We start from the raw sequence: 69,753 nt of genomic DNA, 5'->3' as shown, positions 1-69,753 counted from the left end.
CCCCGGGCCTGCTCCCCTCCATGCCAAACCCAGTCCCACCAGGTTCCTCAGCCCTGCCCCTCTTCGTCCAGTCTTTAAAGCCTCAAACTCCAGCACCTCCTTCTCCCTCCCCCAAGTGCATCCCAACCTCACCTCTGTATCCCAAGACCCCCAGCCCTGCTGCACTCAGGCCACCAACTTCTGTCACCTAGAGCACGGTAGAGCCCCCTAGTTGGTCTCCCCACCTGAATCCCAAAAGGAGGAAGAACACGGAGATCAGGTACATAGCTCCAATGGGGTCCATTCCCAGCTCCTTCACTCACAGATAGGCCCACGGGCTTGGATTAGGTCACTAACATCTCTGTACTTCATTTTCTTAATACTAATGCCTATCTCCTGTGAGCAGTATGGTTACCAAGGAATTCAAATGGCTGATAGGTGCTGGGGGTAAGGGGGATACAATGAGGCAGAAAGGGGCACAGGGCCCAGAGTCCCTGAGACCTTCAGTGTTTAAGGCCCATGAACTTGCTCTGATCAATTTTGTATCTTAGATGATATCCAGGAAATGCCCTGCCTTCTCTCCTGCAGAAGCTGAGAGCCTAGCCTGCCCCCGGGGTCCTGGGGGTGGGTCTGGCCTCAGCCTCCATCAGCCCCCACATCTCCTCCAGTACCAGTAGATAATGGAGCTGTTCTCTCCTCTCACCAGACTACGGGCCTCTCACCACAGGGGACCAGGACCGAACAACCAAATTTCCAACCTGAATTCCAACCCAAGGAGGGTGGGCTGTAGCCATTGAGTGTCACTTGTGCTGGCATGGCCCAGCAGCCAGTGGTCTGGGGAAGTGTGGCCTCAGGGACCAGCCATGGCAGCCTGCCAGATTACCACCCCTCCCTCTGACACAGACCCACCACCTACAAAACTCTTTAGCAAATTTATTACCTTATTTAATCCTTATAACAGCTCTGGGAGTTAGGCATCATTATCCATTTTACCATGGGCAAACTGAATGCTTTGGTCCCATTATGTACCCATTAGGAGCCTGCTCGTAATGGTTAGAGCCTGGGTAGGAGAAAGGATGAGAGCTGTTCCTTAAGCAAGCTGGGCCAGCCAAGTCCAGAGCAGAAAGGGAGCCAATTATGGAGAGTTTGCAGGCAGGAGAGGGGTCACAGAGAGGAGGAGGTGGTGTGGTCATGCCTCTAGTAAGGGCTCCCAGAGGTGGGGCCTGTGGACATCAAGGGGAGAGAGGTTGGGAGGGACCAGGAGAACAGAGGTAAGATGAGAGGCGAGAGGCCCGCTGAGAGAGGGCTGTAAAGCTGAGGTTGAGGGAAGTCTCCCTGAGTCACCCTGATCACTGTACGGTTGGGGAAACTGAGACTCAGGCAGAAACGGAAACTTCCCTAACTTTACTCATCCTTCCAGAGGCCAAACTGGGACATGTTCCTAGGCTGGGGCTCAACCTCTACTCTCAGTATGTCCTGAATCAGACAGGGCCTGATGGGGAGGGAGGCTAGGCTGAGGCTGGGTCCCAAGGTGCACCCACCCTGCCCTTGGGGAGAAGCAAGGGTACAGCCCCTCTAGGGCCCCAGCAGCTCACATTGGCCTGACTAGCAATGACCAGATAAAACTTCTAGCCCTCTGGCCTCTCTGAGTGACTAGCAGGGTGTGTAGCTGCCCCAGGAGTGAAAGTTCCCAACCTTAAACTTCCTGAGGGTAAGTCCCAAGGTCCTAGGGCAAGTTGGGGGACACGGGGCGGTGGCGGTGGGGCAGGGAGGGAGAAGGGTGGAATAAGATTTCCAGGGGTAATCTGTGACCCCTCTCCTGACTGAACATCAGGATTCCTGGGCCCCCGTTCTGATGCCAGTCCCCTCTCCCCTCAGGGTCTAGTTTTCCCACCTGAGCACAGGAGGAAATAGGCCCTTTTACCCTCCTACGTGCTCACCAGCTTAGAGGACATTTTGGAAATGCACCCGTCTCCATCCAACAAACTCTGCTGGCTGGGAAAGGGGCTGCATCCTAGGCCACAGCCCTGCACTAGTGGATTGTGGGATTGTCCTTTTACTGCAGTCCTACCCTAGCGGGTGAGGAGAATGGTCAGTCTGCCATAGGAGAGAAGTGCTAGATGTCTCTGCTGTTGTCTCAGGCCTCCCTTAGGTAAGAGGGGAGAGAATTTTCCCCAAGACAGCCAAGGAAGGGGAGTGGGAGGACGAGCTGCTCCAGGCCCCAGGGTGACTAGTACAGGGTGACTGGCCTCCCCACGTGATGGGCTCCATGTCACCCCCAGCAGCCCTAAGACCCTTCCCACTGGTAAAGTTTCCCATAACCAGTTTTCTAGAATCAGCTTGAAGCAGGAATCTTTGCTCTGACTGGGAGCTCACTATCTCTCAAAGCCTTCCTTCAAAGTCTCAGAGGTCCAATTCCTAGGGACAGAAGACCCAGAGCAAGAGGCAATGCAAGATCCAGGGCACTGAGGATATTGAGGGACCCCAGGCCAGAAGGACCCCCACAGCCCTGCCTCTCCCAAGTTTTAAAGTGCTCAGAAGCTCTGTGTTCTCATGCAGGTATGCTATGTTCTGCTGTGGTCACTCATACTCTTTCTGGTCCTCATGGGAGCCAAACCAGTGTTCCAGGGGTCCCTTTCATCACCCGCCTCAGATTCCTATCGATGTCAGCATATACCAAAGTCCAAGCACTGCCTGCTGAACAGTACCCTGTAAGGGGCAGTTGTCCCAGTTAACCCTTCAGTTCTCCCAAGCTGCCTGGCTTCCCCCAGAGAGCACGTAGGGGGAGACAAGGGGCTGGGGAGTCATAGCAGGCACCCTGGCGACAGAGGGGCAAGGAAAACGGAGAGGGAGATACACGGGTTGAGGGGTAGGCAGTGTCCTGGTGGGTCCTAGGCTTCGACTGCCTTGTGGGGGCTGGTGGTGATTCAGGGAACAACAAACAGACGGGCATTTCCTCCATGGGTGAAACCAGACAGGGAAGTATGAGAAGGAGGAACACCCCACCTGCAGCCTTTGTCCTACCAGGTGCACTTCCGAGTCAACACGTGAGTCATGGTAACCCCGCCTGCTGCCTCACACTGATGTCTGAGTATGACCATGTCCTCATGCTTTCGATCTATTCACACTTGAATACCCACCCTGTTCTATCACCACCACCTCTGGCCTGGACCACAGTAAGGCTTCTTCAAATTGCAGATCTCCCCCTTCTGGGGCTTTCATCTCATCAAAGGTAAAGGCAGACCTCCTGGGGCCCCCATCTCTACTCCAGCCACCCCAGCTCTTCCTCAGCCTCTCTACTCACCTGCTCACCACCGTTTTTGCTCCTCTGTTCCCTCTGCCTGGAATTCCCTTCCCAAGCCCTGCTTTGCCTAGGCAGTGCCTACTCATTCTTCACAGTTCAACCCCTGTCACCTCCTTCAGGAAGCCTTCCCTGACCTCTCGACTAAATCAAATATATGCGCCCCTGGCACCATGCATGCCTTTGTCAAAGCTGCATTATTTTATGAAGGTTAATTGTGTGCTTGGTAATGAGGGCCTGCCTCCCCCAATAGATTGGAAGTGAATCTAATTTGCCCTCCATCGTCTCTGAAGCACGTGGCACAGTGCCTGGCACATTGTAAGTGTTCATTAAACATACATCGAGTGAATGGATTCCCCAGCCAGCTGGAAGTTCCACTGCGAATCTGCACCCTCTCTTGCCCAGCCTGCAACCGCGCCCCACCAGGCTCCACTCTTCTGTGAGCCTTCTTACCTGCATTACCGGAGCCTGCTGATGATTGGGCTCTGTGGTAGGGAATAGGCAGCCTGCCCCCCAGACTTTAAGATCAAGGCTAGACTCAAGACCACTGTAAATTCCCTAACAGATGCCAAGGATATTCTCAGTGACACCAACTGCTCTGACCTAGTAACTCAGAGGAAGCCAGTCCTCCAGAACCCAGCCCCAGACCAAAGGAGCCCTCCCTCAGTTTGCATCAGGATATTGTTTCAGACTCAGGTCCTGTGGCCCTTAGAGGCTGCCCAGCCTCTATCTGCAACCAGATGCCCAGAGACCGTCAGGGCCCAGCCCAAGTTCACATCACAAGACTGCCACATTGCTGTACCAAGAATCCAAGACGCTGGCTCCAGTTTAGGGTTCTCCCTGCGCTATAATAAATGTGGATATTTTTAGGAAGCTCATTAGCAAGTCAAATACAACTCCTGCTAATAATATACTTTTATGCTTTTTAGTCTCTTCATCACCTTATTTGATCCTGCGACAGCCAGGTGGTCTAGCAGTGAATCTGGAAGTGATCTCATTTGAAAGGTGTGGTCCAGAAAGAGGAAGTGACTAGTCTTCCAACCTATCCCACAAGCCCGGGGCGCAGTGTTCCCAGGCTTCCCTCCCCAGGGCCTGGCTCCCACTCAGGTGATCTGCTCCCCTCAGAAAGCAAAGCCCCTCTACCTCATCAAGCTGAAGTCGACCTCTGGCCCCTCCCTGTTCCTGGCAGCTCCAGACCTGCCTTCTTGAAGCTCCTGAGCCTCAGGTGGCCTTGAAGCCTAGTATCTGCTGGTGTTTTTTCTCCTGCAAGTCTCTGGCATGTGCCAGGCTCGTTCTGGGCAAGGAGGCATGGCAGCCTAGCTCTGTAGCCTGGGCAGCCCCTTGTCTTGGGACCCCAGTTAGAGTGGAGGACAGCTTCATCCCAGGAGGGAATTGAGTAAGGTCCAGCCCCTCATCCTGCTGCCCTGTCTCCTGCCCCTTCCCACTCCCCTAAAGAAGCTCCTGGGATGTATGGTGGCTCCGACAGGGCTAGGTAGACACAAACATGAGGTCAGATCCTCTATTGCTTCCTGAGCCTTTCCCAGAGGAGGGAGGTGCTTCCCATCAGGAAGCAGCTGGGCTGTTTTGTCAGGGAAATGGGGTGGGGCAGGGTGTGACAGAGACCCCCGTTTCTCGGATGGGCGCTGAAGCATAGGTTTGAGTGCTTGAGCATCATGAGCCACTCACCTCCCATAAGACATAAGAGCCTGTGCTGAGCCCCATAGGAGGGGGCTGTTAAGGAGGATGGTAGACTAAGACCAGGAGGGTTCTTGGGCCAGTTCCCAGGAGTCTCAACTCAAAACACAAAGACCTGTGCTGGCTGGGTCCTTTACCCAGACCCCAGCTGGGGAGCTCTGTAGTTGGGAAGGCTTCTCAGAAAGACGGCTGGGAGGGCTCAAGCGCAGTGAGGGGGGAGGACAGCACTGAGACGGGCACAGCACATGCAAAGCTGTGGAGGAGAGGAGGGGTTCAGTGATTTCCCTCTCAAATTAATGCCCTGGCCAGTGTCCTACCTCAGCCGGGTAGACTGGCTCCCAGGGGAAGAATCTGGGCTCATGGTCTTCCACAGATTTGGCCTGAATGGGGAACTGTCCTCCATCCCACAGTCTCTTCGTTGACTGACAGGTCAGGTTACTGGCCCCCGTTGGGCCAGCTTTGGAGGACAGTTTGCCAGGAAGGATGGGGGGTGGCCATCTGATAAGGAAGGAGTAGGAGAGGCCACTCAGGGTGGCTCACAGCTTTCCAGAGGGCAATAGGTGATCTCCCTCCCTCTTTTACCTGGCAGGATGAGGTGGGCAGCCACTCACTGGATCCCAGACCTGGTCTCCACCAACAGAGAGCCGCCACCCCAGGGGAACTGTGCTGGCTGCAGGGCAGCAGCCATGCCTGGCAGGGGACTGCAATATTGCTGACACAGCAAGAATGAGGGCATCAGTGAACAAAGAGAGATGGAAGGGGCTGTATCTGCAGGAGTCGGTCCTCTATGTGACTGAGGGAGGAGGCATGACATCATCTCTCCCCAGGTGTTCAGTCCAGCGTATTCCCGATCACATAGTGGTACAGGCCCCTTGTAGCTAAAGCTTGACGGATGCTTCCTGGGAAGCCCCTGCGACCCTCACCCCAGGACCCAGAGTGCAGGGCCCTCCTCTCCCAATGGAAAAGGTCTGAGCTTCCTCTCAGGGTCTGCTTACCACTGCTATTTTCCCCTGTCCTCCCTTACCCACTCTAAAGCAGCAGTCCCCAACCTTTTTGGCACCAGGGACCAGTGCTCCAGTGAGAATCTAATGCCCGATGACCTGAGGTGGAGCTGAGATGGTGATGCTAGTGCTGGGGGTGTGGCTGCAAATACAGATGAGGCTTCACTCACTTGCCCACTGCTTACCTCCTGCTGTGAGATACAGTTCCTAACAGGCCATGGATCAGTACTGGTACCCACGGCCCGGGGGTTGTGGACCCCTGCTCTAAAGTGGTAACAAGGGAGCCCAGAAAGGGTCATGCTGAGGCAGGCAGCACCGATGTGGGGAGGGCTCGTAGACGAGGATAGCCTTGTGGCAGACGCTGTGCCCCCATAAGGGAGGCACACAATAGCAGGGCAGGTGCAGAAATCCTGTCACTGGCCTGTCACACAGCATCAAGGAAGGAGCTGCCAGTACCCAGTGAAGGTTGAAAGCCTGGGGGTTAGGAAGCGCTAGCTTTTCAGCTGAGTGAGCGAGAAACATTGGCTAAAGTAGAGTTGGTGCCCCACTTTCCCTGCACAAGCTAGGGAGGGCTGGCCACTGCCCGTAGGGCTTGGCACTGAGTGGTCCACAGGATCAAACTAGGCAGGGTAATATCGGGATCCCAGAGAGGTGGGGGCAGGTGGCGGCAGACACCCCTCTCCTCTCTGGTGTGAGGAAAATTAGGGTGCTGGATAGGAGCCCTGGTGTCCAGGGGGAAGGGAGGGTTAGCTCATGAGATTGTGGATTCAGCAAGGTATGCAGCCCTGGGCGCCCTGGTCCAGTGGGGCTCAAGTGCCCAGATGCAAGCAGGGTGGGGATATTCACTCTGGAACTAGGTCCTGGCAGTACCTCAAGGACAGCATGAAACTTAGACCCAGGCAAGAAGGGCCCCTGTCCTGGACCCCTCACCCTAGAGGAGCTGTCCTCACCCTCTCCCACAGAAGAGCAAAAAGTTCATGAGCCAAGGGGACATGCCTTACCCAAGGTCCATGCTCCTCCCCCAAATGCAGGACCCCAGAATTCCCTGCCCACAAGACCAAGAGCCCATTCCTCTGTCTGCCAAGGCCTTTCCCCTGGGCCTGCAGCTGATGTGTACACCCCAGATTAAGGTGTGGCCAAGGGCAGATTTTGCCTGCTTTGCGGATGAACCATGGACAAATGGCCTGGGTCAGTCACATGCACTTCCCACAGTTAGGGCTGGGGGAGGGGCTGGGGATCCCTCTCCTCACACTGCCACATTCTAGTATGAGACTCCAGGAGGCCAAGAGTTCTAAATGCAACCTGGCCTTCCAGGCTGTTAGGAAAGTATATTTGTTAATATAGGAAGCTAGAACATGTTCTATTTAGAAGTTTACTAGCTCGATTTATAACTTTAATATCTAGACATGTATTATGTGGGGCCTCCATCTATACTTTTGTCTTGGGCCCCACAAATGTTAGGGGTGAGCCTATCAGAAGCACTTGATGCAGGGCCCCACAACATCACAAGTGCTTCTTCGTTCTTGCTCTGAAGCTCATAGCCTCCTCCCCCTGTGAGGTCCTGGAAGGGACATGAACCGCAAAACTCCCAGGCTGGACCATCAGGTCTCTGAAGCAGAAGCCAAATCCTAAAGCCTCAGTCGGTCCTCAGGTCCTTTCAGAGCTGGCTGTCCTGGCACCAGGCAGCTGACTGTGGTAGTGGTCCCAGGAGGCTGGGGGCCTAAGAGAAAGGGAGCAGCACTTACTGAATCCCTCCCGTGAGCCGGGCTCTAACAGTCTCCCCTGATCCTCAGGAATCCCCTGGGAATGGTGCTCCTGTTAGCACCCCTGATTTGCAGGTGAGTTTATAGGACTTGCCCAAGGTCACACAAGTGGCTTTGAAGCCTCATCTCTGAGCCCAGAGCCTGTGCTCTTTACACTTGAGCGGTAAGAGAGAAATGCGGGGCATTTGCGGCGGGCTAGGGACAAGCAGAGAGCAGGACTCTGTTGGTCACAACTATGGAGCCAGGTCCAGCCACCATGCACGGACTCCATGCTCTGGCTGCCAGCCCTCCCAGTAGGGTGACTAGGGAGGGACTGAGGGGCATCTTTGTAGCAGGCCATGTACCAAGTGCCCCTTGGAGCCTCTTTTAGGCTCTGAGTGCCTGTCACCAGAGATGGAAGAACTCTCTCAGTTCATGAGAGCCAAAGGAGTCTAAGGCAGCCAGGAAATGAGCACCTGAAACAGGAGAGCGGATTAGGAATTTACCCAGCCACATGGGCAATGTGCGGGGTTATGTCCAGCAACGTGCAGGAGTCAGGTAACGTAATTGCCTGGTCTCTCCACACTCTACTTAACGTCAGGAATCTCACCAGACTCACCACAGTGTAGCCTTGGGTGAGTCACTGTACCTCACATGGCCTTGGCTTCTGCAACAATGTCTTCTCCATGAGGCTTTATGAGGGTCACACCAGCTGGTGAACAGCCAGCTCTGGGCCTGGCACCTGCTCACACTGTGGGGGTGGGGCGGGGAGAGGGAGGAGAAGGGGGAGATCTATTAATAAAGGTTACTCTGCCCTGACGTTAACAAAGGTAGTTCCGATTTTCAGAAAAGAAGAAGTAGGTGGATTCCTGAGAAATCGTAGACCAGAAGGGAAAATTCAGCCCCAGCCATTGTCTAGTTTCCACGATTCAAGTGTGGTTCAGGTAAGCCCAGAAAGGGAAGGGGCGACCAGAAACAAGTTATCAAAGCCAGCACCTGTCCCCTGAATTATCCTCCCCAGCCCCACCTCCACCTCTGCCTCCACCCCAGACATCCATTCCCTCCTGGGACCTTTGTCTTGGGCCCTGGAGAAGGCATCAAGCACCTGGAGGCCCTCCTAGGTAGGGGAGCGCTGGGGTCAGGTCACACTCAGCAAAGACTCCTCAGCATCCGAGGCCTGCTGAGCAGCATCCAGAAGCCCCTGAATTGCTGTCTGGGCTCCACCTTAAGGCCTCAGCCTCTCTTCCAGGTACCATGAGTCTTCCCTGCCTCTGTGTCTTTGCCCAGGCCACCCCTCTGTCCTGCCCACCCTGCTAATCCACCTCTGTGTCTACAGGGTTGACCCACGTAAAAGCCTTTCTATTTGGGGGCCTTCCCAGAGAAGCCAGGTTTAGACCTAAAGTCAAGGCCAGGCTGAGAGAAGGGCCTATACCCTCACGCTCAGGAAATTTTTTTTAAAAAATGCCCCTGCTTTCACATGTTTTCTTAATGGTCTTTTTACCACAGTATAAATAACCATCACGTTATCTATAAAAGATAACTTCCCTCCACTTCTGCTTTTGTCCCTCCTTTCACTCTGTCTATGTCCCCTCCCCTCCCCACCCCCCAGTCCTCTCTCCTCCCTCTTCAGAATTCAAGAGCCAGAGGGGAGCAAAGGTTCACCTCAGCCTTGTCCCAAAGACGCTCCAGGGAACTTGTGACATTTACCCTTGCCTCTCCTGAGTTCCAACCTTCTCCTACCTGCTGCTGCCCACATCCTTCCCATCCTACAGAAACCCTCTCAGTAGCCCCTTAGCCCCACCTCCAGCCTCTACTCAGCAGCTACGGATCACCACCCACTGGCCCTTAACCTCTGAGATCTGATGCTGCCCCAACACTCCACCAGGCTCACTGGCAGCCTCTTCACTGCTCCCCACATCACTTCTCTGTCCACATCTGACCTGACTCCTCAAGATTGCTCCATACTGCTTGACCACTCACTTTCTCTTCCTGTAACGTACTCCCTCTCTGCTGCTGAGACATGCACCAAGATGTCCACCTTGAGCAATCCTCCAACTGGCCTGTTTTTGGTTCTCCCTCCTCCTCCAGACGCCATCTTTAAATGAGTCCCTACCCAGAGCTCTGTCTCCCCGCCTCCCAAGAAGACAGACCTCTCCTGCCACCAGCTTTCCCTCCTCCTGCATCATCAAGGCTCCAGACCGGATAGTCCTCATGCCTACTGGACGCTACCTCCAGGATGACTATTGGATACTCACACCTCATGATCTCCCCAAAGCGTGCGCTCCCATTTCTCTCCCTCATTGTTTGGCTCAGATGCTGAAACCAAGCACCACTCTTTCCTCCCTCCCTCCTGATCTCACCCAGTCTTAAGGCATTAAATGCCTTTTATGCTGTTGACACCCAAATGTGCACTCCACCATCCCCAGTCCAGACATCTCCCCAGTTGCCTACTCTTCACTTGAGATCTAACAAACATCTCAGGTGTTCCAGCTCCTGCTCCTTGGCCTAATGCCCTTCCCCAAGCATCTGCGAGGCTCACCCCTCACCTTCTTATTTTCATTCAAAGTCACCTTCTTGGTGAGGCTTACCCTAACCACCCCATTTAAAACTTTAGAAGCTCCTTAACCAGAACCACCAATCACCCTTACCTTTATTTTATTTTTTCACGGTTCTAACAGACTATGTAATTAAAATGCTTATTGCGTTTATTATTTATTGTTCATCTCCACCAGCTAGAATAACACCTCCTGAAGGTCACAGATTTGTCTGTCTTGGTGATAGAGTCAAGCCCATTTCTGGAACAGGGTCTGACACCCAGAAAGTACTTGGTGATTTTGCTATGTGAGTGAATGAACGAATCTTGGGCTCCTCTCCTTTCATGGCAGCCACACCTTACTCACCGTCAGGCCTTGTTTCCACCTCCTGAGTTCTGAGTCCTCATCCCAAAAGCCACTGCTTTCCCTCCATGCCCTCGTTACTTCTCACCTGGGTTGTACAACAGTCTCCTGATGTTCCCTCGCCTCCAATCAGCCCCTCCAGGATAACCCACTCCAGCCACCACTCTGAGAGGCAGAATAACAAAATGATTGAGTTGTGGGCTCAGAAGCCAGGCTGGTTGTGTTCTTTCTCTGGCTGTGTGACTTTGTGCTGGTTCCCTAACCTGTCTGTGCTCCATTCCCTCATCTGTAAACTCAGAATGATGAAAGTATCTCCCTCATGGGGTTTGAAGTTCTTCAGTTCAGAGGTTTAATGAGACAATGAACATAAAGCACAGTGTGTATGTGGTTATTGCTTTACAGTTGTCAGATTTTGTGACCAGACAAAGCAAATCGGCCCCTGCTGAACACTATCGCTTGGCTCCCAGTAGTTTTCAGTTTCTTCTCTGATCTCAGGAGCCCTCCCAAGCTGGTCTCCACCTCACTAACCTGGCACCATCCCTTCACTCTGGTCACTGAACTCCTTAATCTCCTGAGCACGTCACACTGCTTCGGACCCGGCCTGGACATGAGCCACTCTCTGCTCTTCATAGACTTGCACTTGCTTTTTGACTTGACAAAATTCCCCAGAGCTTTTTTGCACATTCATACATATAAAGCTTCCATATTCTTTTTTACTACTGTGTCATATTCCATCATGGGGACATACCAGACTAAGCCAGTCCCGTGCGAATGGGTGTAGAAGGTGTTTCCAATCTTTTGCTGTCACAACAGTGCTGCGATGAAAGCTCTTGTACGTATGTCACATGCATGCAGATGTTGCTGTAGGACAGACTCCCAGAAATGGGATTGCTGGGTCAAAGGTAACTAACAAGGTTTAATGTAGTGCTTTCCCATAGTTTTGCCAATCCGGTGTGCATTCCAGCAGAGTCGGGTTCTGGACCCAGGGCTGAATGACTCCTTCCCAGTGTACCACCCTACCCTCCTCAGAAATAAGGCCCGAGCCCATGGAGGGACCAAGGGAAGCTGTGAGGAGCTAGCCCAGGCTGTACCACCGCTCGGATGGCTCCCGCGGGCCCTTATAGAGGCAGAGCTGAGTCAGCTGCCATCAGCCACAGGGCGAGGCTGCCCATGCCAGCCTCATGCAGGAGGCCTCCCTGCACAGATGGTTGGGGCTCAGGAAGATCCCAGCTATCCACCCCAGTGCTGGCTGCGAGGAAAGTTCCTACTCCTTGCTTGAGCGCTCCGGGTCCTTCGTGAGCCGCCCTGCCTAACCCTCTGCCCACCTGTCCCCACTCATCCACTCCTTTTCAGTCAGTCATATGGAAACACTTTCTGTCCCCCTTTTGGTCATTTTTCTCTCTACCTCTGTGCCTCTGACTGTGCAGTTTCCCTCTTTACCCAGCTAACTCCTATTTGCCCACAAAAATGGAATGCAAGAATCGCTTTGGCCAGCTAAGGTAGTGCCTACTGTACTAATAGTACCTCATTGGTTTTAAAGTCTCTCTCTAGGTTCATCCCAAACGTCTGGACAATGTTCTGATGTCTGTCCTCACAGAGGCTTAGGCTTGGGCAGCTAAGTTGTCCCAGGGAGTTTCCAAAATCCACCACCCCACAGTGCCACAATACTAGGGCAGCCCCAAGGAAAAGCCAGTCTCTCAGAGGCCCTTTGCTAAAGATTTAAAAATTGCCCCTGAAGCCCCATGGGAGCTCTATGGTGGGGAAGTGAGGTCTTTGGGTGGCCAGAGTGGCGAGAAGCACTGCGAGGATATCATCTTTTGGACATCCCCCATGTCTCTAGTTTTACTCACATTTCTTCACAGCAGCTGTTGGGACAGGCCTGGGGCTGCCTGTGAACAAGGTCAAAAGCTACTATCAGCTTGAGTGAGCTGAGCCATGAGATGAGGAAATAAGAAGGTGTGGGGGAGGTGTGCGACAAGAGGGCAGGTGGTGAGCTTGAGAGGTAGTGTGGCTCCCAGAGCCAGCTGCCTGCTTGGGCCCCCAGAAGGAGCCTCCTGGGCAAGGGTGGTGCAGGGGAGAGTCAAGGAAGGCCTGAGGCCACCCTGTCTGTGCCCAGAGCCCCTGAAGGATGCACCCCAGTCTTGGAGAGACCCAAGTGAACCAAAAACATGAAAGCAGCCCCAGAAACTTCCCCCACAGGGCCACAGAGTCCTCTGACACGCCCAGCAGTGGTCCAGGCCTCAAAGTGGGACCGTCTTTGGTAAATCTGGGGCCTGATCTCTGAGCTCACAACCCATGGTGGAATAGAAAGTGTTCCTCCAGGCTCGAGCAGGGTTTGGGGCTGCCAGCCCACCCACCTGAGAACCCAAGTCAAACTGGTCCCTCTTCTCAGCACCCTCATTGGTGTCACTGCCACTACATATTCCAGGGCCCTGAGCACGCTGGTCACAGGAAGACCAAGGACTCTCCTGCTGTCCAGGAGGTCAGGGAGCTGGATCTCACCCTGTTCCTACACACCCAGGGACTTCCCTGAGGCCCTGTGAGTCACTGAGAATATGTGAGTAAAGGGTGAGTATATTTCACTTTAGTCCTAGAAAGTATGAGTTCATTGAACGAACATTCCGCAAGCCTACTTTCGGGGTCAATCACTACCCACTGGAAGCTCCAAGCTCCAAGATATGAAAGCAGGAGAGCCATCGACGTTGTCAGGCAGCCAGGCCCGGCTCTAGCTCACCCCTATCCAGCCAAGTTTTAGCCTCTTCCCTTGGACTGTGGGACCTGGCGGGAACAGGAAGGCAGGCCGAGAGAGGTGGCTCACCAGCTGACATTGGGCTCATTCCCCCACCCTCACCCCCTAGGGATTAAGATGGCTTTGACTAAGAGTCACCCCACCCCCAACCAAATTCACTCGCAACCCCAGGGTCTCAGGGGGCAAGTAAGGTAGAACTGAAACTGGGCAGAAGAGAAATCAGTCGGAGCAAGCCCCATGGGCCTCTACCGCTTACCCCTCCCCACCATACACCCTGCCCAGGGCCCCCTCCCCCAAGCCTGGGAAAATCTTTGATGCTTGGCATTCTCCTACCTAGGCCCCCCAGCCCTTTCAGCCTTCTGCTACCTCCTCTTCCTTACCCCCAGCCTCATGCTACCCCAGGCCTCACACCATCAGAGCTAAAAGCACTCCAGGCTGGGGTCTGGAGATCGGGGCTCTGGCTTCTAGAGTGACCTTGGCCAAATTGTTCTCCCTCTGAGCCTCAGTTTCCTCATCTGGCTTAGGCTGCTGGAATGTGATCTGGAGAGGAGGACTCAACACAAAAGAACAGGCTCTAACAGGTGAATTTCAGGCAAGAATGGCACTTTTCAGATGGCAACGCTTAGGTACCTTGACCACCACCCCTCCCGGGGACCTGGGTGTTAGGAAGAGGGCAAGGGCAGGAACCAAGGGCCACAGCATGAATGTTGCCTCCTCTGAAGCCTGCCCTACATCCTTCTCAGGTAAGGCTTCCATTACTCATCCTTCTCTCAGCTGGTGATGACCAGCTGCCACTGTTTTCTGTCTATGTCTCCAGAGGAGCCTGAGTCTCATTTTCTCTTCTTCCCCTACCCCAAGCGCAATCCTCACATCAAGTAAGTATACAACAAAACGTGTGTTGAAAGAATAAAAGCACAGAAAATATCAAGTATTGGTGAGGAGGTGGAGAAATTGCAAACACATGCTGGTGGGAATATAAAATTGTACGAGCACTGTCGAAAGCAGTGTGGTAGTTCCCCAAGAGTTAAACATAAAATTACCATATGATTTCACAATTCCATTCCGGGTAGATAGATACCCAAAATAATTGAAAACATTTGTCCACACAAAAACATGTACACCAATGTTCATACGGCATTATTCACAATAGCCAAAAAGCAAACACTGAATGGATAAACAAAACATGGCATATCCACACAATGGAATATTATTTGGCAATAAAAAGACAGGAAGCACTGATACACGCTATGACACAAATAAACCTTGAAAACATAATTGTCAGTAAAAGAAAACTAAACACAAAGGCCACATATTGTATAATTTTGCTCATATTAAATGTCCAGAATGGACGAATCCATAGAGATAGAAAGCGAGGCAAGGGAAGGATGAGGGACCCCTAACAGGTATGCAGTTTCTTTTGGAGTGAAGGAATGTTCTGTAATTAGGTAGTGGTAAATGTACATATACTGAAAACCACTGGACTGTACATTTTTGAATGGTGATTTTTATCTCAATAAAAAAATAAAGCAAACCGCCTCCCTCTAGGGAAGAGCTCAAAGGCCAAGCCTGTCTGGCTGGCTGGTTTGCTTGTTTTTTTTTGTTCCTCTGAAAATACCAACCCACAGAACCCATTCTTTGTCTTGGGGAGGCACACCCCCACCCCACCCCTGACTTCAGAGTTGACCTGTAAGGAGTAAGTGGGAGGGGAGACTCCCCGAGGAAACTCAGTGGGCGCTGTAGAGAATGAAGCCCCCTCGTTATAGCCCTACATCACAGAAGGTGCCCCCATGACAAGGAAACTTGAGGTCTGGCTGTGGTCTCGGTTCTGGCACAGGTTCTATCCCCTCCTTCAGTTTCTCCATCAGAAGTGTGTCTCACAGGGCAGGATGATGTCACAGAGCCTGGAGATTGGGGTGCCCTCCAGCAGTCGAGAAGTTCTTCCTTCAGTCTGACTGTGGTATCTGCCTTGGAGACAACAGTGGGCAGAGGTTTCCACTGAGTTAACTAAGTCAACATTACTCAGCTTCAGGCTCCCGTTGGGTCCTCACCCCTGGATGCTTGCTTCATGATGATAGCAGGATGTGGGCTCCCTCCAGCCACCAGAACAGCTTCTCCCTGAGATAGTTCTATTAGGAATCAGTGAAGGGAGAAGGTTGTCCCATCCCCAGTCTCTGGTGGTAATTTCTCTGCCAGAGCAGAGGTGCTGGGCCACCACCCAGCCTGCCTCTGGTCACTAAAAGGATAGATTGGCAGATGGCCCTCCCCTGTCGAGCCTCTTGGAACAAGTGGTCCCATCATTTCCCTCTGAGTTCTGAGTATCAGATCCACGTAGATGGCGTGTGAGGAGCCCTGGGCCATTGGGCTGCCTCTGTCCCAGGTCCAATTGTTTTCATTTTGCCAGAGTGACCCTGCTGTCTGCTCACCTCTGCTATGTATATCCCTTGTGGCAACCACAAGCCCAGAAAAGAAGAGGAGCTTAATAAATAACTGCAGAATGAGTGAGAGTGATCAGATAAAACGGTCCCATACCCCAGTGTCTTGAGAACAAAGATTAGATCCTTTTGCTGCAAAATTTTGGCAAATCGATTACGCTTTCTGTGCCTCAGTTCTTTTAACTATAAAATGGAAATGATAATAGTATCAACCTCATAGAGATGATGAGAAAACTAACTAAAACAATTCATGTAAAACTCCTAAAACAGCCCCAGTACACATGTGATATATACTGTATGGTCACCACTATCACTATTTGTGGGATTGTCCTCATGGTCTTGTCTCTTGAATCCAAGCCAGGCTGATCAACACACCTCTCTGGCAAAGCGGGTAAAGACAAGTGACACCTTTCAGAAGGATCTCTGGGCTGTTAGCCCCAGCCCCAGCAGTGAGAAGTACCCCCTTTCCAGGCGCCAAGCCCTGGTTCCTCCTGCTGGTCACAAGCCTCCCCTACACAGAACCTGCATTTGACAGGTGCTCAGTAAGTGGGCTTATCTGGACAGAGAGCAGGCAGGCCCACGTGCTGAGGCTGGTGGGATGGAGGCAGGCTCTGCAGACTGCCCAAGTCCAGATGCCAGGGCAGGGCAGGTCCTTGGTGACTTGACTCCAGGGGCTTCCTGCCTGCACAATGCCCTTCCCCTGTGGAATCACATTGACCCTGAGAGATCAGAAAAGTTGGACATTTTGGGAAAGCCCTGACCCGCCCAGGAAATTCAAGTACCTGGTGGGGCCTCATCCGGCCTATTGTCCTGAAAGGACATGAGCAGAGGCCTCTGTCCTCATGATCTCCCCCACAGACGTCTAGCCCTCAGCTCTCTGTGGGCGGGGAACACGTTTACTCAGCTTTCCTCCCTGCAGCCACCTTGCCCTGGGCTTTCTGTGATCTAGCCGTCCTCTGCCCCAGCTCCCATCTCAGCAGGACCAGAGGGAAGAGGCATCAAATGGGGCAGGGGCTAGAGACCCTCTGTACCAGTGCATCACTAATTCCACATCGCATCTTCATGTTCAACTCTCTCTGCTCACCTCCAAGGCATTCCCTCTCTCTCTCTGTCTCTGTCTCTCTCTGTCTCTGTCTCTCTCTGTCTCTCTCTGTCTCTCTCTCTCTCTCTCTCTCTGCAGGTCGTGTTAGCCCAGTGACCCCACTAGATTCTCCAGATATCAGTGAGAGCCCCAGCCTAGGTCTTCAAGTTCCCAATTGCCAGTGCCAGGGAGGCAGGGACAGCCTAGACATCAGCTATGGGTTTGCCCTGAGCCAGTGGACACAGGAAAGGAGAGCTTCATGGTCCCCCTCCTCTGAGTGTGTGGACAGGACCCAGTGAGGAAGGGCTCTGTGGGGAGCGCACATGTGCACAGATATATATTCCTGCCTATGTGTATGTGTGAGCAAGTCATGTGTGTGATCCCATGTGACTATATGTTATATGTATACATGCTTGTTCCATATGAGTGAATACAAGAGAACAAGTCACAGAAAGAATCAGGAGGGGTATGGAGAGACAGAGAGACCAACAGAAAAGGAATGAGACTGAGACACAGAGAGAACAACAGAAAGGCATGAAAATAGAGAACCCCACAATCCCAATTTCCTTGGCATGAGCTGCCAGGCAGAGGGCTCTCCACTCATTACACCTGTGTTTCTACCCGTGCTTGAGGTGGGTCTTCAGAGGAGGTGAGTAAGCAGCAGGTAGAGTTCAGGAAGGGATGTATCAGGACTAGAATGTCAACAGTTCCACACCTCCTCACTCACTGCAGGGCCATTCTGGGCTTTCTTCAAGGTCTGCAGTTTCCTCAAGCTGAGAAAGGGGCCTAGGGTCCCAAGATACCATCTAGAGTACAGAAGAGCACCAGGTGTCTCTGAGCTTTTGAAGTGGCTGGGGGAGGGGAGCACCTATGACGAGCACCAGAGCCGGAAACAAATATCCCTAGACTGATACACCTCACAGTGTCCGATGTGCACATTGAGGAGGGCTTCTGGGAAATGAGGGGTGCGGTGGTGTGAGAAAGCCTCAGGGTCTAAAAACCTCCCCCAGTACCTTCGCCTTGGCCAAGAGGCATCTAGTTCACGCCCACCTCTGCTTCCTGTGGGGAGGGTGCTATGTGGGGATGGGAAGAGGCAAGAGTCCCGGATGGTAGGCTAGGTTCTAATGGGCCAGGTAGCTCTGGGCAAGAAGCTCCCTCGCCTAGCCTAATCCCCCTCCCCTGACTCCCCATCTGTCTACTGGAGGACAGTAATGCCCACATTGGCACTCTGCCCCCAAGAACTATAGCCAGGCTGCTGGGAGTTGTTGGGGCAAGAAGGGGCTTTGGTAATAAGATTCAGTGCACCAGCTGTGAAAAGAACCACCACAATGAACTCAGCATTTCCTCCAAAGTCGCCCACCAGAAGAGGAAAGTGTAACTTCCGCTGCCCTCACTTTCTGCAGCTGAGACCCTGCTCAGCTCAGAGTGGGGAAACCGTCATGGACCAACGGTGTCACCTGCACACTCACGCTTGCCAGGAAGGAAGGCCCTCCACAGAAATGAGCCTTCATTCAAACCAGAATGTGCCCCCAACAGTGATCACCCGACCTCAAGGTGACAGAGCGTGTTCCAGCTCGGAAACTCTGTGTTGCCTCGAGGACCTATTCTCTCCACCCCTCAGAAGGAGCCCTGCCTGCTCACCCAAACAGGAAGTCTTGAGGCTCAGAGCTGGAAGGCACCAGGGCTTCCCACAAATCAGAGATGTAGAAGGCCCAAACTGGGGAGCCCTGGCACTGAGAGCTCCGCACATGGTATGGGCAAAATAGTCCTGGCCCAGCCATTGGGGGTAGGGGCAACTTGAGACTCCTGGAGGACCCACCTCTGGGGATGGGAACCAGCAGATCTGCCCTGCTGCCTTCCAGCCTGTACCTGGCCCTACCACTCCATTTTGTTCAACCAGCCTTTCCAAACGGCTCTCTCTCTTCCACATGCTGTGGTCCCTCACACTACTTGGATTTGCACGTGCTGGTTCCGCTGCCTGGAATTCCCTCACCCCGCCTCTGTGTCTGGGTAACATCTCCTCAGGAATGGGAGAGCAGACAGAGAATGGGGTTTGAAGGTCCAGAGGGCCAAGGCCGGGTCTGCTTGGGAGGGCACGGCAATAAGCAGTCCCTAAGCAGGCCTGACAGCAGGAGCGCTGAGCTCCGGGTCTTCGGGGGCCAGGGTGAGACAAAGTGTGAGGAGTCGGGGGTTGGTGGCTGGGACAGACCATGCAGACAGTCTGGGCTGCGGAGGAGCTGGCAGGCACAGGGCCCAGCTTGCTGAGGGCGGCTGTGGGGGAGGCTGTAACTGCAGACTATTTTTAGGCTCCTGCTGGATGGGAGAGACAAGGATGCTCCAGGCTACAGCCCTTGCTCACTGGGGAAAGACTAAGGTGGCCTTGGTTCCCCCTGGAGCTCAGGGTCTCCAGAGATTCCTCTTTTGTCCCTAGGGACCAGGGCCTGGTATCAAGACGTTAACAGGAAGCATCCCCAATAGCCACAGACATGCAAACGTCAATGAGAAGTCATTTCCATATCATTTGCACATTGCCCTTCTTCCTCATCAGAAGGAACAGAAAGTTTACTTTCAGAGGATCCTTAGGGGAGCAGGGCATTCACCCGAGTCCACCTCCAGCTGCCCCTCCTGAGTATCAGGAGAGTCTCAAGAGGGTGATATTGGCTCTAAAATCAGAAAGCACATATGGGGGGATCGTAGCCGAGCTGGAGCTACTGCACAGTACACCTGACCAATTGGTGGCGGCTCCCTGAAGAGTGGTGTTGATGAGGATTCATCCATTCACTCCACAAATAATTACTGAGCACTTACTATGTGCCAGGCACTATTTAGGTGCTGGAGATTTAGCTGTGAACAACAAAAAAAAAAGACTAAATTCTCTGCCCTTGTGGAATGGATTTCTACAGCAGTGCTGGCCAATCAAAATATAAGTGAGCTACACAGATAATTTTAAATTTTCCAGGAGTCGCATTAAGTAGAAGTAAAAGAAAAAAACAAGTGAGATTAACTTTTTCAACATAGGTTATTTAATCTGATATATCCAAAGCATTCTCATTTCCATCTGTAATCAATATAGCAATTTATTAATAAGATAAATTCTTTTTCTTATATTACATTTTCAAAATCCAGTATTATAGCACATATCACTTCAGATGAGCCACATTTCAAGTGCTCTGTAGCCCTTGGAGAATGCAGTTCTAGAGGAAATCACTCACCTGAGCTCAGGAGAAAGAATGCACAATAGATTAGTGATGTCTGCTATCCTCATAGGCAGGTCTGGGAGCTGGATAGAGTCATAGGTGGTGTGTTTGCCCACATGTTATAGGCCCAACTCCAACCTTGTGTTCACTTCTACCTAAGCCCTTCATGAAAAACTGCCGGTATGACTTCAGGTGTGGGTCCGGCAGTTCTCGTATGGGCACCATTCTCCAGAAAGTCACCAGCATGCTAACAAAGCAAGTGCCTACTTGGTGTGGTCCTGTGTTTTTCCCTTCACCCTGGGACTGTGGTTGTTTGTTTTTTTTCTCAAAGCCTCTTTCTCCCAAAGTTAACTCATACCAACATAAAAGTGTTTCCTGAGCCTAAATTAGCCATTCCAGCTCCATTCCACCAACCCACATCCTCAGGCCTCCTGGCCAGAATCCTTGCTGGGATGGCCCAGCCCAGACAATAAGGCTAAAATTGGGTTGTGGAGACAACAGGAAATGCTTATAGATGGGGGAAGGGGTGAACTTGGAGTGAGGCAAACAGGGATGAGGTGTGAGAAAAACTAGATCTCGGATCTCATTATCCTTATTATCCTTATCATCACCATCCACCCACCCCTGCTCAGAACTCTTCAATGGCTTTGTATAATCTTCAGGATGAAGATCTAGGGCCTCAGCTCCCAGGAGCTGGCACAGACAGACTCATTCAATGTCACTTCCAGATACTCTCCCCTCTTTCATCTTATTCCTTCAACGAGAATGTATTGCAGGCACTGTTCTCGGTGCTAGAGATCCAGCTGTGACCAAAATTGACAAGAGTCTCTCTGCCTTCCTGGAGCTGACATTACTCCAGTCAAGCCCATAACATCCCAGGCCCTTGCATAACCCAGGCCCTGGCAAATGCTGTTTCCTCTTCTATTTTTCAGTGACCTGGGGGATTTTCACTCATCTTCTAAGGCCCACCAAAGCATTCTCTGCCTCCCACAATAGGTCAGGTACCCTCCCACCTAGGATAATCATACAGATAGTCACCACCCAGCCCCACATCTACCTTCCCTAGAAAGCCGTGAGAGTCTTGATGGCAGGGGCTGTGCCTTCCCTTGCTGAGACCCAAGAACCTGATTCCAGGTGCACCAGCCCTAAAGCTCCATCCATTCCCAGCCCCGTGCCTCCCCCATGCCCACCACTCCCCAGCTCAGGACTGAGCAGGAGAGACATGGTGGGTGGGCAGAAGTATCAGGACTCCTCTGAAGAACTCAGGGGTATTCTGGAACCTCCTACTCCTGGCATTCCAGTGGAAAGACTGACAGAAGCAACAGCACAGAGTATCTCCAGCGAAGGTAGACAGAGAGAGGACTGAGGGAGACAGGATAGAGAGGACTGGGATGTGCAGGGCTGTCCATACTGGGTCAGGACATCAGGTCTGCAAGTGGAGGGAGCTATTCACAGTTTTCACACAGAGGAGAGAGAGAGAAGGCAGTGGCTTTCCCCCAAGGGAGATAGGATGGTAGAATGTGGACCTACGGGGGTAAACTTTACTGGCCCTTTAGGTTTATGAAGGGGAAGGAGACATAAAGGATTTCCCATTCCCTGCTGGCTTCCCCAGGAATTCCAAGCTTTGGTTTTTCACAGTCTTGCTCCCTCTTTTACAGCCTTACTCCTCCCTTGGGTGAGTGTGTGTGGGATTGGGGGTGAGATGCACAAGACAGAGGGCAGAAGGCTGGGCCTGCCCCGGCCCAGCCTGGCTCCCTAGAAGCCGATGTTGGTGTCATATTGTGTGGATCTCCATGCCCCCGGGGTTTAGCCTTATGGGCCTATATCCTCTGCTGCTCAGAGTCTGTTGTGCTGCTTGTCCATCAGAGAAAAGTCGGAGAAGGCTTGTGCCCCGCCCGCCCCTCCCCGCAGGCTCATTTGCATGGATTTACATGGCTCATTTTAGGCCTCCATGGACATGGCTTCCTATCTGCCCACCTGCCCTCCTGCCTGCCTGGCTTCTCCTGGTGCCTACATTGACACAAAGGAGTGTGTTCCGTCCCTCAAGTCCCCTACTAGAGGCCCATAGGACACCAAGAGGAGCCCCACAGGAAAGAGGCCTGCTGAAGCCCAGAGAAGGCAGGGACCTCACAGGAGGTTACCCAGCGATTCAGACGGGCCAGGGCTTGAGCCCACATTTTCTCCACTAGCCATTCCTAGATCCCACTTCTTCTGCCTTTTCCCTTTCAATGGGCTCACTGGGGTGGGGGAAGCCTGGAAAGCCCCTGTGCTGCTGCTGCCGCTGCCACTGCTGCTGCTTGGCTATAAACTGGGAAAACAGACAGATGTGGCCAAGACAGCGACTCTGAGCGCCTTCGAAGACAAGGTAAATTGGTCTTAGAACCCAGAAAAATGTGCCACAAGGGGTCCCCCAGAAGCCCTGGTCCAGCCCCTTCTTCCTACACATGAGAATGAGGTTCAGAAGAGAAGAGATCTGCCCAGGATCATAAAAGGTAATGGTAGCCCAGAGTCTCTGCCCCCAGCCCAGAGCTTGTCCAGGTCCCCCAAACTCCAAGACTCCTGGCCCGAGCACCTGCTGCCAAGTTGGTCATCTTAGGAAAGCTGGGTGTGAGAGAGGAAAGAACCAGGCAGAATCTTTGGCATAGGGCTGGCCCAGGAGAGCACAGGGCAAACTAAAGGAGAGTGTGGTGGGCGGGGCCTATTCCAGCTCTGTGGCGTCTGCCAGAGCTGCCCAGAAGCTAAGCTTAGACTCAGAGAGGGTGCTGTCCCAAATTCCACTGCCACATTCCCCTCTCCAGAAGTCCCTGCTGCAAGGGGCGGGCTAGATGGGAAGAAAGAGGAGGGGAGAAGATGGGGGGAGGCATCTGGGAGACATCTGGCCCCACCTTTAACCCTAGTCCTGCCCACCCATCCTCCTGAACAGTCTCTAACTCCCCTCCCCACATCCCGTCCCAGCCTCAGAAGCTCCTTTTCACATATCCTTCTGGGCTCTAAAATCTATTTGCTTTATATTTGAGGGAATTCAAGAGTTTCTAAGGCACGAATCCCACCCCAGCCCTGTCACTGCCCTGGGGTTGAAAGGCCAAACTCCAGACTAGCACAAAACCCTGCCCCATTGTGCCCACTGCATGCAGACTGACCCCTTGCCCTGCCTGGAATAAGTACCTCGCCCCCACTCAGGCACCCCCTCTTGCAGTCCTCTAGCCTCTCACACACGTACTTCTATCACCACAGGTTTATCCCATGAGGTCGTATTTGATTAGCTCTCCCCTCAGAGGCCTGAAACTGTGTCTAGCATGGCCAGGCCAGACCTCTCACAAAGTATGGGAGGTGGAGGCTGGGAACGGGGAAAGGCCAGGTCCTGAGATGAGGAGAGGATGTGGGGTGCAAGAGCTGTCTGGGCACAAGGTTAACGGCTTGGTAGGCAGTGCACTGCTTAGGAGCTGTGGGTTCAGATCCCGTTCCTGCCTCTCACTAGCTGGAACCCCTGCTGAGCAAGTCCACCCCTCAAAGGCCCTAATGAAAGGACCATAGGGTATGTGATGTTCAGAGGCAGGAAGTACAGTCATAAACAGGAGCCCTCACCCTCAGCCCCTGACGAGAATGGCTTTGAAGGGAAGGAGGAAGCACAGGTAAATAAATAGCTTGTTTATTAGTAATATGTTACATCATTAAAGTGCATTGAGAAGAGATGCAGGGGCCAAAGCTGGAAGGCCACCGGCCCTAGGCCCTGCCCTGGGCTGGCCAAACATGGCAGAGAAGGCCCAGCTCTCTGCTGAAATCCATGGACAGGGTTGGGACAGAGACACCCACCTGGAGAGCTTGGCCCAGGATGTCCCCACCAGAATTCACAGTTTAGCCTAAGTTATAGCATGTCCTGAGCTGAAGGTGGGAGGCTAGGAGCATGGAAGCACAGCCCCTGGGGAAGAGGGCTGAGGGGAGGGGAGCGCCCCCCCACCCCCCGACCCCCAATACCAAGGGCAGAGTCCTGGAACCTCCCCCTGAGGACCTGACTCCTTCTAAATGTACGTGTGAACCTAGGGCTCAGTTTTATCCTTCATTCTCCCCTGTCTCCCTCACCCACCCCCTCCCATTACCACCCCCGAACCAGGGGATTGGACAACATCCCCCTCAGCCTGGGCTCCCGGGGCAGAGCCAGCTCATGCCATCTCCTCAAACCCATGCCACCACATCCCTGGACTCTTATCTCATTCCAGGAGCCTCACACTGGGACCCCCTATGACCCATTCCTTCCCAGCCCCTCCCTCTCCCAACCCCACCCCCAGCATGTAGTTTTGGTATTTTCATACAGATGCAATCGGAAGTAGCTATACATGAAATAAGCCTAACATAAAAATAGAGCTTTTTCCGTCCTTCCGTCCGGAAAGCAAACATCCTTCAATAAACATGCAAGGAGGCTGTCTTAGTGGGCCCCAGGGCTGCCAAGGGGCCAATAGAGGGCAGCCCTGGGCCTGCAGGAACACCAGCCGCCCCTGGCCATGGCAGGAGGGAAGATGAGGGGGCGATTTGGGTATAGAGAATTCGAAAGGACTCAGGCCTCAGCTCAAAGGTCCAGAGATGAGGTCCCAGCTCACTTTCCCAACCCCTCTCTGGTACACAAGCTCTTAGGCCGAGAACATCATTACATTTGGTCCAGTTTGAGTTCTTGAAAAATAGTCTCCAGAAGATAAAGTCTTGCATCATCGACGTCCCAGCTTCACAGTCGGCAACTTCATTCTCCGGCCCCCACCACCCTAGCCCCACCTGGGCCCAGCAGCTGCCCGCTGCTGGCAATCTCCAGGCCTGGTGTCCCCCGTCGGGCTACACAGTCCCCTTGGAAGCAGTGGCAGGCAAGGAGCTTCTGGGCGGGGCAGCTCTGGGTGTGACTTTTCTAGTGCTCTGGGGCTGTGGAAGCCTGCAGCATGCCCGGCCCCAGGAGGCCCTAATGGACCAGCAGGCCAAGAGCGAGTGTGGGCAGGACCCCCAGCCAGAGGGAGGCCACAAGGGCCTGGGCTTGGCCCAGCAGATGCTCAGCCTTGGCTTCATCTTCAGACAGCAGCTGCCAGTGCTGAGCCTTGTGGAGGTAGGACCCCTCCTGTCCCTCGCAGTAGTAGTGGCCATAGTGGCCGTCCGTGAGGTTCTCGATGAACAGGATGCAGTTGGGACTCTGGTGGCCTGGCTCACAGCTCTGCTCCACCTTCTCCCCATGGCGCCACCTATAGGTGGCGTGGCGGGACTCCATGGGGCAACTCAGGTAGTAGCGCGAGTTCTTGGCCAGGGAGACTTTCTGCAGTGGGGCCTCCTCTGGAGGGGATGGGAAGGCAGCTATGAGGAGGGGCTTAGGGCTCCCAGGGTAGGCTGTGTCCTCCCCTACTGACCAAGCCTCCAAGGCCAAGGCTTCTAAATGAACACAGGGAAACAAGGGCCCAGTCTCCTTTCTCTCCCCTGCCTCCATCGCCCACTGCTCTCACAACCACCCCTACAGCAAGAGGGCTCCCTCCACAGGACTGTCCTGCCCCATCTGACTGGAGCGCCCAGGACCAGACCACGTTTCCCTCAGACAGGGCAATCAGAGCATGGCTGTACCACCCTCACTGGACTAGGCCCCAGGTAGGGCCAGATCAGGTACCTGGCTTTGGGTTGGGGCACTCTTTGTGTGGCTCTTCTGGATTAATGGACTGCAGCACTGACCTGAAGTTGAAAGGAGAGAGGCTAAGTAGACAGCGGGCCACACACCTGGCCCTTCCCTGTCCTTATCCCCACCCCAGTATCTGCCAAGGTGTTCACCTAGAGGAAGGTCTGGCCAGAATGGCCCAACACCCAGCACCAACACCTCCTGCAGTCTGTCCACACCCCCCATGTCTCCTTACTCCTGTGTCCACCCTCTCCCAGGAGTAGGGATCATGGCCAACATACCTATGGGGGCTGTAGATGGAAACACAGTGGCCTTGGTCCCAGCCACAGTAAGGGTCTCGGGCCATGAGGCAGCCGTGGCAGCCCCCACCATAGACATCACACAGGTCCAAGGGTACCTGGCTCACCTCCCACTGGGAGCTCACATACAGTTTCCGCTTGAAGGAGAAAAGAACTAGGTCAGGCCAGGGCCCCACTGTCAACACTGAGTCCTAAACCCCCAGGCCAAGGCCGTCTGCCTGACAGGCCTGGGGCCCAGAGGCTCTGAAAATGACATGCAAATCACATGCAGTGAAGCTCTGTCCTCAGCTGGCCATCACTGGGTAGCCCCACAGGGCAGAGGTGGGGGTGGGGAGGCTCACCCGGTCAGCGTCCAGTGACATGGCCTGGATGGTGGTCGCATGGCGGAAGGGTTGGATCTCTATGATGTTGATGACGTTGTGTTCCCGCTGCCCCGACTCCACCACCTTGTGGATGGTGCCCCTGTCTGTGGGGGGTGAGCAGAGGGTCAGAGAGCAAGTGTCCCACCACCTCCAGGCCAGGCAGCTTCCCTCTGGGTTGGACTGCCCAGGAAAGGCATGGGTGGGGGATGGTGGGAAGTCATGGCCAGGCGAGGGTCACAGGACGAGGTGAGGTGTGACAAGGAAAGCATGACTGGGAGGAACATGGGAGCCCGGGGGCAGCCCAGGAAGTTTCCAAGGCTAGCCCAGGGCTCCATAAGGCCCAGGGGAAGCTCGATCGTGAAGAACGGAAGCAGCAGTCCTGCATGCCCAAGTACTGTGCCAAACCCACTACACATATTAGCATTACCTCATTCAATCCTCCACACTCCTGGTCGTGGGTATTATCTTCCCCACTTCACAGATAAGGAAATGAGGCTCAGAAAGACTAAGCAATTGTTCAAGGTCACAGAGATGGTGACTGCAACCCAGAGGAGTCAGACCCCATCCCTCCCTCAGCTTCTTCCATAACTTCCCTGCCTCCTGGGCAATTTGGGGACATGTTTTCTTCAAATAAACTTTTTATTTTGGAATAATTTCAGATTTACACACACACACACAAAAGCAAAGATAGCAAAGAGTTCCCGTATACCCTTCACCCAGCTTTCTCTACTGTTACCGCTTATGTAACTGGCATATTTTTCACAACTGAGCAGTACAGTACTATTAACTCAACTACAGACTTTACTGGAGTTTCATGGGTTTTTCCACTAGTGTTCTTTGTCTGTTCCAGAATCCAATTCAAGACTCCGCATTGTATTTAGTCTTAGGGGATTTTTAAATTTTTATAACATCTTCAATCTGAAAAAGACCTTAGATTCCACATAGGGATTCCCAAAGTCACATACGGGGCTGCCTGATTTCAAGGTCAGTGCTCTCTCCATCAACACCTGTTGGGAACTAATGGGTATCCTGACCCCTGGGTCCTCTCAATCCCGCCTAACCTGCTGTCCCAGTTTCCAGAATAGCTTACCTCCTTCTCCTTCCTTCCCAATTCCTCAGGGCATCACTTGCCCCAAAATAGCAGTCAGATAATGGGATGGTTGCCTTCCTACCACATTTCCTTTGGTTCTGTGACTGCCCTCGCAGGCACTGGAATGTGGTCCAATGCTTCTTTGGCCTGACAAGCTCCCAGCCCAGTCACATTCCTCTCACCTCCTTCCTTAGCCTCCCATTGCTTCTCGCAGTTGTGAGAGCCTCCCGTTCTCTGCAGATGGCTCAGAAAGCTCTATTTCTTATCTGGCCCCAATTCTTCTTGCTTCAGGCTCCCACATAGGGTCTCTCTAATGGCCCTCATGGAGAAAAAGACAGCTGCCCTCATCATTCAAGTGTTCTTGCCTCCCACTTCTGCAGGAAGGGAGCCCACAGCTCACCCAGCCTTCCTATCCTGACTACTGCTTCCAGTACCCCCATCGTATGACCTCTCCTCTCCCGCACCCCAGTGCCCTGCTGTCCTGTGGCTGACTGCAACAGCTAGTCCAGCCACTGCTGGAGCAGAGTGAGGACAGGGGCCCATGGGTACAGCCAGGATTAATGGAGGAATAAGGAGGTGTGGTCTCAGGACCCAGAAATCAGGCCCTGCTCCAGGGAAACTGGCCAGGCCACCGTGGCCCTGAGACAACCCCAAAATGAAGCAACAGCAGGAAGTCACATGGGGGAGGAATGGGTACCTGAGGCCTGGACTATGTGGCCCCAGAGGTGCTAGGCACCTGGGGGAGACATTGTCCTTCCTGATGGCACTACTACCTGGTCTCAAGGAAAACCTGCAACTACAGTGACCACCACGTTTGCTCCTAGGAGCCCCCTTTGTCCATAGCTGGGGCCAGGAAGCTGCCATAAACCCAGCTCAGGGCTGGCACGTCCATACAGTGGCTTCCTGGAATGCAGGGGCATCCCCCAGGGTTCTACCCAGCTTCTGGGGTCAGCAAGACCCTGCTTCCCCAGAGAAGCCTCCTGCAGAGGAGGTGTCCCTGCAGTCTTCCGCTAGACTCTGCAAAAGCTTTGCCCTCTGTAAGTCCTTCCTCGTACCTCACTAAATTCTTTGCATACCGCATGGAAAGTTTCCTCTCGCCTGCATAACCCCAAAGACAAGGAGAGGATCCAATTTCCTCATTCTGCCTGGCAGAGGTCCACAGGACATCCCGTAACCAGATCCTTCCTCTTGACCTTCCTCATCTCTTCCTGCCATCCTCATGAGTCCAACATCTGGACCAAAACTGCACCGAGCTTTGTTCAGGCTCATCACATTTCTGCCTCTGAATCCTGGCACCTGTTCTTCTCCCATCCTAGGATGCCTTCCTCTCTTCCCTCTGATCCCCACCTCTTCCAGGAAGCCCTCTCTGCCTGACTCTTTCACAGCCAAACTAACCCCTGACAGCTCTTAGTCACTCAATTCTTCCTTCCAGGTATAAAGATCCAACCAGATGTTAATTACGTTATTCTTTATACCTTTCATATCCATTTTTACAAAGCAGACTTGGGGGGTGGGGGGAGGTCACAGGGTAGTCCCTCACCTGTGGTTAGGTAAAGCACATGGAAGGTCTCCCCGTGACTGGACTTCATGCGGTGGACAACTATTTTCTGGTAGTGGTACTTAGAGTGAAACAGTGGTGTCTTCAGAGGCCCCATGGGCTCCACCCTCTGTGCCACCTCAGGGTGACTGTCGGCCACCTGGAAGGTCTCCGTGGGTATCGGCTGCCGGTCTGGGAGGCACTGAACAAGGAGAGCAGCCTCAGGTCAGTGGGTGGCTGGGAAGTGAGGTCGGGGGAGGGCAGGGCCTGGGTCATGGCACGTGTCACTGCTTACCTTGCCAGGACGAGGGTTAGGAAGGCCTGTGTGGTAGCCCTTGAGCGAGGAAGTGCGGAAGACCTTGTCAATGTCACCAAGGGAATATACACAGACAGCTGAGTAGTTCCTGGGGGATCACAGAAGCCATTTCAGTGGGAGGCCCAGGAGTTACCCACCTCTACTCACCCAGGCCAGCCCAGCACCATACAGAGCACTACTAGAGCCTTCTAACCAAGCTCCCCAGCCTGTGAGATCCATGAAGGCAGGGACTATCCTGGGGCCAAGTCCAGTGTCTAAAATAAGAGTCACCAAACACCATTGCAGGCAAGAGGGAAGAAAGGAAATTCAACCTAATTTCTTTCTGTTGCAGTCTAAAATCACAACCTGTGTTCTGGGATAAGATCGCTGATTTCAGAGGCCAGCCCCAGGACCAGAGGGTCCCCTGTGTGCAATTCTACTACCTCTCTGGGCACAGTTGCAGGATGCTGACACCCAAGGAGGCCAGACCCTGGTCCCTTTCCAACCCAGTTGGGTCCATCCACACAGGAGCCACAGAGCAGGGTCCTGGGTTCCCTACCCTGCCCCCCTCCACTCCCCGAAAACACACCCAACACTTTTGTCTGCCGTGTTTTCAATCAATGAGAGTGATTAAGAGGTGTGAATTATCAGGCGCAGGCAGTGCCTGAGCAGGTGTGATAGCACCCAGCAGCACCCTGAGAGGCCTCAGCAGCTTTATTCCCAAGGCCCAGAACCCACTCTGAGCACAAAGCTGGTGGGCATGCAAGCACAGGCACTGCCATGAGTGTGCACACAGTACATGTATGCACGCCTGTTCTCCCATCCTAGGATGCCTTCCTCTCTTCCCTCTGTCCCCGCCACCTCCAGGAAGCCCAAACTCACAAACACACCAGCACACACATCTCCCTGAGCACTGACTGTCCCCCTATCCCACTCCCAGAAACACTCCTGTCCCTTGAGCCTGCAGTCCCTGTTCATGCCACATCAGCCAGCCCCACGACAGGGCCCAAGTCCCCCAATCCCTGCTGGACATGTAACCAACGCCAGCCCCCAGCCCCAGGACGAGGGTCACTCACCAGGGGTTGGAGAAAATGCCATAGACCCTAGTGTCCTTCCACTGGCCATTAGGGTCAGGGAGTAGGAAGACATCCTGCAGCCTGTTAAAGTTCTTGTTGGTAGTGGGGTCGCTGCACACCAGCATGGCTTTCAGGAAGGTGTTCCACTTGGAGACCGACAGCGAACTCTCACCACCCTGGTCCCCCTGGAAGGGTGGCAGGGAAAGGAGGCCCCTCAGCACTCGCTACACACCTGCTGCCAGGAATGCCAGGGAAGGAAGGGAGGCTCTGAAACGGGCTTCAGGGAAGGAAGGGAGGCTCTGAAACGGGCGGTTCCTGCCAGGGGACCAGGCAAAGATGCCCCATGACTCAGGCCGGTTCCTGGGCCAGGCTCCAGCCATAAGGCCTGGCCGACCCAGGGCATAGGGCGAGCAGTGGACATCTGCAGGGTGAGGGCTCTGGGCCCATCCCCACAGAGCAGATGGGCTCAGACACACATTGACCCACTCTCACACATGCACGCACACACAGGTGACATATTCGCACACCCCGGCACCTTCACACTGATAACACACACGTAAACACTTTCATACTTGCACACATACTCATACGCATTCTCACATGACTACACATACTTACACACTATCACACATGCACATAAGTTTAACCATCTTTACCTGTTCACAGATGCATGGACACTCTTGCGCACATACATTTACTCCTACGATCCCACATACGGACTCACTCACGCATTTCACATACTTCACACAAACATACATGCACATTTACACACAGGCACTCACATGCTCACTTAATCCTACCCAGCCATCCACTCACCCTGCACAGCTGGGCCACGCGGGACACGTTGAGAGGAGCCTCTGGATTCTTGTCAGGGTTGTCCTCCCGGAAGAAGTAGTAGATCTTGTCATTGTAGGCCTGATCTTGGTGCACAATAGTGGCCTTAATGAACTGTGGGTCTGCCAGGGACACATTTGAATTACTGTGAGGCCAGGAAGCCTGCTCGGGGTGCGGGGCCCTCTCCAACCCTGCACACCTTCGGAGTCTACAAAAACAAACCTGGGGCAAGTCAGACCTGGAATAAAACTTAGAACATCAGGCCTAATACGTCAAGGGGCTGCGACTCTTTACCTCTACCCCTTACCTGTTTTGCTCTCCCTCTACAAAGATGTCATTGACCTAGGAGCAATGACTTCATGCTTGGGGACTGGGGGAAGGTCCCTGGGGACCTTTACGTGGGAAGGTCCCTGGGGGCTTTTATGTCACTTCTGCCTAATTGGCAGAGCCATAATGAGAAGGGAGGGGGTTGTACCCCCACATGAGCTCAGCAGGGATACATTATGACTCCAGGGGACCTCACACTGGGTCTGGGGCTTCCTCTGTTTGTTCCCAGAGTATGTCAGTCCCATCTTGCCTCCGTATCTTTCCCTCTGCAGTTCCCCTGCTCCCTGCCAGGCCAACTTTCTCAGTCACTTTCCTGACTGGCCTGTGGCCCCAGCAGCCCTTGAGGGGCCCTCCCAGGGAATATAAGGCTCCCATCTGCTGCCTGGGCATTCACACCCCCGGGTTCACCTCAGTCCAGCGGGAGCCTACTCACTCTGCATGACGGTATCACTGGTGTACAGCTCGATCTCGCCCTGGATGCGGCGGAACCGCGGGATCTTTCCATTATACTCTTGTTTCCGGATTGTGGAGTATACCTCGTCCCCTGGGAGTGGTGAAAGGGGCATGGGTAAGGGCAGACAACTCCTGAAGTCCCTTCCCCAGGCCTGGGCCACCAGACACGGAGCTGACCACCCGCCCGCAGCCCAGGGCAGCCACAGCCCTACCATCAAACAGAACAAGGGAGTTCTCATCCGGGCTGAAGGGAGCATAGCCTCTCCTCTCACCAAGCGACTCCACAGTGCCATTTACCTGGGGGAGGTCAAGGGGGTCAGACAGCCATGTAATCTTATCATCGCTGCCTGCCGTAGGGGCAAGCTTCCCGGCCAGGGTCCCCATCCTCCCGGGTGTTCAATACCAGGTGAGGCCAGTCTACCCCACCTCCTTCTTTGGGGAGCAGAAGCCCAGACAAGAGTGAGCTGACCAAGCATATGGGGAGGGGCCTTCTCACCAGGCTCCAGCAGCTGGGGCGCCGGGCGTTGGTGCCACACACGAGCAGCCCCTCGCCTTGTCTCTCCAGGAGCGTGATGTAGTTCTCGCAGTCCTGCCCAGGAGAAGGGGAAGAACGGAGGTTGGGTGGAGGCCCTGGCAGGCCTAGCACTAGAACTGTCAGTCTTGGGGAAGGATTCAGAAGGCTAAACAGAAGAGGCAGCCTCCAAGGAAGGCCCAGAATAACCCCCAAGGAACAGAGGAAGGACACAGGGGCCTCAGAGAGACTGTATCTCCCTTCGAACTGGGTACCCTAAGGCGGGGCCATGCCTCCTTCCTCGGACTCTCAGACTCCCATCCCTTTTCCACGGAGCCCAACCTCCCCTCTCTACTCCCTCTTCCCACTCACCCGCTTGTCTGTACAGGACCCCTTTGTGGAACCAATGTTCACCTATGGAGGAAGGTGGGACGGGAAAGTATTAGTTCACTCTGCCAGGAGCCAGATGTCCCCTAATTGCTTTCCATGTACCCTCAGGACAAGCTCATTTTATTTTATAGGTAAGTGACTAGGGCTCTGAGGTGGTGAGAGATTCACCTGAGATCATACAGACTGCTCGGCCTGATAACAGGAGCCAAGCCCAGAGCTCAGGGGCCAGCCCAGAGATCTCAGAAGACCTGGGCCACAGGGTTCTGGAGCTCAGCTTCCTGCACAGACCTCCCCCATCAGCACTACCCACCTGGCCAGGCAGGTAAGTTCCAGGCTTTGCTCCACACTGCCCAACACCCATGTCTATCTGGACTACCATTAGGGAGCCTCCCCCAGGGACCATTTATAAGATATAATGGGGGATGGACCAATTTAGGAAGAAATGCCAGCTCCCTCCCCTGGATTCCCTGAGGTTCTCTCACCAAGGCCAGAGGGGAGATAAGGAGAGAAATGGGGGCAAGCGGGAGGGGGGGGCCCAGGCTCACCGTGTGCACAGAGGCGTTCTTGCCCTCGGGGAAGTTGAAGAGATAGACCTTGCCGCGTCCACCCACCCACACAGAATCGCTGCCTGGCTCGTGAAAAAGCACTGTGTGCGGCTCTGCTGAGCCAAATTCCACCTGGTCCTTCCCTGTGCGGCCTAAGGAGGAGGCAATTGGCAGAAACTTGAGGCTGGGCCCTGGGCAGGAAGACCACATCCCCCGCCTCAGGCACACGTGCACCCGCCTGGTAACTAGAGCTTGGGTCTGGGCTAGGGCAGTGCCAGGACTCAGAGTTACAGGTGGGAGAAGAAAGGGGTCCCCTGGCGGGGTCTAGCAAACAGCTGTCCTCACCCGAAAGCCATGGCGCCTACCCTACAATATGCGTGAACTCAGGGAGGGAGCAGGATTTAGGGACCTCTGGGGAGAAGAGCTCCCCTCAACACACACACACTTGTCTGTTCCTAAGGGGCTGGGTGGGACCAGGGCCTTTGGGCTTTGCTCTGTGAGGCTCTTTGTTGCCCAGGACAGAGCAAGCAGCTACCTCTACCCCCTGCAGGTAGCAGGGCCTCGAAGCACCCCACTTAGCGTCCAGGTTCCCAGGAGTCGCTTTGCTCAGAACACTATTCCCTCCTTCAGGAAGCCCTCTCCACCCCCTCCTGTGGACGCCACCCGAGCCCCTCAGAAGGTCAACTTAGATCAGAGCTGAAAAGGAATCTAAATGTCCATTCCCTCTGATTTCACAGATGGGAAAGCAAAGGTACAGAGAGGGGGCAGCACGAGGCCAAATGGTCAGGAGTAAACCCTGAACCTGAGCCTAAGCTCCTGCCTGCAGCTGGGCTGTGGCCTGGACCACTGTGGCCTGGTTTCATGGAGGAGCCAGCTTGCCCCAGGTGTAAAGTTCTACCCTCCCTCCGCAGCAACTCTGGGACAGAGGGCCCTTCACAGAGCACATGCTGGTCCTTACCAGAAGGGCTGACCAGCACAATTTTGCCCAAAAAGGAAACTGTCCGCAGCTACCGCCTCCAGGGAGAAGATGTCTCATCTCTGGTGACACTGCTGAGGTTGTCCTGGCTGCAGTACTAAATTATAGGGACGGGACAGCCTGTGGCTTTGCCCCCAGCAATCACCCACAGCTCGTATCTTCCCACACTTCTGACCATCCTGGAGCCTCACCCAGGAACTCGGCCTGACCACTATTTACTCAGCTGTAGCAAACCCAGGGGCAGATAGCTTAGCAGTGACACCCAAGCAGGACACACTGAAGCCCAGACAGAAAAGAACTGCCATTTCCTGAGTCTGCTCCACAGCCCTCTTGCTGCCATTTGAACCATTCCTGATTCTGCTGATTCTGCATTCAACGGGGCAAGGAATGTGACATGCCATGCAATCCACATCCTTATTCCTTGTCTGTAATATACATCCCTGTATGGCCAAGTCACCCCAGAAATGGGGTATTGCACTGCACCTCAGCTGTGGCCTGGTTCGCTGCAAAGGCAGAAACTGAGGGCCCCTGGGAAACACACCAGCCAAGGTCACACTAGGATGGAGGACAGACTGGCTCATGCAGACTGAGTATGGGTTCTCAGGAGCATTCAGGGAGATGCCAGCACTGTGGACTACAGAGAAGTGCTGAGCTCACTGCCCTCAGTTTACCTGGCTCTCCTCGGCCACACCACAAACAGCCCAAGCAGCCTCTCTGTACCCCGAACCTCACTCCCCATCAGTACCGGCTGTACAGGGCAGGGGCCCAGCACCCAGCTCTGTGCTAGGTGGTGGTCGGGGTGCTGGGCCAAGGTTTGGGCAGGGCTGGCAGGTCTCAGGACCCCTGGCTCCCTATCCTTTCCAGCTGGGGTAAAATTAGAGTGCTGGGTTCAGCGGCCTAAACACACAAGGCTTTCTCCACTCAGCTCCCACAGCTCCCCTTTAACCCCAAGCCTGAGCACAGCCACCATCCCACAGCCCAGAGCCCAGCCCACGTTCCAGACTGTCAGCAACCTGAGCTCCCCGCCCACTTCCCTAGCCAGCCAAGGGCCAGGAAAAGCTGTGTGTCTGCATCTAGAAATGTTGGGCTAGGACAGGAGACCTCAAAGACCGCCCCACCCCCCGCGCCCCGCCCATCCCCACCGCCCCCTTTCCCCAGCCCCCAGCCGCTCCACCACCACCAGAGACCAAAGGGGAGGAGCCCCAACCCTCCATCAGTCAGCTCAGCCAGCACAGGCAATGAGGCCACAGCCAGCGGTGTAGCGCTAGTCCCGGAAAAGGAGCTGTGGAGGAGGCCCTAAATGGAGCCCTTGCCTGGGGGTTGCAGTCCTGTTCTGGGGAGTCTGGCCTAATGGGGAAGACAGAACCCTGCTCTGGGGTGTCAAGCCTGATGAGAGAGGCCCTGAAGAGCAAGGTCTGAGGGGGAGACCAGCCCTAGCCTAGGATCCAGTTGGAGGGAAGAGACAGCCATGCCGAAGCAAGCCTCCACAATGCTCAAATAAAACTGCCTTGGTGTAGCCCGTGGGCTGCTCGCACATAACTTCTGAGGACACAGAGGGAAGGTGAGGGCTGCCACGCTGGGTATAGCACGGCGGGGGGCTGCAGCACCAGGCCAAGACAGTCCTGCGTAGAACTGTAAGCCTGAGCCCTATTCCCCTCAAACCCCGGCTGCAGCATCTGGCTGTGGGGGAGGCAGGGACTGCTGGCCCCAGAAGAACAAACAGGAGCCCAGGAGCATTGCCTCCCTTGACCCCCGGGCTCCCACCCCGCACGGCTCTGAGCCTGGTATTGTACATGGGGGCGATGGCACCAGCCCGGCCCCAGGACCTGGCCTCTGCCCATTCTCTACCCCAGCCCCAGCCCTGCTCCCGCATCGGGCATCGGCCGGAGGCCCTCAAAGAGCCTGATTGTGCCGCGGGAAGTGTCTGAGCGGCAGCAGCTCGATGAATACATGAAAGGAGGCTTTGTTCAGGTCAGCAGGAGCGGGGGCTGGGGGCTCAGGGGCAGGAGGGCTGCCTGGAAGTGAAGGCAGCACCACCACGCTTTCAGGGCCAGAATCCATGGCACCAACATGGAGAGAGCTAGGCCCTGCCAAGGGAGCAAGTGCCACATCCCTAAATGTGTCGGTTTGCTTCCTTATGAGTCCAAAGAGATGGAGGAGACAGAGCAAAGCTAGATAGGTCAGGAACAGGCAGAAAGAAAATTTCAGGCAGGAGAAACAGCCCAAGTAAAGGTGGGGAAGCTGACTGAGACCCGACCAGAGAAGATCCCGAAGGTGGGCTGAGGCCCGTGTATGAGGCAGGAAGGGTGCTGGTGCAGCCCAAGGATACCTCGACAACTACCCATCAGCCTCCAGCGCTGCCCCTCCTCCCTAGGAGCAGGGCCAGGACCTGGAAAGCCTCCCTTCCTCCAGCACCCCTACCTCCCCACTCCCCTGCCTGCCCAGCTCCCTGTTTCCCATCCTGGATGTCTAAAAGGAGCACGGTCTGGCACCGTGTCTCCCCCCTCACTCCCCAGCCTGACGCATTAGTGGCTGACTAAGTGGTAGCTAAAAGCTCCCAGAATAACCAAGGGTTCAGGCAGGGGAGGGGGCTAAGGGCACACAGGCAGGCATGGCCCCAGAGGCAGCCTGGCACGAGATCCTTCCCCCCACCCCCATGTAATTCTGAGCCAATCCTTGCTCCTTCTAGACCAAGGAACGGCACATTCAGGCTGCCCCATACCCAGCCAGACTTCTTGACCCTGAGTCCCCACTCTCCTAACAGTGTCAGGACCAGCAAGGCTCTGGCCCAGGCCCTGCCAGGATAAGGGTCAAGAAGACGGCAGGGTGTGAGACGGCAGGGTGTGCAATCTCCCCTAGTCATAACCCCCAAGTCGGGCTATCCATGGGGCTCTCTCTGATCCTGTTAGAAAAAATCAGAGCTGATTGCTCTTGTGCCCCCCACCCTCCCACCACTGTCCCAGGTTTCAACAGATTGGAGCATCTGGACTTCTATAGGGTGAGTTCTCCTCAAGCAGGCCTGCCTAGTGGAACATCATTCCTTTTCTCATACTCTCTGGGTGCTGTCCCTAGCATCTAGTCATCGCTGTCCCCATATCCTCATTGCTTGTGAAAGAGGGCGCCCCAAGGGGAGGGTTGAGTGGGGGCTGGAATGGTGGTGGGTGTTGTTGTCCTTGAAGGGAGCAAAAAGGGGTAGGCCCCATGGTCTGGTCTGGGCAAGGACAGCCTTCCAACTTGACCCACTGACCCAACAGGTCTTGAATGCTAACCTCAAGGAGTCCTGTGAAAGTGGGCATTAAGCCAGGCTCTGAGAATGGCAGGAATGTAAACACCTGAGGGAATTCCTGGGTCAGGCAGTTAGGGAGGCCCAGGCATGAGGCAGGAGCCAACCTACATCTGGCAGGCGCCTCCTCCCACAACTGCACCCCACCCTTCATCACTGGGCCCACCTCACACCCTCGCCTACCATGCAGCAGCCAGAGACAAGAGGGAAGGCCGACGTGGGGCCCAGGAATTATCCTGCAGCCTCTCTACTCCTTGGAACTCACACCATATAGGTCAAGGTAGAAGGGAAGGGATCTGAACAGTCGCTATGCTGAGGGGTCATGGAGGCCAGAGAGGCTGTGCCACTGGCCAAAGGCACATAGCAAAGGAGGCAGGGGCAGGCCAGGCCACAGCTCAGGGTCTCTGGTACCCAGCAGCCAGATCCAGCCCTTTAGGACCACATCCTAGCCTTCCTTGAGAGCCTCTGGATTTGCAAAAGTTGTACATCACATTTTCCCCACTTCCCAACGTCATCTCTAGCTCTCCACCCTCCCCCTCCCCACTAGGTGATAAATCACTAAGCTGATAACTTGATGGGAATCACCTACCTACCTACCTTGCCAGCGGGGGACTCTGATCTCCAAGGGCCTTTAGCAACCAAATCCTTAAACTCAAAAGAGCAACTAATGGCAGAACTCAGCACTGCATCAGAGCAACGGAGGGAAAACTTCCCACTGGGGTGGAGGAGGCAAAGGAACAAATGTTTCATTAATCTTGTTTCTCCCGATATGGCCAGGGACAAGGTTATGAGAAGCCACTCCTCGCACCTAGAAGCTCAGTTTCCGGGTGGCACTAGCCTATGCTAAGGAGAAGCTGTGCTTGCTGTTGGGGGTACCGGTGACACTCAGCAGGACAAGGTTCTAGACAGCTGCCCGGCAGGGGTGGAGACGTGTGCGGGACAGGTAGCAGGCCCTTGATATGGTACTTAGATCACAGGGAGTGAGAGGTCAGCACCTCTTTATCAGTCAGGAAGCCGTGTGCTGGGCTGAGGAGCTCCTCAAGGTCAGCAGCAGGTACGTGGGGAGCATATCTCACATGTGGGCTCAGCCCTGGCTCCAAGAAGCCTTGTGCTCCCTTTGGCAGCTGGAAGGCTGGTGGGCTGTGACCATGATCAGGGGCAGAGCCTTCCTGAATTCAGTTTCCTCCACTGTGGATCAGAAGAACTGGTACTTGTTAAGGTCTAGGTTTTATGACCTACCATCATTCTTGGAACAAATTACGAAACAACCTGGGTCGATTTGGGGAAGCGTAGGTTTGTGATTGCTGGCCAGGCCAGAGACGGCTTTCTGGAGGTGGAGGCAGCACACGTCAAATCCTCATCTGTCTCAAATGACTAGTCCACCAAATCCCCAACCACCATGCAAAGAAGGTGTGACAAGAGTCTGCATCTCCATTTTATAGACAGAAAAACTAAGGCCCGTCCAAGACAGCAAAGGCTGTGTGCTCTCTGCCCTGAGCCACTATGCTTGAAGGACCAGAATACTTGTCTGGTGGGGACAGCAAATGAGGGGAAGGGGCAGTTGGACAGCAAGCTGTGGGGGGGGCCGGGCTGAGCCCAATTCGGGGGCTCAGGGAGGGAAGGCTGGCACTGAGACCCAGCTGAGCAGAAAGCCTCCAAGCCCAGGGAAGGCAGGAAGCCCAGGATGCACACTATGTCCAGTCCACCTTCTATCCATTCTTCAGCCCAGCAGGTTCTCAAAGTCCCAGAGTGAGCTGGTGTCTCCTTCAAAGGAGAGGATAGGCGGAGGTGCAGGGCCTGCCCTTGAGCCCAGAGCCAGGTGGGGGAGAGGGCAGAAGATGGCTAGGCCACCCCAAGTAAGGCAGGACGGAAGACTGCTGAGAAACAGAAGGTCGCCCAGCTCAGCCTTAGCCTGAGCCAGCAGGGAGGGAGGGGAGAGCAGCGCAAGGGCAACCAGTGAGTGTAGCCAGCTAGAGAGAGCTGGTGGAAGCCCGGCTGCTGAGGCTGCATATCATCAGAAAACCACGCTGCCAAACCAAACGAGGAGGAGGATGACAATGACAACAATACCTCTACTTATCAACTAATCATTCCATAGCGCTTACTATGTGCTGGGCATTATTCTGATTTTTTGACACATTAACTCATTTAATCATCACTGAGCTCTCATGAGGTGAGTTCTCTTATTATCCCCATTTTATAGATGAGGGCAGCGAGACACAGAGAAGCTGAGTAATTTGCCCAGGATCGCACAGCTATTAAGCGGTAGACTAGATATCATCAGAAATTGACTCTTTCTTGATACTCAGGCAGATTGAGTCTGAGATCTGTACTTATAACACTGTGGACACTTGGAAGCTTCCAGGCCAGCCCCTCCCATACAAATGAACAGACTGAAGCCCAGCGAGGGTAGAGGCTGGTCAGAGGTCACTTGGCCAATGAAGGCTTGATCTCTATCTGTGATGTCCCAAGCAGAGGGTGTGTAAGTAAGTGTGGGTGTGCAGGCCGGATGTGGAGTGCAGCATAGCACTGAGTGCCGACCAGCATGACTAAAGGGGAAGAGAAGTCTTGAGACCTCTGCACAGAAGGCAGACCACAGCAAAGGACAAGCTATGCTCGTAAACTCTTCTTTACCATCTGCCCAGCAAGGTTCCCACCCAGCCAGCGCTGGCCAAAAACACTCGCCTCCTGTGGAGAAAAGGAACCCTTGTACATTGTTGGTGGGGTTGCAAATTGGTACAGTCACTCTGGAAAACGGTATGGAGGTTCCTCAAAAAACTAAAAATAGAACTGCCATATGACCCAGCAGTCCCAATTCTGGGTATTTATCCCGAGGAATCAAAAGCACTAATTCGAAAAGATATATGCACCCCTGTATTCACTGCAGCATTATTTACAATAGTCAAGAGACGGAAGCAACCTAAGTGTCCACTGGTGGACGACCGGATAAAGGAGAGGTAGTATATATATGTACAATGGAATATTACTCGGCCATAAAAAAATTGAACTCTTACCATTTGTGACAACATGGATGGACCTAGAGGATATTAGGCTAAGTGAAATAAGGCTGACAGAACAAGACAATTACCGTATGCTGTCACTTAATTATATGTGGACTCTAAAAAACAAAATGAACAAAACAGAAAGAAACGTATAGATAGAGAACAAACTGATGGTTGCCAGGTCGGAGGGAGGTTGGGGGCTAGACAAAAAAGGTGAAAGGATTAAGAAATACAAATTGGCAGTTACAAAACAGTCACGGAGATATGGAGTAGAACATGGGAAATACAGTCAATAATATTGTAATAACCATGGATAGTGCCAGGTGAGTACTAGACTTATCAAGGGGATCACTTCATACATTACATAAATGCCTAACCGCTCTGCTTGAAACCTGAAATGAATGTAACATTGACTGTCAAGTGTAATTGAAAAATTAAAAAAAATAAACACTCGCCTCCACCTCTGGCTCCTCAGCTCAAGAGCCCACCATAGCTCCCAACCGCCTGTCCCAGCAAGACCCATCTCCTCCAGCTGGCAGTTAAGGCCCCACCTCTGCCCATCTCTGCCATGGCTCTTTCCCATCTCTACAGCTTTGCTCTCGCTCTTCCTTCTCCTGATTGTCCTTTTGCCTCTTTCTGTGCACGTGGTCTTACCTGTCCTTGAAGATGTAGTCTCAATCCTCCTGGCTCCAGGAAGTGTTCCAGACTGCTCCAACCCTCACTGCTCTGTCCTCCCTCTGCCCTTGTGCTATACACCATCTGGCACACATCTTCTCTCAGATTACACTGTCTGGTGTGGACTCCTGAAGGTGAGGCCAGGCGCCCTCTCACTTCATGGTCCCCAGGCCAAGCCAAGGCCAGGGATAGACAAGTGGGGGCAGATGAGGCAGTAGGAAGGGACAGGACTAGGGTAAGGCAAACCCCGGTGTCAGACAAACAACATGCACAGCACTCAGTGCCGAACTCTACCCCGACCCATGTTCTAGACCCCGGCCCTATCTTGGCTCTTCCCCCAGCCCCAGGAAGTCTTCCCTAGTTATCCAACCCCAAACTGACCTTTCTTGCTCTTACTCCACCACGGTCTTTGGCTGTACCTACTGGTCCTTTCTGACCTCCCCAGGTGCCTTCCCTCATCACAGGCAGCAGGCACCTGTGTGTTCCCCAAGGACAGACTCAGGCTTCTCCTTCTCTCTCCCCTAGAGGGGCTGAACACAGACCTAGGCACAGGGGTAGGGGCAAGCTGTCTGCCACAATGAGGGCTGCCCCAGGGGTGCTGGCACAGAGCCCAAACCCCTGATTGGAAGTAGAGAGTGTAGGAGGTACGTGGTATCAGCCTAATCCCAGACTGCCATGAGGGTTAAATCCAGATTAGCCCAAGCAGAGACACAGATCAACCTGCCCCCTGAGACCCCTGAGGCCAGCTGACCTGAAGAAAAAGCCACAAGAGGTGTGTGTCAAGCTGGGCCAAATCTAAGGTCCTGAAGGGAGGAAAGTCATGGCCAGTGGGGATCCTGAGAATAAAGAATGCCAGGACAGGAAGAATCTGAGCTCGGCTGAGTTAGCCAAGGGGGAAAGGGACTCAGGGAGCCCCAAGCCTGTGGACAGAGCATGAAGGCAGACAAACAAGTAGAGGGAGGCCAAGAGCTGAGGCCAGGCACAGAGTTAGACAGAAGACACGGTTCTGGTCTCAGCTATGTCCATCTCATTGGATGACCCTGGGCCACTCTCTGTCATCTCTGGCCTCAGTTTCTCCATCTGTGGACCTAGTGGTTGGCCCAGATGATGTCTGACATTTTTTTCTGACATCCTAAACTGTCCCATCAGGCCATGTGAGTTGGAGTCATCCAAGAAGGTTCCTTGGAGGAAGTGAGATAGCACTGGATGAAAAGAGGAGAGTACGAGGGGATGACCAACAGGGCAACGGCCCTGAGTCAGGAAAACGTGGGGAGCTGGGGAAAGGTGATGGAGGAAATGTGAGAGATAAGGTGGGAGTAGAGCTACGCCCCCAAGTAGGACTGGGGAAAACAGCAGCTCCGTCACTGTGTGTCCTAGGAGGACTGCTCAACACAGGGTCACAGAGGGATGGAGGGGCCTCACAGAGACCAGGGCATAGTCCTGGAAACAAAGAAGGGCTAGGGTCAAGGCTGGGGGAATAAAGGGCTTAGAGACTGACTGAAGGGAGACAACTGCTCCCATACTATAGGGGGCAGCGGAGGGGATGGATCTCCTGGTCCCTCATGGCCTGGGCTGGCTAGGGAAGAGGGAAGCCTATGTTCTCTGAGAAGGGTGTCTATGCTCTAGGAGGACCCCTTTCTTCCCTACCCTAAGAGAAAGGAGGCTTCTAGGGCAGACAGGCCTTGCCAAAAAAGGAAACCAACAAAAGGGGAAGCTTTCCAGCACCAGAGCTACGAAGCGGAGTAGAGGAAGTGTCGCTCCTGTGACAGAACCAGACAGCTCATGTGGGGGCCAAGGGAAGAGGACATGATGTCACCTGGGGCCCCAGTTCTCAACATGAGGGCTACCCACTCTCACCACTGGCCCCTTCTTCCCACCATCACATTAAGGGCCCAGGCCTGGCCCTCCCCCTAGACCCTTCTCTGAGCCCAGGGAGTGATCTACCCTCCCCACCCCAAGGAGGTGAAGGTTCCTGGAAGGGGAAGTTGGTCAGAGAAAGGGTATCTGCCCTGCCCCCAGCCAGCAGGGCCTGGCTGGTGCTTGGAAGTTCCCTCGCTCCAATGGAGAGTCTCTACTGAAGGACAGGCCTCCTCACTTAGAGAACCCCCACCTACGGAGTCAGGCAGAAAGCCCTGGTGCCCTAAGACCCAGCTCCAGCTTCCCATCAGTGAGCTGTGGCACTGGGGAGGCCTGCCCTGACAGCCACAGTCCTTCCTCCCCACTGCAGGGCTGGCTGTGGAAGGTCAAGTGGCTGAACTCAGAAGTCCCCTCCTGCAATAAACCTTTCTGGAACATGGAGGCCAAGGCTAACTCCATGTCTTCCCCTTGGGGCCCCCTACTCATCACTTCCTCCTCTCCATGGTCCTAGTTGCAAGGTTTGGGGTCTGACATCCTGTCACACTGGGTGCTTCCTCCTGTCCCTCCCCTTCCCCAGCTGGCTCCTGCTTCTCTTGCCATCCTGGCTTACCACCTCTTCCAGGAAGCCCTCCCTGATAGAAATGACTCAGTTAGGTACCTCCCGAACTCCACAGCTGCCCTCTGTCATATTTGGATCTGCCATATTTCATTGTAACTGCAGGTGGACCTGCCTGTCTCCATATCTACACTGAGAAGTCTATGGACTTGTCTAGTTTCTTATCCCTGAATCCACAAGCACAACCCCAGGACCAGCACAAGGTTGGCCGCATAAAATATCAAGTGTGAAAAGTGTTGAATTACTACGTCCACACTTGAGGCCACAAACCAATAAGCCACTTCCTCCAGTTGATCATCAGCCTTCTGCTTAGGAGAGAAAAAAATAAACTTGAAACCCAAATATTTCCCCTGACTTCCCAGGTTTCAATTTTGCTTCACAGCTAAGATTTAAATGGACCACTATAGCCTCTGCCCATCCCAGAGAGGCAGGAATCCTGGGGGATTAGTGCTCTAATAAGTATAAACTCCTTCATCCAACCACTTTGGACATATGAGAAAACTGAGGCTCAGAAAAAGGCTAGCCCTTGCCCAGAGCCACACATAAAATCAAGCTGGGACCAGAACCAGGCTCCCAATCTGCCATCTCTTTCCCCAACATCCTACACCACAGTCATCCACCCCACTCCAGCCTGCTCTCAAAACCTTCACTATTCAGGACAGAGGGGCCACAGAGCTTAATAGGAAGCTCCCAGTGACATCACTGAGCCTCTCTCCCATCTCTCTCAGCTTAGGAAACCCCCTTCTCCCCCTGAGAATTACTTTCCCACCTCCCCCGTCCCTGTTCTGCAAGGGGGTTAACCTTGAAGGGGAGGAACACATCTAAGTCCCCAAGGAGGCAAGGATTTCCACTGGAAATGCTGATGCTTGGGGAGCCTGAGCTGTGACCTCATCCCCTGGAGGAGGTGACAACAACCCCTGCGCTGGGTAACAGCTCCATAATGGCTCCCCCAGCAGCCTCCAAGTCAATAATAACATCCTGTTGTTTAATTGGACAAGAGTGAGGCAGACCTAGCTGGGCAGGTAGAGACTAAAAACTGGGCTCTGTTTCTCAAGCAGACAGGCTGGCTCAACTCTGACCTTGGGGGTCAGGTCCTTCCTGGGCTTCTCCATCTCCTCCAACTGAAGATGGAATGGGAGAGGGGTGCACAGCTTCCACAGGCATGCCAACCTCCTGTCCTCACCTGCTGCAACTCCTCTCCAGCCCCTGCTAGCAGCAAGGTCAGGCCCAAACAGTCACATCCTTGACTGACTCATGTGTCAGTGACAACTCTCAGGGGACAAACTCCAGAGTTCTTACAGTTCTGGTGAGCTCTGAGGGTCAGAAACAAGAGCCTACAAGCAGGTCAGTGTTGGCATATCCTTCCTGGCCCAGAGCTGCTCTAGGCCAAGACTCAACAGGCTACGGAAGCCTCAACCTCCTGGACAAGTACAGGCTAGGACCCTCCCAGAACTCCCTGATCTAATTTTTCCCTAGGGCTCAGAGATACAGGAAGCAGAAAATAAATGACAAAGAACTCTCCTTACTTCTTCCAGTCCCCATACCTGTCTTGGTTTAAAAACAAAATCTCGGCCTTTGACTCTTTAGAAGTGGCTTCAGAACAGCCATTAGCCTTGATCTATCTATTCCTGGAGGCCATCCTCTTCCCCACACCCACTGGTAGACAGGGACCTAGGCCTATACTACAGCAAGGCAAGGAGGATCCTCCTCTCACCGCACTTCTGGGTTTGCTCTGCCCAAGCCCATTCCTGTCCGACTGCCATGTGTCACCCCACAGGAAATAGAAGACAGCTGTCAGCCAGGCATACCATCACCAGCTGGTGGTCCTGGGGGACAGGCGGATGGCAGGGTCTGTCTGGTCAGTGGGGTGCCTGGCACTAGTGAAGAAGACTACAGACTGCCCTTGGACAAGACAGGTGAGCAGCTGGTGGACCCCAGCGGGGGGTCATTAGTGTATTACCAAGCAGAGGGCCCAGCCAGTGTGGCTACACTAGTGAACTTCATACAAGGGAAAGAGAGCTGGGTTGGGAGCTCTGAAAATGTGAAAGAACTGAAAGCAACTTTAAATAGCCTCATGGTGGAGAGACTAAGTGCCCAAGATGGGAAGGTACACACATCAAGTGATAAGAAATGGGTGTGCATTAAGTATGTAGGGAGGAGTCTTGAAAAAGACTTGTGGGATAGGGGCAAGCCAAGCCAAATGCAAGGGGTTTGGTGCGGAGGAAGATTCTAGAACACTCTGATATGGCCGTTTATCCCATTCAGGGGCCCCAAATGCTCTGTTGCCCAGGACAGCCAAGGAGTCTGAAGCAAGGCAAACCTGCTGGGAAGGCAGAGGAAGCCTGGGCTGGAGGTGTCCACCATGAATAGACCGCCAGAGGTCCAGTTGCCCTGCTTCACTCCCCCCAGGAATACCTGGGGCTGGGTAACAGAGCTGGCTCCCAGAGTCTCTCCTTCATGGCCAAGAAACTGCTTAAATTCTTCTCCCCTCCCTAACCAGTATTAGCACTCATCCTGTGCCAGATCAGAGCCCTGTCTGCACTGTGAGCTCACACGTTGCCCAGTGACCTTGGAGGAGTCACATTCCCTCTGCTGCAGCTGCAGTTCAGGCCACTGGTTTTGTGTGGGTTTTCTCCCCCTCTCTCTGCTAAGAATACCTGCCCCACATAATGCTCAGGCTCTGGCAATCCCTGCAAACCACCTCAGGCTTCAAAGGGCACCTGGCAGGGCCCGACCTGACAAGTCCCCCCAACCACCACAGTCTGTCCGACCACCACCACAGGGGGCTGCAAACCTGGCAGATTTGGGGAGAGAACCCAGTCGTCCTGGGGGCGGTAAGCATTTGCGTGCAATGCAGGATAGAGGAACTCAGTCCCCCAGGGAAAAAGCCTCAAACCCCACCTCGCCCGCTTTCTGATCCATTGTACAGGGGTCGAAACTGAGGTGCCCCTGGGGAAAACTCGGGTCCTTCAGGTTCACACACCACTGCGGCCTAAAAGCTGCACCCCCGTCCCAGATCTACTGCCTGGGGTGGGGGCGGGGTCCTAATGGCCACGCCCCACCGAACGGGCACTGTCCCCCAAGCTGGCACCTATTCCTGGTGAAAACTGCCACGTGCGGACAAGGGGGGAGCGGCTGGTGCCGGCTCTGCAGAGGCAGCGCCCAGGTGCCCCAAGCCTCCGCACTGCACTAAGTCCCAGCTCTCCATAGGGTACCCAACCCTTTACCCGGCCCACGCTCGGGGCCGAGGCGGGGGCGGGGGTTAGGCAGCGGGGTCTTTGTTCCCGCAGCCAGAGTGCGGCGGCGGCGGCGGCGGCAAGGGGTCCGCGCCCCCCTCTCCGGCCCAGCCTGCGCCCCGCGTGACAGCAGAGCCCGCAGCTCAGGCAGGAGAACGTGGGAAGGGGTCCCGGCGGGAGTAAGGGTCCTGCACAGAGACCCCGGTGCTAATGGACGAAGAGCGCCCTGGGCGGAGAGAGGGGCCGGCTCCCTTCCCCTGCGCCCCTGCGCTATGGCTCCCGGCTGCGGGCAGACTTGGAGCTACTTAGCCAGGGCTCCCGCACCTCCCTTCGCTCCCCGCAGCATTTCAGCAGCTCCGGTCTGGATGAGCCAGCCTGCACTCACACTCATCCAGACCCGCACGCTCCCTGTGAGGATCGCGCGGGACCCGCAGAGCTACGCTTACGCATTCGCTCCTGTGCCTCACACTCCGCACCCGCCCCGCGCAGCGTGGGTTCCCGCGCCCCTCCGGACGCGCGGCTCCACCTACCTTTCCAGACAGCCGAGATGCGGGGTCCGCTCCTCGGGTGGCCTTGGGTAGCTGCGGCCGCCCAAAGCAGCAGCAGTAACAGCCGCAGCGGGAGCCCGGACCCAACCACCCGGCCGGGAATGCGAGCGCCCCGGACGCCGAGGGCGGCGCATTCGGGTGGAGGCGGTGACATCCCTCAGCCGGGGAGCGACAGCCGCGAGCAGCCCAGACTGAGCCAGCAGCGCCCGACAGCAGGCTGATCCCAGCACAAAGGGGCGGAGTCAAATGCCTGACCCCACCCCGCCCCTCCCCCGCCCCGGCGCAGCCTTTCTGGCTTCTGCGCTGCCCAACGTGGGTGCAGTGTCCACCGCCAGGGGAATGTTCGCCAACCCTTCCCCGGCAATTCCACGGGAGAACCCGGGCGGACAGGAACGAGCAGACTTCTGATCTTCTGTGATCCGCAGCAGTCCTGGTCCCCTCTCAGCACCTAGGATCCACTCCCCCAGCCCGTGAAAGTGTTGACCTAGAAGTCGGAGAGGACCTCTCCGAGGGTACAGACAAGTCTACCACCAGGCAACCTCGCTCATGGCCAGTTCAGTGGTATGGCCCCTGAAGGCTGTGCTTCTCAGAGGACAGACTGGCCTGCATGGACACCACTCAGAGCCTATAAGCAGGACCAAGATGCGTCCCCCTACGGTGGACGTGGGGTGTGTGTGTGCGAGGGAAGTTGGCTAGGGCGCAGAAGGTCGATGAACTGTGGTGAGCACTCAGCACCCCATCGTTGTTCTGTTGTGAGAACACTGATCATTTTTCATCTTGGCCTGGCTCCCTCCCCTTCTTCCTCTCCTCTCCCCCTTCCCCAGCCAGCAGCCTTCTGGGCTGCCTCCCCCCAGCCAGCTGGTGTGTGCTCAGAAAATCCAAACTCATTTCCACGTGAGTGGAGGGGGATATAATTAAGAAGCCCCCTTACCCAGACAGAAAGAGAAGGGAGCATCCTGTGTGCCCAGGACTCACTGTGGGGAAGCAGGGTCAGGCCAGCTTTAGGAGATCTGCTTACCAGGTACATAGGGCTAAACTACTGCAAGCAACCTGATGACCCTGTGGTGCCCCCCCTGCGGAATCCAGGTCCAGTCCTCTTCAGTGACCTGAGCGGCCAGGCAACTCTCCCATCAGTTCTGCCCAGAGAAGGCCAGACTTTCCATTCACCTTGGCCTGTGCCTGAGGGAGCCACAGATGGGAAATCCACTTATGCAGTGCTTATGGGCTGTCTCTCCCCAGGTGGACTGCACTGAGGAGACAGATGAGGAGGTAGCAGAGGTACATGTGGGCCTCCAGGACCCACAAACCTAGCTGAGCTTGATTCACAGACTGCAGACACCAGCTAAGACAGGGAACAGGCTGCCCTGGCCCCAGCCCCAGTTCCAGCCCTCTGCCTTGATCCACAGCCAGGAAAGTACTGTTACTTTCCCATTCCAATTTTTGTTTCCAGCTAGCCCCCTTTCGTCCCCCAGATACCCAAACAGGCCTAAAGGTGAAATCAAGATGCCTCCAGACAGTGCAGGGCTAGGTCCCGGCAGACTCTGTGGGGCCTACAGTTTCATCATGCTCAGAGGAACACTGCCCCAAAGAGGGAGGCTGTGGACAGTCCAAGAGCCCCTCCCTAGGCCTGCACCCACACCTGTGGCTCTGAAGCTAGCAGCATGTGTCTGCCCAGGCTAGCCTCCAAGACTGATACTGTTTCCAGCCCAGGGCCTTATCTGCTGAGCTCTATTGCCCCCAGTGTCAGCCCTCTTTGCAAAGGTAAGCAAATTAAGAAATCGCCTGCCCCTGCCTTTAAGAACTGGGCATTCAGAACTAATGATAACACTGCCCATGCGCACAGCAACTCACAACACAGTCCACTCTGCCTACATTCTCGCTGCAGGCCTACATGCTCTCCCTCAGTGAGAGAGCATAACCTCGTATTAGAGAAGGAAACCGAGGCACAGGGAGGGAGAGGGATGTGCCCAAGGTCACAGCTAGTTAGAGAAGGGCTGGGATTTGAGCTCAGGCAGTCTTCCCGGGCCTATACCCTTCTCTTCTCTATCCTAATACTCTCAGTGCAACACACCCTTTGCTACTGCCTCCTGTGTTAGGCTGGAGTCTGGATCCAAATGGTCGTTGGAAAGATCCAGACAGGGCCCAGGTTACCAGGTGCTGGGCTGAAGGGCAGGCCAGGGGCTAGGCTCAGCCTCCCAAGCAACAAGGCAGCAGATGGAAATGGACTGGGGTGGGGGTGAGGGAGCACTGCTGAAGACCATCCCACCTCATGTCCCAGGGTGGCCCGCTGGCTGAGCTCCTCCACACCCAGCCCAGCACCTGCTTTACCACCAATGGGCATCCCTGAGCCAGCCAATCTAGGGGCAAAGGGCCAGGGCCAGATGGTAGCCCCACTCCTAGTTGGCTACAGGCAAGCCAGTGAAGGTGAGAACCGAGCACACAATTTGGGTAGTAAGTACCTCCAAAGAAGGAGAGGAAAGCTAGAATCTGAGCATAGAGGGGAGCAAATACCCCTCTATGGGGTGGGGAGAGCACAGAACTAGTGTTTGGGCATGGACTCCCTGTCTGATGCAGCTTAGGGAAATCAAATCAGAATGATGCAGGTGGTGATGGGAGACTGCCTGCCTCATTGGAGGCTTGGGTAAGGGCACGATCCCCACTCACAAGGATAGAACTAGACCAGCAGAGGAAGCAACAGATGTGGATGCTGAGGGAGAGGTACATTCCTGCCTCCCCTTCCCCATAACTCCATCTATGGAGGCGTGCAGGCAGGAGACTGAGAGAAAGAAATGATGTGGAGGCTCCTACTTAGGAGAAAAACACCTTGAAGGGGTCTTCCCTGCAGGACAGCTAAGGCATAGCCAAAACCAAAAAGCACCCATGTGGAATCAAAGAAACAGACACACACAACCCTGAGGTTCACAGCCGCAAAGCTGCAACACTGGCCCTGGGAGCCCTGACCAGCCTTCCAAACAAAGCCTTTCAGAGCCCTACTCAGAGCATTCCTCCACTCTTCAAGCTTCCTCTAAATCCCTCCTCAGCCCTGAGTCCATGGCTGCAACTGGTCTTCAAAAGAGTGACCCACCCTTAGCAAGAGGTCTGTGGGAAGTGTAAAGATGGAGGCATGAGGAGCCCAAGCCCACAACGGACCTTCATGCTAGATCCATTCCCGCTATGAGGCCTGAGAGCTTGGTGCCCACATAGGCCTTCTGGCTACTATCAACAGCAACTCTCTTACTCTCCCCACATCACCATCGCCCATTGCATGGGCAGAGACCTGGAAAATCCTGAGAGTAGTAAAGCAAGGTGGGGCCGGGAATTAGAGAGCACTGGGAGGGCACATGCCCTGTCTACAGGGAGTTGCTATTCAGCTCCAACCCATGGGGGCAATGGAAAATATACCCAGTATGACGGGCAGTTTGATTTTTCAAGAAAAGCTGAAAATTGAGTTTTTGTTAAAATTCCCAGTTTTAAAATATTGGCAAATAATAGAAAAGTAAGATGTTTATGGATATATAGGTCACATCTGGAAATTTCACCTTACTGTGTGTTCACCGTGTGCAGGCAGGTAACTATCTCATAGGCAAGAGCATGGCCACAACAGCCTTAGTTACCACTGTATTCCGCCCAACTCTTGGAAGACCATGTCAGGGCTTAGGGCTGAACCAGGCAAGGTGCACAGAAGAAACCCTTGTAGACAAAAAAGGGGCCACATACTAAACCTGACAACCTCAGGGGAGGCCTGCTTGGCAGGCCTTACAAAATCAGAGACCAAAAGTAACCACATAGGATAGTCTGAATATAAAAATTCTTAACTAAAGGCCAGTCATGGCAGGTAGTCATGTCCTAGGCTTGTAGCTTCCTACGTAAAGGTCAATCTCTAGTTTAAATGAGCCTATCTCCTGTCTTTTTGCATCTAACATAACATATCTTTGAAATGTCAGAGTAATCTTTTCCAGACCCCTCAGGGCACAACCACACCAGGGCACAAGACCATAGAACCCAACATTGTCATCTTGTTTCCCACATACCATTTCTATGTGCTATAAATGTTAATTATTAACTATCCTGTACCCACCAGTGTAAAAGAAGTATGTGTCTGTTTTACCTTTTATCCAATCCGATTACCACCCGCTTGGCTTTCTCCTACTCCCTTAATCTACCACCAGTGGATTTCATGTAACCCTTTTTGCATCTCCTCCTTTTCTTCTAATGTATAAAATAAGCTGCAAAAGTGCCATTCTCCGGAGCCTTTTCTCAATCCATTGAGATTTTGCTTCCTGGTAATCATTGTCAGCTTGGCTCAAATAAACATAAAAATTTTCTACAGGTTTGGACCTTTCTTACGTTGACACCCTCCTCGGCCTGCACAGGCCACTTCACTCCTCTCAGTGCTCTGCCCACCCCTAAACCTCTACCAAGACGTTCCCCTCAAGTGCCTGCTCTACCACACCTATCCAAGCCTCCCTCTTCCTACTAGGCTAGCTCAGAGCCACTATCTCCTAATGTCAGCTCAGCTCACCTTAAATAAAAAACTTCTCAGAATTTCCACCACCCTTCCTAGCCCTGAGGGTCAACACTTCCCAGCAGCATCCCATTTCTGCAACTGTGCTCTCTCCTAGCCATTCTAGATGCATTTTTATTTGTTCAACCCTACCCTTAAATTGCCAAGATCAGAGTCTGGTGAGCCAAGTAGGGAGACAAAATGTAAAAATCTACAGGAGGATATTCAGTGATGGGCAGAATAATGGCAGAGAAGGGACAGACCTTTTCACCTCCATTAGGGCACTCAGCTCACCTAAAAACATGACAGGACCACCCATGGCTTCCAGGGGACAGCCTAGTCTTTAGACTCAAAACTCTGCCCACATGGCACTGCGCTTGTGGCAGGAACGCCACCTGGTGGCCATTTCATCCAGAGTGGGTCTTAGCAGAGACTATAGATAAACCTTGTACATACAGCCAAGCTTTTCTGGAGACAAACTCCGCCCTCGACAGCACCCCCCCCCCCCCGCCCCTCCTACACCCCCAATCCATCTCTGAGCCTCCATTCTCAAGAGCCCAAGGCCTGCAGCAGAAAAGGATCTTGTGGGAGTCATGTGGAACCCATCTAGACTAACAAGTCGCCTGACTAGATATGGCTAGAAGGCCAAAAATCAAGCCCTAGCTGGGCCTCTGACTCAAGTTAAGCAAGGGCCCTGTCCCAGTCCAGGCCTCCATTTCTTTGTTTACAAACAGAAAGAGGAGCTAAAACAGTTCTTCTGGTCTATCTCTTATCTAAACCAGATATAAAGCTTTCTCATTCTACCTTCCACATTTCCCTATTTGTAGGTTGAAATAAATATGCTTTTAAAACTATCTCCACAGGATAGAAGGTATCCCAGGATCCCCCCAGCTCTGATGTGATCTTCGGGCCTGCTGGAGCCATTTGAATGTGAAAGAGAAACACATGCAGACACGTGGTCTCCTACAAACAGTTCACTTTTTTTCATGGATACAGAGGTCCAAAAAGCCCAATTCTTGAGATTAGAATTTTCAGAGGTCATTCAGTCCAACCTGGGAGGCCTTCACCACAGCCTTTACATGGAGGTTGTAGGGCCTCTGTTCACACATCGCCACTGCCAAATGAGCTCGCTTGCAGCAGCCATGCCATCTTGTTTAGCTCCAACATAAAGCCTCCTCACTGGAGGAAGATACCCAGCCCACCAGAGATCCTGAATTTGTCCTCAAAAGCCACAGAGACCATGTCTAGTCCCTCTTCCTGAAATAGAGCCCTTTGGGGATTTCATGCCCTTCTAAATCTCTTCCAGGGTAAATAATCCCAGTTCCAACTAGGTCCCACATGGGGCTTTGCTTGGCCTAATTCTGGTTGATTCCTAGGAATCAGTCATGTAACAAACTTCTACCGAGATCTCTAAGGTGCTAGGCAGTCCAGTGTGTGTCCGCCTCTTTCAAATATCTGGTGTCAGATCAGAACACAATACCTAGAGGAGAGGCTGAGCAGTAAAGGGCTGGAAAGACAGACTTCGTTCCTAATTACAACTCCTCCAAAGGTACTGCCTTATTGAGCTGAGGCATCAGGCTTTTAAATCCTGTTCATCTTAAACCAGGGTCAACCTTGAGCAAATTCCCACCCGCCAGTAGTTGCTTCATGGAACACTGGTTGAAAAAAATTGTTTGAATATGGGCCCATGAGAAGAGATAAGACTCCATTCTGCATGAGAGCAATTGTTTTTCTGGTTCCCGTCCCTCTTGTTAGAGTTGCCTTATCAGGATCCTGATCAGTCATCCACAACATTCATCAGTCCAGCTCTAAGTGCCCTGGCATCTTTAATACAAAAATTGTCAATATCCACTTACATAAATTGAGGGAAATTTCAAACAGGACACAACTCCAAGTGGTGAGGCTGTCTGTGGAAAAGAGATCTAAACCTGTCGGTCTAATTTAGACTCTGATTCCCCTCCAAGACTTAAGCTGCCACTTCCAGGAAGGATGAGCAGTGAGAAGACTCTTTAGCTCCTCTGAGTGGCTTACAGGACTGCTAGCCAGGCACGAGGCCCCAGGTGGGTACGCTGATGGGATTGTGCTGTTACAATCCCACCCAAGCCCTGGAAAGGCGAGTTTCCCAGCAGAGTCACATCCTGTTAATAGGGAGCACTCACTTGTAAATGGAGACAATAATTTCTACTTCTCAAGATAACTCTGAATGCCTAGCTCAATGACTGGCACAGAGAGGGTGCTTGATAAATGAGCACTACTGTGCCGCATTGCTGTTAGCCACTTCTGCCAAGGTAGAGTAGGACAATGTCTGAGTCTCTGCAAAAGGCATTTCAAGCATAGAGGAAGCTGAATCCTGTTACCAGGAACTGCAGAGCCTATATGAGCAGGACAGGGCCAGAGCCAGGGCCAGCACAATGAGGGGCACAGCAAAGCTGACCTAACCCCAGTCCAGGGCCAGAGGGGGCTTGGAGAGGTAGGGTAAACAGACAGGGGGCCTAAATAAACCCCCCAACATCCTCACCATTTATTGCCAAAGCCTGTGGCAGAGGCAACAAGAGGCCACGTTAAGGTAGGTCTCTGAGAGCTTGGTCTGAGGCCCAGGCCAGATGGGGCTGAGGCGAGGAGCAGAACTAGGGCCCATGTGCCCAACAAGCTGTGCCAGCCCAGCCAAATTTGAGTTATATCAGGAGAAGAGATCTGTTCAGAAAACTCACCCATCCCTACATATTTGCATATTCTATTTCAGGGTCTCTTCCTTTTTTTTTCCCCCCCTTAGCTTCCTAGAAAAGTTCTCGTGATCAATTCCAACTTCACCTCTGCTGAACTACAAAAGCTCACTCTCAGTCCCCTCTCTCCTCCAACTACCAACTATGTCCCCTCCAACCACCCTCTCAACACCAAGTTTCTCCAGAGTTCTCCCTGCCTCCCCCCCTCCACAGCCCTCACTTATTCGGGCCTCAGTTGGGCTCTGATTCCACTTAAGCACCTCCCCAAGGTTACCATGGCTCAAGTCAGCAGGTCCAAGGTCAACCCTTCTGTTACTAGGTTTCTCTGTGGCACCTCACACCACCGACTATGTCTTCGCGATCCAGTTCCTTCCACTCCATCAGCTTAGATGACTCCTGCTCTCACCTTCCCAGAAGCAGCAGATCCTGCCCCCTTCATTAGTCATCATTTCCTATAATGTCATTAATGGGTGTCCCTTTTTCCTTTACCTTTCTCTGAAAACTTGAATTCCCTTCTCATGACCCTGGCCCGATCTTCAAAGAAAAACTTCCTGATCATTATTTCCAGCCTAGAAACATCCAACTATCTACAAAACATCCCCACATGGCTATACCATAGCACATCAAGCTCAACAAGTCCCAAATTGGTGCTGCATTCCAAATTCCAATCCCAGTCCCTTGTTCTTGCTGAACAACCATCTTCCCCCTCATATCCTGCCTCTTTCCTCTTCCTCTTCCTCTCAATCTCCCCCCCAGATCTAGTCTGTATTTCACATATCACATCCCTCTTCTCCTCTCAGCTCCCCTGCTGCAGCTCTAGTCCAGGCCCCTACCACATCCCATCTGAAGGCAGCAAGCCTCCTAGCCCGTCTCCCACTCCCAGCCTCACTGTCCACAATCCAAGCTCCACACAGCTATCAGATTATCACACACAGGTGTCCAGACCCCCACTGCCAAGCCTAAAGCTACCCACAGGGTGCTTTTAGTTCTCATGACAAAGCCCAAGCTCCTCAGCCTACCTGATCCTCAGACCCAGCACCACCCCACTCCTTACACTCAGAAGCCACAGGCAACAGTGGGAAGGGTACCAGCTTTGGTGTAAGGCAGACCTGAATTTATAAGACCAACTTGTCTACTGCCTAACCATGAGACTGTGGACAGACGACCTCACCTTTCAACCTTAATCTCCCCATTTGCTAAATGGAACAAATAGTAGTATATTTATCTCTCTTGATGTGCTATCACCAATTCCTAGTCTCTCTCCCTCAAACTTGGCCCACTCTCCCACTATTCACACACAGCAGCGAGCAACCTTTCTAAAGTACAAACTTCTCTCCCCTGATTCAAATTCTCCTGTGACTCTCCACTGTCCTTAGAGTAAATCCAAACTCCTTCCATGGCTTAAAATAATCTAACCTCTGTCTACCTCGCAACCCACAGCCTTGACACACAGGGCTATAGAAGCCATGTTCTCCCAGTACTCAGCCAACCCAGCATGTATACCTTCCTGCCCAATTCCTCCTCACCCTTCAGGTCTCGGCTTAGACGCTTTCTCCAAGTGCATGCACACACACCCTAACCCAAGTTAGTTCCCCTTCCTATGAGCCAATGACTACAGGACCTTCCTGGAAAGGTTCTCATCAGGCTTTAGTATAAACCTCAGTTTGTCTGTCTTACCAATAAAATGGTTCTGTGAAAGTAAGGACCCAGTCATGTTTACGTGGCACATGTTTACGTGAATGTTTGTTGAAAGGGTGAAGGGGACAATGGTGAGGAAGGAGTCCTTGGCCCATGGAAAGCCCCCGGCTCAGTGGGGGCACTTATCAGACTCAACATATATTATTTAAAACATGGCCACAGGAAGCAAAGCCAACTTGCCAAGGCCCTGGAGGAAAGAGCTGACAAAGAAGGGAAAAGGAAACTGTGGGGACAGCTCAATTCTGGGAAGCAGTATAACTGAGATTTAGGGGTCAGTTCCAGGGACAGGGCAGGGTTACTCAAATGTCCCTTAGCATAATGGGGCAGGGGAGTGAAGGAGACCCAGTCCCTTTGAAGACAGTCCCTGAGGGTAGGGTGGGAGTTGCCACAGAATGGAAACCAGTTCTAGTCTGGCTGTATCATGGGGATGAGAAGGGCCGTGTCAGCCCCATTTGACCAAGGCAGTCCCATGAGGATTGAATTGGCCAGGGTTTCCATCATAAGCAAGCTAAAAACATTGGGTTCAAAGACAGGGCTTCCTGGTCTTTGCCCTCAACCACAAGGAGGTAGCTGGGCTCCAGGCAGCCCACTGAGGCCCAAAGAGGCCCGGCCCCAAGAAGCCTGGAGGGCTCAATATGAGTTTTCTCAGCCAGTGCAAACACCTCTCAACATTAATTCTAGGACTGAGAGGGAAATGTAAAGAGGCTTCACATTTTCTACAGGAAGAACAAGGTGCTATCCGGGCCATTTCTGAAATGGTGCGTCCTCCTGAGCATCTCCCTTGAGGAGTATCACTGATAAGCTGTAGGTCATCCAGAGACAACAAGATATGCTGGGGACTAAAATTAGAGAACAAGTCAAGGGACAAGTGAATCATACTGGTCTCCTTAACTGAAGCCATGCTAGTGGAACAGAGTCAGCAGGCTTGCTCTGTGTGCTCCCTCTTGGGGCAGAAAGGGGGCTAAGGAGTAACCGTTGGGGAACATAGGGAAGTAGGTAGTCCTTGTAAGTGGTAAACCTTTTGTCCCAGATGACAAACAGAAGCCAAATAGCCATGACTGCAGATGCTGTGGATGGAACACCTGTCAAAGGCATAGGGCAGGAACAGACCTCTGAGCAACTTTCTATTAGTAGAAACATCATCTGAAGGGAAGGATTTTTCTCCCGACAAAGTACTCAAAGCACATGAAACCCACTCGCTCAACTTGGACACGTCTGCAGCACAGCAGGGAACACTATGCCAAGGCGAACAAGAGCTCAGGCAGATGGAGCAGCAGCTTGGGGTTGGTGCCCTCTCTTCAATATGAAAGCTGAGCCCTGTTCCTGTTGGTGTTGTTTAGTATTGTTATTTAACTGCTCTTGTATTTACGCCTTCGGGACAGAAAAGAGGGCCCTGCCTCCTGGCACAGCTCAGAGGCCTAAATTCTGGCATCATTACAGAACAGGCATCTAAGAATGCCTGGTAAGACTAGGCTGGGGGAGGGTCAGGAATCTTTTAGAAGCCTTTGGGAGGGGAATATGTAGAAGGTAAGCTGCCCCTATCTGCTCCTCTGAAAGTCCACCTGGCTACTCCTCAGAAGCACAAACCTCTTCTGGCCATTCCTGTAACACAGGAGGCACCCTGGAGATTGGGCAGCAGCCTTGCTCCAGCCTCAGGCACATCCTGAGGATGCCAGACCCCAAAGCACCAAAGGGTCTGAGGACTATCACTGGAAACTTCTCTCGAAAGAGAATGTGGGCATCACGTAGAATCCCATTACATGGGTCTAAAATTCTCCACCCAGGGCCCAGAAGCAAGGACCAGGTGTTAGCCTTGATGCCACCAAGACCCACACACCATGCTTGCTCCACTGCCTCCATGAGCATGGATCAGCCAGAAAGGCCAAGCACTGGACAAAGCAAAGGTCAACCATGAGGTGTATTGGAGAAAGGAGAGATGGGGCACCTTCGGGAGTGCCTTCCATGGGTGGCTGCCTTGGCAGTTTTCTGGGGGTTCAGAAGGAGTGAGGAGTTCACGGGGCTCCTCCGGCAAAGATGAGCTCCAGGGCTGCTTGGATGTCCCCCCCAGTGGCCTGCAGGGCCCGCAGACTCAGCTCATCGTCCTGAATGCCCATGTCACGGAGCTGCTGCAGCTGGGGCTGCCACTGGCTCTGCAGAAAGACAGGACCACGCAGAAGCCATTAGTTGAGATCCAACGGAGACTCACTTAGGTCTATCATCTCAGGGGAGAGAAAAAGGTAGGTTCCTACAGCAAAGTCGCTGATAGGAAGCTCCACAGAACACAGGGCTTGTAGGAAGATTACAAGAAAGACTAAAGGTTTAGAGAACAAATTTTAAAAGGTTATCCAATAAAAAAAAGGAAAATTATTAATATAAGGTCAAAAGAAAAGGCACAAATTACTCAATGTCTAAAGTTCAAAAGATTAAATTACTTTTTTTACATATGCGCGCGCGCGCACACAAACGCAAAAGGGGCAAAGGGAATGAATTTCAAAATCACTTTTATTTTTTGGCATGATGGTGAAAAGTCTTACTGCCATCCATTTCCATCCCTGTCTCAGATAAGCAATTTTATTTTGAGACAAACACATATATCCCCATATTTACCCTTTCCTTATATTCCCCTTCTACATCCCACACCCTTTTGTTTTTTAACATGCTCAATGTACCTGGAGATCTCTCTATGCCAGCACATAAATAAGTTTTTAATAACTATAATATGCCAACCCATGGATGTCCTAAAATGTACCATAACTGGACTATTTTAATCTTTTGCTATTGGAACAACACTGCAGTGACTGACTCTGTACAAATGTCATTTTCTTCACGCATATACATCTCTGGGATAAACTCCGAGAAATGGAACTGCGAGGAATTACACAGCTTAAGGGCCATCTGTACTTCATATCTGTGAATAGTCTGTTCACGGCCTTTGCCCATTTTTCTATGAAGCTGTCGCTCCTAAATTGCTAGAATCTCTACATATCAGAGAGGTTTTGCCCATTGTCTGATACATTACAGATTTTTCCCAGTTTGTTGTTAGTATGCAAACTTTGCCTGTTTTTATTGTTTGGTTCGCTTTGCTATGCATAAATTTTCACTTTTATGCATTCCAAAAGTACCACTCTTATACAAAGACTCCTGGATTTGGACTTTAAGTTATAAAAGGCCTTCTAAACTCTAAAGGTTCAAGGAAATTAACTTATATTTTCTTTTATACTTTCAAAGTTTCATTAATATCTCCTGAAGGAGGTAAGTACACAACTTAGGAAAATGATGTGTTCAAACTGTGGGAAAGAGAAGGCAGTGGAGAAGAAACACAAATTCAGGGAGGCAGGCAGGTAAGAGTGAGAATGTGAAAGGCTTTAAAAACCCACACAAACCAACTCAGGCTCAGTTTACAGGCCAGACGAGGCCAGTGAAAGCTCCAGAGCTGGAGAGGAGGGTGAATAGGTTTCTAGCTGGGGAAGATAAAGGAACGGAAAAAAAAAAAAGCTGTCCACAGATCCTGCTCCCGTTCCACACTGCCCACCTGGGCCACACGGCATAGACAAAATCACACAGGCTTCAGCCCTGTCTCTACCACTTCCTGGCTTATTGACCCTGAGCAGGTTCCAGACATGACGCTCATCCCCAGGTTTACTGTGGAGCAAAGGAAACAGTGAAGCAGACAGCTGCACACAGAGTCCTGCAATAAAACCTGATCCCTTGGGTCTTCCACTTAGCTGCTAAGGTGACCAGATGGTGTCGCTCCCTGCTTAAAACCTTCCATGGCTCCCTATGACTGCTGGATCAAGTCTAATCTCTTTACCCAGGTACTCCAGGCCCCCACACTCAGGCCTCTGCTTAAGGCCTGTTCGTACACGTGTGTACATGTGTGTACGTGTGTGTGTGTCTATACGTATAGCAGGAGAAAGTAGTCTTTTGAACTTTAGACATCGAGTAATTTGTGCCTTTTCTTTTGACCTTACACTAAAATTTTCCATTTTTTTTTTTTTTTTTTATTAAATGAACTTTCAAAATTTGTTCTCTAAACCCTCAGCCTCTCTTGTAGTCTTGGCTCCATCTCAGGATCTTATCCACGAGGACGCCGCCTTCGGGCCTTGTAGTTCTGAGTATGTCACATGTACCTCCACACACTCGCTCAAGCGGGTAGTTGCCTCTGCCTGGATACCATCCCTCCACCCCAAACGCCCCCTTCCCTGCCTGAATAACCTCTAACTAATTCTTTTGACAATCAGCTTAAACAATCCTTCCTCAGAAAAGTTTTGCCCGACCTAGGCCCTCATGTCAAGCCTGGGCAGGGCTTCTCACCCTGTTGCTCCTCCAGTGCAGTAACTGCCTGAGCCCCCCTGTGGCAGAGATGAGGATGGCTTGTCTCTACCCCAGGACCTGGACCCAGGCCTAGTAGATAGATGGTCAGTGCTCAGGCAATGGACATGGAATGCATGAATTGACCAAAACTGCCACAGGTATCCAAGCCGGGAGGTCAGTGGGGTCAGGCCATGGTCACTGGATACAGAAGGTGGAAGGGACAACTGCCTTTGCTGGGAGCGTCCTCCTGTTCTACTGCCATGACCCAGCATTCCCAGTGGAAAGGCCCTCCAGAGAGCAGGAAAAGAGCTCGCTATCCAAGGAAACCTAACTGGGAAAGCCGCATAAACACCAGGAGTAGGGAAGACTGACCTGAAGGCTGGGTTGCCCAGAGGCCTGCAGGGCATGCTGTAGGGCTTGGCTGAAGAGATCATTGGTGATGGGCGTCCCTGACTGGACACCGGAGGACATTGGGGAGGTCCCCGAGGAATGGCCCTAGAGACAAACAGTGGTCAGGGCTGCTCTCAGAGTCATCTCAACCTCCCAGCACACACCCGCTGCCGTCACATCACCCCCACTGTGTCCCTGGGGCGCCCAACGACTGTGTCCCAACAGGGGCCTGCATGAGACAACGGCTCCATTCTCTTCCGCTCCAGGGAAATGGAATCAGACCCCGACCTAGCCTAGGACCCCAGCACTGGAAGTGACGGCCTTGGGAGTTGCAGCGACCATCACTGGGAGTTCTTAAGCCTGTGAGGCCCGGGCCCTGTCAGGGATGAGGAAGCGCACTTTATGTGAGGGAAGGTTCTCCTGAACTACCAGGAGGAGGAATCGATCAGGACTGTGCGGCACTCCAGACTTCTGAGCCCTAAAGGCAAGTGAGGGGGAAGTCGCCCCAGCCCAGCCGCAGGCGCAGAAAGGAACCCGCCAGGAACCAGGCAGAGTTCAGCTCAAACAAGACCCAGCAGCAGGGTCAGCAGGGGCAAACCCATTCTACCGCTGGGGAGCCTCTTCCGCCCTCTGTCCATACCTGGGTGCCAGGAGTCGGTGTGTGAGAGCTGCTCTCCGGAGTGCTGGCCAAGGCCAGGGCAGTGGCCAGCTCGCTCTGGGTGATGGGCCGAGGTCCGGCAGCTCCACTGTACCCCAGGGAGGCTGGACGGGAGCTGGGTGTGCTGCTAGAGGGTGTGGACCTGGCGCTCTGGAGAAGGGAGGCACCCGGAATCAGGGGAGTGGCCCTGTGATGGTTCCAGAGAACACCACCCCTGCTGCTCCAGGTACAGTTCTTGGGGAGACTCCCCAAGCTGCCAGGTTCAGAAAGCAATACTTATGACGCAGACTTGGCCACCAAAGGGCCTGTGACCACCTCCCAGCTTGGACACGCCAGGTCCCAGGGAGGGGCACCTCCCTGGCACCACGTTCCCCAAATGGTGCGGAGGCCAGTAGGCAGCCAGGCCACTTACTGGGTGAAAGTCATCCTCATCATCAGAGAGCCCTTCAAACAGGAAGCCACCTGGAGGAGGGAGAACAGATTTCAGGAGGAAGAACAGGAAGGCACAGGCATAGCTCCAGAATCTCAGCTCAGATACTTTCCAAATTCATATTTTCATCTCTCCCCTTGGAAAATTACAGGACAGATGCACTCCCTGACTCAAACCGAGAGTTCCCGAGGAACACCCTCTGCCAGCGCTATACATAGCTGCTGAGTAAAGCATTTCCTGGGCCACTGCCAGGTCCTGTGGGGGCCTCCATTATGTTCTCCTGGGAGTTACCTGGCATGTCCCGGTAAGAGCTGGAAGGCATGCTCCGGGAAGAATTGTCAGTCCCTGGTAGTGGGGTGCTGCCTGCCACAGAATGCAGAACCAAGACAATAGCATTGACTAGCGCTGGGTGAGCAGGTACCAACCTGGAGGAAGAGGAGAAAGAAATCCAGGGTGAATAAGAATACCTTTGCCATGACAGGAGTCTGGTGCCCCTCACAACTATCAAGCCATCCGTGCCTGACCTTAATTCCCTCAGTTCAGCACCTCCCTCCAGTTGGCTTTGTCTTCCTGCTGCTCTGCCACAAGCAACAGTGGCAAGGCCTTCAGTCCTGAGATCCACTGCAGATAAATCCTTTTCCTTGGTATAATGGGACAGGACAGCCTGGGAGGCTCAAAGGTCAGTCTCTGTTCTCAACTCCATCACTACTTGCCTTCCTAGGGGGTGGGGTGGAGCTGTTTCCTTCACGTGCAAAGTAAGAGACACAACCTCTGCTGTCCCTCTAACTCTAAAATAGGGATCTACATACCTGCTTCACATCCTTCAAAGGCTCCTTCATAGCTACTGAATGAGAGATAAACTGAGCCTGGCTCACAGGCCACTTCCCTTCACCTCCACAGCTCCACATGCTCTGGTTTGTCATTCCCCCAGAGCACTCCGTTCTTTCTCACCTCCTGACATATTCAGAAGGTAGACTTGGAAGTAGACGAGGACTGGGCTCCAAGAGCAGAAGCCAAGGTGACAATTAAGACTTCTGGCCTAACCAAATAAGGAAAGATAAGGTACCCTTTAATAAGATATGTATACTTACGTATCAAGCATGTTAGGATCCGCGAAGACAGAAAAGAGGTCCTTGTCCTGGAGAACCCCTAAAAAGAACAGGGCCCAACTCAAAGACTGGAAATCTAACCAGATCCAGGAGAGAGATGGGGCTTTAGACCTCAGAGCAACGAGCTCAACACAGACACAGGATCACAAAGCAGCCCTTGTGAAAGTGGGAGGAACAAAGCACCAAGCAGCACAACCGGTGCTCTCCATCTTGTTCCCTGCTCACCACCTCCCCCTGCACTTAAGTCACATACTGTGTACTGACATGCCAGCTCTTTTCCCCATATCTCTGGGTTCTTCCTTTTCCATCAAGGTAGGCAGGAAGTCCTCCCTAATGGTGTGGTTTGGGCTGCTGCCCTCATTTGACATCCTCATAGTCTCATTTATGATGTTAGTTAGGCCATGATTTCTCTGAGGGGCTGATAGCTCTTGGAGGGCTGGGCATATGGAACACATCTTGGTTGTTCCCTCCCCCACAAGAGCAGTGATTCTTCAAAAGATGGTCAGAGTCTCTTTAGGGTAATTGCCTTCTTCTGGTTTCTCCTCCTCAAACTCCTATTTGTTCCAGTTCAGTCCTGCACTTACCAAGAGCAATGGGGTCACTGCTAAGGCCTGGAGTGGCCACGACAATCTGATCCAGAGACTCTTTATTGCTGAGCATCTTAAAGACCTGCAGGAGAAATGGGGAGGGCTGAGCACTCCAACCATCTCAATCCACTCAGTAAATACCTACACTCTGCTGAAGTACTTCCTCCCTCTAAGTGCTCGCATATACACCACCACAATGGAACAATAGCCCCAGGAAACAGATGAACCTCTTTCTTCTCTGAGATATGACTATACTGGAGGACAAGCAAACAAATTTTTTAAAAAAGCAATATCACACTAAACCTTCAATCTCTGGTCTTTCCTCCATCTACAGTCTTAATGTTTCCAAAATAAAAGCTCTCATTAGAAGCCAATAACAAAGGTACTCTAGGTCCCAAAAGTCCTTTTCAATCTCCGTACAATTATAATTTCATATTCATATATATATTGGGAAGTTTGCAGCTGTATTAATTTTGTGTGAGAACTCTCCTACAGAAACATATCAGTGCATTTCCCAGTGAGGAAATCCAGGTAAGGAGTGGTGGGCAAGCAGTTCAGCCAAGTTCAAAGAATAAAGCCCAGCGGAAACAGTACGCAGATCTTTCGGCTGTATTTATATTCATTCTGTGAGGCCAATATTAGGAGAGGTTACATCATTATTATTAGAGGGAAATCAGCAATATCTAGCTGAGACAGCCTCTTTGGGGGAAGACAGGGCTCTACCAAGACCCGCAGACACGGCAAACTCCCCAGGGAACTCTTGGTAGCTATGGCAACATGCTCCCAATCCCCACCGTATACCACTCTCCAGCATTCACACTTTCTCCTGCAGGCCTGGCAAGTCTTAGGGCAGGGGGCCGCGGCACACACTCACCGCCTCCCTGTAGGAGGAGCTGCTGTGCAGGGCAGTGTGCAGCACCCGGAACTCCCTCAGGGCAGCCACTTTGTCCACAGGTTCTGCAGACAAGACAGTCGGTTACCTACAGCCTGGGCCCTACACCTGCTGCAGACACACAGTATCATTTCAGCATGTGTCCAGGTGCAGTGGGGTCCCTCATCACCCCACTGAGACTGTGAGTGCCCACTGAGAAAAACCCATTTACAAACAGGTATGAAAACTGCGTTCTCTTTTAAGCATCTTCAGTAGATGATCAAAGTCAAGTTCCAGCAAAGGGAAATATTACCACATGAAAGAAGTTGCTCTGATCAACATCCCACTGCAGGAATTCTAGACTTCTTATTTGAAAGGAGGAAGGTATAACCAACTCAGCATATTTGTTTGCAGTGATTTAAAATATTAAGTGCTGTAAGTCATCTGAACAATATGGAGCTACACTGACACAACATGTTAAAAGAAACAGAACACAAAGTTGTATGTGCATTCTCTAATAAAATTACATAAATGTGTCAGTTTGCCTGGGGTTCAAGTCTGGACAGGACAAAGGAAAGAACAGTATTTAGTCGGGTGACAGAATCCAGGGTAATTGTTTTCTCTTTGATATTTTCTTTCAGACTTCTTTAATATTACTTTGAATTAAAAACAAACAAAACAAAAAAACACAAGAGGGACCAAGAAAACACACTGTGCTTCGGGGGTTCTTAACAACTTTCTTCACATACTTGATACCAAGTGTTTCACTGAGACTCAAAGCTCCCTTTTGATCTTTGGACACTATGATTCATATAAATGGGCAAGTTTAGCAGCTGTCTTAGTTTTACTTGGTTGCCTGACTACTGGGACATCGGCCCATTTCATAAGTGAAGAAATGTGGATAAAGTAAAGGAAGGGAGAATAGGCAGGAAGTTCACCCTGGGTCACACTTTTAAAAGTGCAGTTACCCTCACCTAGGACGTCTACTTGTGATTGTCTAGACTGTGTACTGTCCAACTCCCAAAGCAAGGTGAATGGCACCTCTGTGGTTCTGTGCAGAACCACATCCTTACCTATAGCTCTAGTTGTGAGGGTTGTCTCTTTTGAAAAATATTCACCTTAAGCAAATTACCTAATGTATTCATTCAACGAACATGTACTATGCAACAAACATTTATTCCATCCCTGGTTTTGGGCAAAGCACAGGGAAGTGAAAAATAGAGGAACTCTTAGGACAACAGGAGAAATAAGATTAAATCAAACAAAAACTATACAATTACAAAATACCATGCTGAGGACCTCAGCAGAGATGTTGATCCCAGCTAGAATGCTAGGAATAGGTGGACAGCTACTACTAAGAGGGAGAGCTAGGACACAGAGCTGTCTCCCAGGGGAGACCCTTTGAGAAGCTATTTAAGGTAGGGCAGATGTTTACTAGAGAGAGAAGGTAGCCCAAGCTTAAGCAAGAACTTGTAAAGGCATGGAAATCTAAAATAAGTTGCTTTGAAGGATCAGCAAGTATTTTTTGTGTGTGTGGTTGGAGCTTAGGGTACACATCCCTGCTCAAATAGCAAGCTAAGGAAGACCCTAAAGGGATCTGCAACCCTCCATGGAGAACTACCAAAGGGATCCAGGTGGGTAGGGAAGGTCTGACAGATTTGCCTCCTACAGGCACTAATCTAGTGGGAGATCAAGAATGTGCTTCCTTTTGGAAGAACACTCAAGGACAGAATACCTAAGATGCCCTCACGACACAGTTTCTTTTCAAATCTAGAAATTTATTTTCACCTCCCAATAAAAAATCCATCTGTTTCAAAAATAAATCTCCAGGTAGAAGGAGGGAGGAAATATCTTAAGCTGATAAGCAGCTAAGAATTATTGTTGTCTCTATTAACACCTTTGAGCCAATCTTACCCTTTGGAAGTGGGAGGCAGCTAGCCCAGTGAAAAGACAAGGGCGTGTGAGCCAGGAAAACCTGGATTTACCTCCCAGCTTTTGCATTCATTTTCTAAGTAGGTGACCTTGAATAAATACCTTTCTAACCCTCTTTTTCTCCATCTATAAAATGCTAATGTTACTTATCCTGCAGGGCCACTGTAATGACTAAATGAGATATCAAGGAGAAACAATCTGGCTGGGACAAACAACAAATGTTACTTTCCTTCTGTTAATGCCCTCTAGCCAAAGATGGGAGGGGCTCACTCACAAATGCACAAGTTAGATCTACTGCTCCTTACAGAGAAGAATGCACATCACAGATTCCGGAAGCATCTCAATAAGAGGGTGTTAGAAAGGCCTTACGTGATTTGGACTTTGGCTGGGTGACTTGGGGGAAGTTTAAAGAAGTGGGGTTTTGCTTTGGATTGGATACTATCAGGAAGTGGGTTGATCTTATAGGTATCTTAATAACTGTTATGTAGAAGGAAAACTAGAGCATGGCAAAGATATAATTAGAAAGATGCAGCAGTCACTCATAATAGCCAGGAGAGGGGAATATTTGGTCTTTTTGTGGTTTAGACAACGTTCAGGTTATTGTCTCTGTTCGGAAACGAGAAGGTTCTTGTTCTTGTCTTGATTCATTACAGTCTCTGAGCAGCATAGATGCTGGTGATCTGTGAAACTGCTCATGTTCCAAGGCCTAGATGAGAGCCAGGCCAATCCTTGAATATCAGTGTTTCTCTTTCTCACTTCCCATCAGAGTACAAAAGATCTTTTTCTCCTTTATGTTTAGAACTGAAACGAGGATAAATTTCAATCTGACAACCAGTTATAGCAATCATGAACATTATAAAAGTGTCAAACTGCCAGTTTAACAAAGCTTATCTTTTATATAGCCTAGCTTCACCCTTGGGGAGGCTTTTAAAACACAGATGCAGAATTTAAATTATCAAGTCCAAGCAGCACCTTTTATTAATAAATCGAAAAGGCATTAGAAGCTTTGTATGTTTTCTCCAAGAGCTACTTTAACACTGTTCTAATATTTTCAAGCTTCAGGAAAATAAATGATGAGTATAGCAGGACGAATGAGCTGACTGAACAAGTCACCACCACCTGAAGCAGTTTGCCAGATTTGCTAGCAAGAAAAAAAACAACAGCATTAAGAGTGCGAGGAATCCCCGCTTTTTTCTAATGAGGACAGTAACAACAATAACAAGATAAAAAGTTCACCGAGAAATAAACTGTTAACCTAAAGGGATTTAAATAGACACATACTTCCCACCCCATTAAAACATTGGATAATGAACTTAAAAAGTAAGAGAAAAAAATCACCATTCATTAATGGTGTTGGCAGAGAGAATATCAAAATTGCATTTTGCTTATTTATGTGATCTAACGTAATAAGTAATAAAGATATCTTCTACTACCATTTCAGTAAATCACTCCTTTGGTCCATCCACCCGGGCCTCTGCCTCAAAAACCCACAGACCCTTCCCTTATAGATACTACAGAAGCTCTGCCTGCCTGAGTAAGGCCAACCCTCACTCACCTGGTTTCTGATCAGGCTCAGGCCAGGACTTACGCAGAACATGGACTGTGGACCCAGGTTGAATGCCATAGAAGTCAAGGGTCTGGTCATCTTTCAGTTTCCGACCACAGTAGATCAGATCTAAAATAAGAATTGTCCATTTATATTTTACTCCTCAAAATAATTTAGATGGTTTCTGTCCCCTAGGAGCCTTATCTTGATTAGACAGATAGCTGTAGAATGATATAGGCTTTAAAAAGTACACTTATTTAAAAAATACATTTTAATAGCAATTGTTAGCAAGTATAAACTCATAAAATACAGAATGTATAAGAAAACTCTAAAGCTTGTTAAGATTGCTCAATTTAAATGGGAAAATGCGACAGCAAAAAAAATGAGCCCAGTGTTTTTATGACTGAAAACACACTTTTTGCCAGTTGTATCCCTTAGCTATTATAAATTATCTTTATAACTTAATTGTTATATTTAATTCCCTTTTCTCCTTCTAGAATGCCCTTGCCATCTTCCTTTCCTTTTTTACTGCCTTCTATCTAACCGAACAACCAAGCAGACAAAAATCCTTTTAATTATCCCTTAAGACCCATCTCGAAATGCCATATACTGGGGGGCTTTCTTTGACCAGCTCCTCCTTCCCTATCCTACCCCAAATTCTTGCTCTTTCAGAGAAAGAATTCAACAACGTCATAGTTAAGGAACTTTGATAAAGTAGTTCAGTATAATGCACTACTGTAATGGCAACCAATAGTTTTATTATATGATTTGTGTTTCTTTTAACCCAACAACATTCACTCCCCTGGAGTGTTAATATTATGAAGCAACAAATCCTAAATTCTTAATTTGCCCTTGAAATTCTTTTACTATCCTCCTCAAAAGAGATCAGAGCAGCAGCCCATCTCAAAACTACAGACTCACCAATCAGCTCAGGGTCCGGAACTGACTCCTGGAGTTTGCCAGCAATGAGCTGCTTCAGAAATGAAATACTGTAGCCCCCCAGTGAGTATTCTCCCAGCTCTGTCTCTGGCAACCGAAGAATAGACTTTGGGGCAAGTGGCTGGTCAGCCAGTTTCACCGCCAAGTGCCAATCTGAGAGAGACATCCTCTCTCTTTCGCGCTCTCTCTTTCTCCCTGTAAAGGAACATAGCAGCCTTTGTGGTTCGAATACAGACAGCCACCCTACTCCACCCCACCCCACCAGGAGGTTGAATGAGAGACAATTCTATGTGACGCTGCTGGAAAAGCGCAGGATATAGCATCAGAAGGCCAGAACTACTATCTGAGGTCTTCTCTTTTACTCATCCAATGATGGACAACAAGGAACTTCAGCTCTCTAGGCCTCAGTTTCTCCATCTTTAAAGGTGTAA

General features: G+C 52.2%; 2 protein-coding genes across 3 annotated transcripts in view; both read right to left on the bottom strand.

Annotated features, from left to right (window-relative positions):
• Positions 1-23,707: 23,707 nt before the first annotated feature.
• On the bottom strand, positions 23,708-47,815 carry SEMA7A (semaphorin 7A (John Milton Hagen blood group)). Its single transcript, XM_016144175.2, has 14 exons — positions 47,604-47,815; positions 33,429-33,580; positions 32,866-32,907; positions 32,479-32,571; positions 32,195-32,279; positions 31,963-32,073; positions 31,185-31,324; positions 30,369-30,553; positions 29,293-29,401; positions 29,001-29,199; positions 26,350-26,474; positions 25,991-26,145; positions 25,704-25,765; positions 23,708-25,378 (listed from the first exon to the last, which is right to left on the bottom strand). Exons 1-14 carry the CDS (start codon positions 47,773-47,775, stop codon positions 25,017-25,019), a joined length of 1,992 nt encoding a protein of 663 aa, XP_015999661.1. The 5' UTR covers positions 47,776-47,815; the 3' UTR covers positions 23,708-25,016.
• A 9,799-nt stretch (positions 47,816-57,614) lies between these two features.
• The window catches only part of LOC107510542 (ubiquitin-like protein 7), a 13,311-nt gene continuing 1,172 nt past the window's right edge, over positions 57,615-69,753 (bottom strand). Inside the window, exons 2-11 of one of the 2 annotated variants that reach the window (XM_036217576.1) lie at positions 69,305-69,517; positions 68,393-68,512; positions 64,909-64,991; positions 64,032-64,116; positions 63,430-63,487; positions 62,630-62,763; positions 62,321-62,370; positions 61,891-62,058; positions 61,233-61,355; positions 57,615-58,696 (exon numbers count right to left, since the gene is read on the bottom strand). In XM_036217576.1, the coding sequence (XP_036073469.1) occupies positions 58,559-58,696; positions 61,233-61,355; positions 61,891-62,058; positions 62,321-62,370; positions 62,630-62,763; positions 63,430-63,487; positions 64,032-64,116; positions 64,909-64,991; positions 68,393-68,512; positions 69,305-69,488 (1,143 nt within the window). In that variant the 5' untranslated portion in view covers positions 69,489-69,517 and the 3' untranslated portion in view covers positions 57,615-58,558. Of the gene's footprint in view, positions 58,697-59,030; positions 60,189-61,232; positions 61,356-61,890; positions 62,059-62,320; positions 62,371-62,629; positions 62,764-63,429; positions 63,488-64,031; positions 64,117-64,908; positions 64,992-68,392; positions 68,513-69,304; positions 69,518-69,753 lie in introns of those variants that run through there. The other variant, XM_036217577.1, reaches the window with a different exon arrangement.

The sequence above is a fragment of the Rousettus aegyptiacus genome, unplaced genomic scaffold, assembly GCF_014176215.1.
Source record: "Rousettus aegyptiacus isolate mRouAeg1 unplaced genomic scaffold, mRouAeg1.p scaffold_m13_p_3, whole genome shotgun sequence".
Taxonomy (NCBI): domain Eukaryota; kingdom Metazoa; phylum Chordata; class Mammalia; order Chiroptera; family Pteropodidae; genus Rousettus; species Rousettus aegyptiacus.
Note: the sequence above shows the minus strand (reverse complement) of the source record. Positions and strands in the feature narration are given on the sequence as shown.

What these genes read in the sequence shown, in the direction of transcription:
- SEMA7A (XM_016144175.2), bottom strand. Translation starts at nt 47,775, where the DNA reads ATGTCACCGCCTCCACCCGAATGCGCCGCCCTCGGCGTCCGGGGCGCT. An exon ending in AGAACGCCTCTGTGCACACG is followed by an intron (nt 32,908 to 33,428) that starts GTGAGCCTGGGC and finishes CTTCCTCCATAG; the next exon opens with GTGAACATTGGTTCCACAAA. An exon ending in TCCATCTACAGCCCCCATAG is followed by an intron (nt 25,766 to 25,990) that starts GTATGTTGGCCA and finishes TTTCAACTTCAG; the next exon opens with GTCAGTGCTGCAGTCCATTA.